Source organism: Oncorhynchus nerka, linkage group LG5, assembly GCF_034236695.1.
Source record: "Oncorhynchus nerka isolate Pitt River linkage group LG5, Oner_Uvic_2.0, whole genome shotgun sequence".
Lineage (NCBI taxonomy): Eukaryota > Metazoa > Chordata > Actinopteri > Salmoniformes > Salmonidae > Oncorhynchus > Oncorhynchus nerka.
Genome location: NC_088400.1, coordinates 55,862,155 through 55,934,243, shown reverse-complemented (window position 1 = coordinate 55,934,243; position 72,089 = coordinate 55,862,155). Strand labels below are relative to the sequence as shown.

Here is a 72,089-nt window from a genome sequence, read left to right as displayed (position 1 = left end):
CAAAACATAAAGTGCCCAAACACTAGGCAAGCCCTGGACCTGTTGTCAAAAGACAGGCTAGGGTCCCCCAGCCACATCATAATTCACACAGGCACAATGACCTGAGGGCCCAGCAGGAAAGGGTGGCCACAGCACTTAAGGGAGTGATTGACCACCCTGCTACCACGAAAATACTGTACTTTCACCCTGCCACCATACAGCAGGTGAATGCTGTATAGCATTCCGTGAGACTGTGCTTTAAAACCCAATGTCTACCTGGCCCACCACTCCACCCTGGATTTGAACAGCCTTTACGACCAGGTCCACCTCTACAAGGCAGCAATCCCTTTTGCCAGGACCCTGAAGGACGTCACCCTCAACCGTAGCGCCAGCACCTTACACAGGAGCAACAGAGCAACGTACACCCCGCCCCAGACCAGCAAGACACCCTCCCAGCTTTGCAAGACCCCCTCCCGAAGGACCTGCACCGAGACCACAGCATCATCAGCCACACTCAAACCAGCTAAGACCACCCCAAGCAAACCCTGTCCACACCCTATATAGCCCCCCCCTCCCATATCAGACCTCTGCCCCTTCTGCCCACCCCATGCACCCCTGCCCCTGCAACAAGAACCTCAACATGACAGCAGGACATATGCCCTGGCCGTGAGCAGAGCAACAGGCCCGACCCCCACTATTACACCCTCCCAAGCCCCATCCTGTGACCTAAGAAGTATGTATCAGATGCTCAACATGCTCTGATCACACCTACTGTGATGGTCCGGGCCTAAACCACACAAAAACAACACTAGACACTATGGAACACAAAGCTTTTACTATCTCATCCTGGAATATACAAAGGCTGAGGTCATTTGCCTTCGGCCTAAAGAGCAGGAACCTAGACTTCATAAAAAAATGGAAATACAGACATTGTCATCATACAAGAAACATATAAAGGAGATGGTAGAGCTGGGCGATATGGCCTAAAAGTAATATCTCTATTTTTTTCCAGAGGTTTGGACGATTCATGATATATATCTCGATTATTCTTGTTTTTCTCTAAACAAATGAAAACAGGCCATAATTATTAATTGAATTTTCTTTATTAAAATTTTTAAAAATATACAAGGCCTCAAGGCTTATTTGTGCAAAACAAATGAACAACACTGCTTGCCAGGCTGTCATCATTGTATCCAAATCAAATAAAAAATGTAGAATGAAAAAATGTATTCATAAGAAGAATTTGCACGATAATAAATCAAATTATAAAAGATATCTTCCTTTACTTTGTTCTTCACAAGTTTCTAGCGAGGAACACAAGCCTGTCTACTGACTCTGACTTGAGGCATGCCCTGTGACATGTCACAATGTTCCCACCTGTGCTAAAGAGCCTCTCCGAAGGGGCACTTGTACAGGAATGCACAAGTACTTTTTAGCAAGCTTACTCAGTCTTGGGAAGTTGGCCTCATAGAGCCTCCACCACTCAAGTGGGTCTTTGTCTGAGTCTGTGTCAGGGGACGTCATCAAGTAACTTGACAACTCCGTTTTGATGTTGTCCTCCTCTGACTGTGGGCTAGACAGCACTGTCGTCTTGAAGAAGATTGCAAGTGTTTTCTTGCCCTTCTTAGACACAGGTTCACTTTCTTCTTCTTGGAGAACAGTTGTGACCAGGGTGACATGTGCTTCCCTCAGCTAGCAGAGACTTCAGCTCCAAAACAGCTCTTTGTTTGATGCTCTCACTCTTGTCATCTGCTTTATATGTTGTCCTGAACCGAGGACCCACCAGCCAGGCCATATCAAGGAGTTAAACTGTGGCAGGATCTTCATACTTGTCATTGAGATACTGTTGTGTAGCACTCCTGATTTTCTTTGTGAGCGTGCCCTCACCTGCTGTTGAACAGGTTTAGCACAGGCTTGAGGCAGGAGACGCTAGCGTAGTTCTCCCCAGACAGCGTGTCAGTGAATTCCTGTAGTGGGCCTATGGCTTTGTTCACTGACTCCAACTCGTCGATATCCTGATAGTTGGGCACCAGGTGCCTGCTTTTCTTCTCTGAGAAGAGGAGAGTCCACTACATAAATGAAGACTGGAAATTGCTAAATGTCTGCCTCCAGATGTCTTACGTCCCCGATGATCATACGGGTGAAGTAATAGCCCAGGGTCTCAAAGACTCTCTGGCATCGTGGAAGATGAGTGAAGACCGAGAGGTGTGCATGACTACTGACAGCGGGAGCAACATAAATAAAGCATTGTACTTGAACAACTGGACCGGCCTGCAGTGCTTAGGCACAGGCTTCACCTCATCATCTATCTGTGGTCATCTGTACCTAGCAGTTTTTTAAAGCCTGGCTTTTCTACTGTAAAGATTGGGACCATATCTTTCGCTATGTAATAGGTCACTGCATCCATTATCTCCTTCCACCTCAAACGTTTCTTGTCATAAGGGATTACGTTCGAAAAGGATGCAGCTATGGTAGTTGGTCTTTTAGCAGACATTTTGAGAATCGGGCGCCTGGAATCGGCATTGCGTAGTCTCACGCATTCCTCCCATTCCACCGCATGTTTCAGTTGCAGGTGATGGAAGAGGTTGGTTGTGCTGCTGCTTTTCGTAGCAATTGTCTTTTCGTATGCTGAACATCAGACCTCTTAAACCCGAACCACTTCCATATTACTGGAAAAACATTGCTGCCCTTTTGGGGAATGATTTCATCCTCACGAGAGGCTGAGTTGGCTTCCTCACTTTCCATTTTGGTTGAACTCTTACCGCCGCTAGACTTCTCCGTCGTGGTCACAATTTGTGAAACGCTGTCTAGGGTTGTGATTGGTGGATAACCTCTGTGCACGTGTTGTCATGCAATTGGGACATGATTAGACATTGGGTTGACAGAGAAGAGACAGTGAGATGCTGCATTTGTACAATTTTACAACATTATAACAGAACCTCGATTCATGCAATACAGGCATTTTCCATATCGAGCTAAAACATAAACTCGAATATATTGAAAAAACTCCATATGTCGCCCAGTCCTTGGAGACAAACCTACTGGTTGCCCTCTACTGTAGATTACAGAGAGCTGGAAGTTCCATCCACCAAACTACCAGATGTGAAACAGGGAAGAGACTCAGGGGGTATGCTAATTTGGTATAGAGCAGACCTAACCCACTCTATTATAGCACACATTCATGTGTGCTACCTATATCCCCCCAATAGAATCCCCATACTTTAACGATGGCAGCTTCTCCATCCTAGAGGGGAGGATCAAGAATTTCCAGGCCCAGGGACATGTACTAGGCGACCTAAATGCCAGAACTGGACAAGAACCTGACACCCTCAGCACAAAGGGGGACGAACACCTACCTGGAGGTGAGAGCATTCGCTCCCCCATATTCCCACCTAGACACAACTACAACAACACAACCAACAAAAATGTGTTACAACTCCTGCAGCTCTATCGGACACTGGGTACGGACACTGGGTATGTACATAGTCAATGGTAGGCTTCAAGGGGACTCCTACGGTAGGTACACCTATAGCTCATCTCTTGGCAGTAGTACTGTAGACTACTTTATCACTGACCTCAACCCAGAGTCTCTTAGAGTGTTCAAAGTCAGACCACTGACACCCCTATCAGATCACAGCAAAATCACACTCTACTTGAACAGAGCTATGCTCAGTCATGAGGCATCAAAGCCAAAGAAACTGAATAATATTAAGAAATGCTATAGATGGAAGGAAAGTAGTGTGAAAATCTACCATAAAACAATTAGGCAACAACATATCCAATCCCTTCTAGATAATTTCCTAGCTCTGGCAGCTCCTGACTGGCATGCGGCTCTGGCAGCTCAGGACAGACGGGAGATTCTGGCAGCTCAGGACAGACGGGAGACTCTGGCAGCTCAGGACAGACGGGAGCACCTGTAGGGAGGAGACGGAGAGACAGCCTGGTGCGGGGGGCTGCCACCGGAGGGCTGGTGTGTGGAGGTGGCACCGGATAGACCGGACCGTGAAGGCGCACTGGAGGTCTCGAGCACCGAGCCTGCCCAACCCTACCTGGCTGAATGCTCCCGGTAGCCAGGCCAGTGCGGCGAGGTGGAATAGCCCGCACTGGGCTGTGCTGGCGAACCGGGGACACCATGTGTAGGGCTGGTGCCATGTACCCCGGCCCGAGGAGACGCACTGGAGACCAGATGCGTTGAGCCGGCTTCATGGCACCTGGCTCGATGCCCACTCTAGCCCAGCCGATACGAGGCGCTGCTATGTACCGCACCGGGCTATGCCTGCGCACCGGGACACTGTGCGCCTCACGGCATAACACGGTGCCTACCCGGTCCCTCTCTCTCCACGGTAAACACGGGGAGTTGGCGCAGGTCTCCTACCTGACTTCGCCACACTCCCCGTGTGCCTCCCCCAATACATTTTTTGGGCTGCCTCTCAGGCTTCCAACCGCACTGCTGTGCTGCCTCCTCATACCACCGCATCTCGGCTTTCGCTGCCTCCAGCTCTGCCTTGGGGCGGCGATACTCTCCAGCCTGTGCCCATGGTCCCTTACCGTCCAGAATCTCCTCCCATGTCTCCTCCCATGTTCCTGAGATCGCTGCTGCTGCCCGTTACCACGCTGCTTGGTCCTTTGGTGGTGGATGCTTCTGTAACGTTCGTCGTTGGGAGAAAGAGAGGAGGACCAAGGTGCAGCGTGGTAAGTGTTCATCTTGTTTAATAAGATAATTGAACACTAAAGTAAAACAATAAAACAACAAATGAACAGTCCTGTATGGTGCTGAAAAAACACTGAACAGAAAATAAGCACCCACAACTCAAAAGTGAAACCAGGCTACATAAGTATGGTTCTCAATCAGGGACAACGATTGATAGCTGCCTCTGATTGAGAACCATACCAGGCCAAACACAGAAATCCAAAATCATAGAAAAAAGAACATAGACAACCCACCCAACTCACGCCCTGACCATACTTAAAACAAAGACATAACAAAAGAACTAAGGTCAGAACGTGACATTCTCCAATATTTTTGGATCTATAATAAGGTACGTGATCAAATACAAATACAAATCTTATAATCAACTATTAAACACTACCAGAACCCTCTCAATTACATTGAATGAACTACAGGCAAAATACAACCCAAAAAGGCCTGTGGGGTTGATGGTATCCTAAATTAAATATACAGACCACAAAATCCAATTGGCTATACTTAAACTCTAACATCATCCTCAGCTCTGTCATATTCCCCAATATTTGGAACCAAGGACTGATCACCCCAATCCACAAAAGTGGAGACAAATTTGTCCCCAATAACTACTGTGGGATATGTGTCAACAGCAACCTTGGGAAACCTCTGCATTATCATTAACAGCAGACTCGTACATTTCCTCAGTGAGAACAATGTACTGAGCAAATGTCAAATTGGCTTTTTACCAAATGACTGTACAACAAACCACGTACTCACCCTGCACACCATAATTGACAAACAAACAAACCAAAACAAAGGCAAAGTCTTCTCATGCTTTGTTGTATTCAAATAAGGTTTTGACTCAATTTGGCATGAGGGCCTGCTATACAAATTGATGGAAAACGATGTTGGGAGAAAAACATAGGACAATATAAAATCCATGTACACAAACAACAAAAAAGTGTGTGGTTAAAATTGATTAAAAAACGCACACATTTCTTTCCACAGGGCCGGGGGATGAGACAGGGATGCAGCTTAAGCGCCACCCTCTTCAACATATATATCAACGAATTGGCGAGGGCACTAGAACAGTCTGCAGCACCCGGCCTCACCCTACTAGAATCTGAAGTCAAATGTCTACTGTTTGCTGATGATCTGATGCTTCTGTCCCCAACCAAGGAGGGCCTACAGAAGCACCTAAATCTTCTGCACAGATTCTGTCAGACCTGGGCCTTGACAGTAAATCTCAGTAAGACAAAGAAAAATGGTGTTCCAAAAAAGGTCCTGTTGCCAGGACCACGAATATAAATTCCATCTAGACAGTTGCCATAGAGCACACAAAAACTATACATACCTCGGCCTAAACATCAGCACCACAGGTAACTTCCACAAAGCTGTGAACGATCTGAGAGACAACCCAAGAAGGGCCTTGTATGCCATCAAAAGGAACATAACATTTGACATACCAATTAGGATCTGTCTAAAAATACTTGAATCAGTTATAGAGCCCATTGCCCTTTTTGGTTGTGAGGTCTGTGGTCCATTCACCAACCAAGAAATTCACAAAATGGGACAAACTCTGCATGCAGAATTCTGCAAAAATATCCTCTGTGTACAACGTAAAACACCAAATAATGCATGCAGGGCAGAATTAGATCGATAGATGCTAATTATCAAAATCTGAAAAGAGACGTTAAATTGTACAACCACCTAAAAGGAAGGGATTCCCAAACCTTCCATAACAAAGCCATAACGACAGTGAAATTAACCTGAAGAGCCCCCAAAGCAAGCCGGTCCTGGGGATCTGTTCCCAAACACAAACAGAACCCACAGAGCCCAAGGACAGCAACACAAGCAGACCCAACCAAATCATGAGAAAACAAAAAGATAATTACTTGACACATTGGAAATAATTGACCTGACCACTGTGACTGACCCAAAATTAAGGAAATATTTGACTATGTACAGATTCAGTGAGCATAGCCTTGCTATTGAGAAAGGCCACCGAAGGCAGACCTGGCTCTCAACAAAAGACAGCCTATGTGCACACTGCCCACAAAATGAGGTGGAAACTGAGCTGCACTTCCTAACCTCCTGCCAAATGTATGAAAGAATTCGAACACAAATCCAATTTTGATAAACTCCCATATCTATTGGGTGAAATACCACAGTGTGCAATCGCAGCAGCAAGATTTGTAACCTGTTGAAAAAAGAAAAGGGAAACCAGTTAACAAACACCATTGTAAATACCACGTATGTTTATTTATTTTCCATTTTGTACTTTAACTGTTTCCACATCATTACAACACTGTATATATATACATAATTTGACATTTGAAATGTCTGTGTACACAAACAAGTTATTTTGGAACTTTTGTGAGTGTAATGTTTACTGTAAATTTTTTATTGTTAATTTGAATTTTGTTTATTATCTATTTCACTTGCTTTGGCAATGTAAACATATGTTTCCTATGCCAATAAAGCCCTTAAATTGAATTGAAATTGAATTGAGAGAGAGACAGAGAGAGAGAGAGAGAGAGATGGGAGAGAAGCTAGACAGATCATTTGTATTCCAGAGGCAACTTTTACCCAGATTATGTTGATGTTACAGAATCAAGTGGATGGTGATTGAGGAAGGTCTTTCCATGATCTGATTAAACACACAAAAAACGTGGAGCACATTGTGAAAAGATTAACTGAGTTGAGTGAGGAAATTACGTGTCACTTTTAATAGGTTTATTTACCTGCATTTCCCTATGCTTATCAATCAACTATTTTTATTAGATACTGTCACGATCGTTTGTGAAATTAATGGACCAGGGCGCAGCGTACGCAGAGTTCCACATGTTTATTCAGATGAAATACACAAAAACAATAAACAGCAAACGAAACGTGCAGAAAATGGCGTGCTCACAGGCAACTAACCAAAAACAAGATCCCACAACAAACAGGTGAGAAAAGGCTGCCTAAATATTATCCCCAATCAGAGACAACAATAGACATCTGCCTCTGATTGGGAACCATACCAAGCAAACCTAGAAATAAAGAAACTAGAATGCCCACCCTAGTCACACATTTACATTTACATTTAAGTCATTTAGCAGACGCTCTTATCCAGAGCGACTTACAAATTGGTGCGTTCACCTTAAGACATCCAGTGGAACAGCCACTTTACAATAGTGCATCTAAATCTTTTAAGGGGGGATGAGAAGGATTACTTTATCCTATCCTAGGTATTCCTGAAAGAGGTGGGGTTTCAGGTGTCTCCGGAAGGTGGTCACACCCCGACCTAACCAAAATAGAGAGTAAGGGATCTCTAAGGTCAGGGCGTGACAGATACAAGTGATTTTAGATAATGAATAGGGAAGACTAGTGTTAGAGGTTCCTAAATCTGAAAGACAAAATCAGCTAAATATTTACAAAATGTGGTCGTTTTGCTGTTTGTAGAATCATAAATGTGACATCATTTTAAAGAGATTCCAAGTAATAGTCTGTGTTCAGAACAACTCTAATCACAGGAGACAATCATCCTCAGTGTCATGTGTTCCAGAGTCATGGGAACAGAATACAGGCCCTTTGGAACAGGCTGTGAATGCTAAATTCCACAATGATGAAAGCTGGAGTGTACTAAAACCCTCTTTCTCCCTGTGGTCTCTTAGATGTTCACAACTACTGTTAGATGTAGTGTGTGTGTGTGTGTGTGTGTGTGTGTGTGTGTGTGTGTGTGTGTGTGTGTGTGTGTGTGTGAGTGTGTGTGTGTGTGTGTGTGTGTGTGTGTGTGTGTGTGTGTGTGTGTGTGTGTGTGAGCGCCTGCGTGTGTATGTGATGATCATGCACATGGGGGTTGTATGTGATTCATGTAGGCCTATGTGTGTGTGAGATGTATGCCTCAGTCTGTCTTTGCTAATTCATGAAATCGAGCCAAAGGTCTCCAATTACATAGTATTCAATCAACTCAATCTCAGGACAAGCAGCATCCCTCAAACGTTTTCCCATGATGCAGTTGCCTGCCTCACCCACAGACAAACCCAACGTCAACTCAAAAGACTGCCTGGGCGGTGATGTCATTCGCTCCTATGGCTAGAGCAGGAGATGTTTTGGGAGTGGTGTGTTCCGTGTTGAGGTGTGACCAGTGCACATTTATAACAGTCGCTGAGCTTGCAGGATAACATATGGCCCATAGATTACTTTAGTACCACAGGGAAGTGTAGCACCTGTAAACGCAAAAACATCTTCAGTGTAAAATGTCATCCTTTTACCATACATAGGAAACAATGTCTGGGGAATAGCTGCTAGGGCTTTGTTGAGTGAGGGCTAGTTTCAACAGTTCAAACTGAGGAGCCCTCACAACAGTACAGTGGCCGGCAGCCAACGACATAAGGTCATTTAACCAAATTGAAATGTTTAACCAAAGACTCAGTAAAGGGTATTTCAAAAGAGGCCAGCAACATCCACATGCTGATAATGTTGTTGATTATGACGTACAGCCACTATGCTGTCATAAATGCGTTAAACTCTGCGGTCTGCGCATAAACTAAACTATGATTTTATATAATAACTCACACTGTATCTTACAGGGATCATGTGTTATGCCGAGTTCACGTGCTAGTCGTATCTAGGAAACCCGTACATTTCCGACAAGCTAACTGAATGCGGCACGTGTATAACTACAACCAGTTCTGTCATTTCAGAGTTGCCTAGTTTTGACCAACAAATAATTATTACTAATTTATCGTTTTCACAGAGTGAGGTAAGCATACTGTAACTGAATGCACATGGATTTAACCCTTGTCCACTCTCTGATTGTGACCTCATCTGTGAAAACCTCATTCTAGAGCAGGGGTATTCAACCTGGAGCCTGCTGGCCCTCTAGTGGTCAGCGAAAATATATCAATACAGCAACAAAATAACTCGATACATATTTTTTTTAATGAGTATTGCTAGCAACAACAGAATAAACACATTTTGAATTACATAACCTACAGTAGGAAATAGGACAATATCTTATTTCTAAAGATGTCAACTTTATTTCTCAGCTGCCAATTACATAGGGGAGAACTGGGACGAAAGTAACACTTTTGTTTTTGTTTCTAATTACTCAGAGATCGATAGAGCTAGAGACACCATACTGTATGACAAACAACGTATGTGTCCTCTACCATTAGCAACTGTCATTTCATTTCTATGGTAAATTAGTTTAAATTAAATAGGCCGAGAACAGAACTACCACAATGTTACTTTTGTACCTGCCGGTGGGGCGGGAATAGCACAGCCTTGGGACAGAAGTAACACAGCCTTGGGACAGAAGTAACAGTTGGCGAGAAGTGCACAATATTTGTCTCGTCTCCATGTTTCTGTGTTGTAATGCTCGTTAATTTCAACCAATCAGCCAAAATGTCATATTTGTGCCAATTTGAATAAGTAAGTTCGACATTTATGAAAATTAATCATGCGTCAACATCGCAATGTTGCGAAACCACAATAATTTACCTTACAATATGAATCGGACTAAAATGGATCACATAATAGCTCTATTAATCATAATTTTCTAATCTCACTTGAATGAGAATGTAGTAGAATATGTTTTTCACCATTTTAATTACTAGTCCTGCTATGCTCCAGTTGTCCTTGTCATGCGCGCTCCTCGTGTCTTGATAGAATAAATGTCTTTATGCTCTCCTTAAAAGGCAAACTCATCATGCTTATCATATTTCCATGGTTATTGACCCCCAGAATCATAAAGATATATATGTTTAACCACTGACCTCTTGATAAAAGCTTATGTGAGAAGCTGATCAATTGATTCATGTATAATTCTAACGATGTCATATATAATTTTCAAACATTCAGTCACTTGATAACATTATAAAAGCAATATGAACTAGAGGAGGCAATGACCTGTGTTTAAAATGCATTTTATTTGATTCCAGGTCATCAGTTTACATTGTGTTACTTTCGTCTCACCCGTCTCTCCTGTAACTTCTCCCAGGCGTACACCGAAGACTAGCTAGCATGATACTTGAAACCTATGCTGTTATTTAGTCACTAGATGGGTTAAGAAAATTGCATACACTACATGGCCAAAAGTATGTGGACACCTGCTCCTCGAACATCTCGTTCCAAAATCATGGGCATTAATATGGAGTTGGTCCCCCCTTTGATGCTATAACAGCCTCCACTCTTCTGGGAAGGCTTTCCACTAGACATTGGAACATTGCTGCAGGGACTTGCTTCCATTAGTGAGGTTGGGCACTGATGTTGGGCGATTAGGCCTTGCTCGCAGTCGGCATTCCAATTCATCCCAAAGGTGTTCGATGGGGTTGAGGTCAGGGTTCTCTGCAGGCCAGTCAAGTTCTTCCACACCGATCTCGACAAACCATTTCTGTATGGACCTCGCTTTGTGTATGGGGGCATTTTCATGCTGAAACAGGAAAGGGCCTTTCCCAAACTGTTGCCACAAAGTTGGAAGCACAGAATCGTTGAGAACGTCATTGTATGCTGTAGCGTTAAGATTTCCATTCACTAGAACTAAGGGGCCTAACCCGAACCATGGCAAACAGCCCCAGACCATTATTCCTCCTCCACCAAACTTTACAGTTGGCATTATGCATTGGTGCAGGTAGCGTTCTCCTGGCTTCTGCCAAACCCTGATTTTTCAGTCGAACTGCCAGATGGTAAAGCATGATTCATCTCTCCAGAGAACTCGTTTCCACTGCTCCAGTCCAATGGTGGCGAGCTTCACCACTCCAGCCGACGCCGCTTGGCATTGAGCATGGTGATCTTAGGCTTGTGTGAGGCTGCTCAGCCATGGAAACCCATTTCATGAAGCTCCTGACGAACAGTTATTGTGCTGACGTTGCTTCCAGAGGCAGTTTGGAACTCAGTAGTGTTGCAACCGAGGATAGGCAATTTTTACGTGCTACGCGCTTCAGCACTCGGCTGTCCTGTTCTGTGAGCTTGTGTGTCCTACCACTTTGCAGCTGAGCCGTTGTTGCTCCTAGACGTTTCTACTTCACAATAACAGCACTTATAGTTGACTAGGGAAGGTCTAGCAGGGCAGACATTTGACGAACTGACTTGTTGGAAAGGTGGCACATTGAAAGTCACTGAGCTTTTCAGTAAGGCCATTCTACTGCCAACGTTTGTCAATAGAGATTGCTTGGTTGTGTGCTCGATTTTATACACCTGTCAGCAATGGGTGTGGCTGAAATAGCCAAAACCACTCATTTGAAAGGGTGTCCACATACTTTTGTACATATAGTGTATAATTTTGGGAGGTCAAAATAATGAAAAACTATCAACCAAATCTATTCATTGTAAAATGTTGATTACTTGTCCTTTACATTATCATTCACCTAACAAGATGTGGCATTTGTTTTTGCTAGCGTATGAGGGGGGTCCCTTGGTCGCTAATTTGCCTGGGAGGGGGTCTCTGGGCAAGGAAAGGTTGAAAACCCCTCTTCTAGAGCCATCTCTATGAAGCCATCTTCATAGAGGGTTCTGATTAATCAGATTGTCAAAGTCACTGATTATGATGTCACAGTAGCATTGAGTGCATTATGTTTATGGCGTAACAGTCCTTTATCCTGCCTTCCACATGAGGAGATGGGAAACTGGGTCCCCTGTGCAAGGAGGCTGTCCCTGCTGTGCAGAATGCATACTGAGATACACCTACACTCTACCAGGAGATTGGTCAAGGGGATGAATCTAGGCTAATCTAATAGTAAACCTGAAGAGAAACACAGCAAACAGATACTTTTGTATTTATTTTATGACAAGCATTGCAGTACCATACAATAGTCTTCTCAAGCATTAAGTCAAGTGTTGTTGTGTTTATTGCTCCATAATCTCGGGGACCCCGAATCAAATCTGGCGTGTATGCTGGTCATCCCAACAGTCTGTCGTGAGAAACTGCAACATGTTAATTGCAACATGCAGTCATTATAGTTTCTTATGGTTTTTATTTTATGGTGATTAACTGTGCTATAGTTCAAATATAATTGTCGGTTTTACCTCAGACAATGTTGTGTCTGGTCCCTGTCTGAAAACGTACTTTTAAAAATCCATAGAATTCCCTTAACCTTTGGCATTACTACTCTTCTTAGATCTGCTTCCTGTGGTCTCTCTCCTCATCTGAATATGATTACTTCTGCAATCTATTCTCAATTAGCCTTATGGGAGGGATTGTGCACTAATAGAATCATACCCTATCGGTCAAACCACAGATCAAATTTGCACTGCTAGCAAAATTCAAATGGTCATGCAACCACTGCCACACAGTCACAGTCTGGATGTGTCCCAAATGGCACCCTATTCTCTATGTAGTGCACTATTAAGGGAATAGTGGGCCATTTAGGACGCCACCTCTGAGGTTAGGCTCAAAGTCAGCTTCAAAGTTAACCAAACACATATGGAGGTGCTTCTAGGGGTTCACGGCACTTATCATATTTCATTTCAATGCAATCAAGGCGTCCCCCACACACACACAAAACACACACATTTAAAAACAGTACGCCTTCTCTAGGCCTACGCGATTGTCCTCTAAACTTTATTAATGCTTTATTACTAAAAGCAGACAGCTTAGAGCACTTTCTTCTTGGGAGAATATCAGACAACCAAAAGAAAACCTTGTCCCCATCTCCTGAAAGGGCCAAGAGATGATAACCTCAGTTTCTTCCTGTGAGGCACTAGTTAATGCATCCCAAATGTCACCCTATTCCCAATATAGTGCGCTACTTTTGACCAGAGCCAGTAGAAGTAGTGCACTACAAAGTGAATAGGCTGCCATTCGGGACGAAGATGTGCCTAGCACTGAAATATATTTAAGGGAGAGTAAACAAATGGAAACAAACTGAAATATATATCTTTCTCTCCTCACGCCTCCACCCTCTAAGTTATTGCCTGAAGCTCCTGTTTTTAACGGTGCATGCAGTTTGCTAGAGTTTCAACCTGGCTAGGTGGATAAGCACAGTTAATGTACCTGACAGCAAAGCAATGGAATTCTGAGAAAACATCTGGGTGTCAAATGAAAGCAAATTGTCAAAGCAAATAGACTCAGGCAGTATTGAAACTCTTTAGGAGTGTTATTGTGATGTCAAAGCTATTGAATAACTGGTAGAGAATACAGCCAGCTGGCCACACTGATTAGTCAATTTTACTGCAGCCTTAAGTTATGTAAGGCTGCTGCTGTTCTCCAAATGGGAAGATGAAGGACTGGAACAGACTGGACAAGAGAGATAGTGAGCTGGAAGGCGGAATGGGAAGGTGGGCTTGTTCCTGTAAGTAGCCTATATACGTTTTGGAAGAAGTTATTATTCTGTTAAGTTAGAGGTTGTGTTTAGTCTTTCAGGATAGCGTTAACAGTTCTGTACTGACCTTATATCTCCTTAGCCTTGGTAGGACTACACATCCCTTCCCAGACCCTCTCAGTGCGGTCTACCATTCTCTCATAGGACAATAGTGGTGTACAAGCCTATGGATGAATGTTGCTCCAACAACATCTATGAATAGGATCCCTGAGGCCAATATGACTTCTTCTTTCCCTAGCTTCCCTAGTCTCTGGAGTCTATGCAAAGACTGGCATGACCCCTATAGGGCTGCTGGAGTTGAGTGTGACTTTAACTTTGACCAGGAAAAGTGCGTTATTTAAAAAGCCACAGTACCCTCTAGTGGCAACATAAACACAATTTAAAATCTTCCAGATATTTCCAGCATAACATCAAAATAAGGAATGCATTTCAACTTGAATTCAATGGCCACATTTTTTAAATGAAATTGGAATCAAGTTTATTTTTATTTATTTTTACAACAAAAGGACAAACTTGATTCCAATTTAATAAAAAACTAAAAAACTATTAGAGTGGCCTACACTACATACATAACACACATAAGCATGAACATGAGAATATAGTACTATTGCTACAGTATCTTGCCACACAAAACATGCTTCTAATCTAAGAATCTGTCCAGTTTCTTCGGGATTTTGTCGAAGGCGTCTTTGCCAAGGTAGTCCGCCTGGCCCTCCTCCCACAGCCAGCGCTGCTCCAGATCATCCTCCTCTGTCTCTGCAGCAGTCAACAAGGAAATAACCGAATGTTAAAAAACAAGATTATATAATAGATGAGGAACCAAGATGATAAATTATATTAGAAATAACCAAGATGATAACAAAAATAGATTAGGCAGCCATTCCATTCACCATCAGTCGGAAGAGTAATGAAAAATGAAAGATGGAGACATGAGGGACATTAAAATAAATCACTAAGGAATGGTTACTGGCTGTTCCACTGGATGTCATAAGGTGAAAGCACCAATTTGTAAGTCGCTCTGGATAAGAGCGTCTGCTAAATGACTTAAATGTAAATGTAATGTTACCAGGAGGCCTTGAAGCAATACCATGTGTGATATTTTGTTGTAAGGTCAAAGATGTTAATACTGTTGTGCACCAGCAGAGGGTGTTACTACAGTAGAATGTGTTTTTTGCCATCAATTTCTCTAATGTTGACCATTTAAACATAGAAGATAGATAGATCATTTCTTAAATCAGTTCCTAATAGTAGGTTTTAAATATACACTGAGTGTACAAAACATTCGGAACACCTTCCTAATATTGATTTGCGAGAACAACCTCAATTCATTGGGGCATGGACTCTACAAGTTGTTGGAAGAGTTCCACAGGGATGTTGTCTCCAATGCTTCCCACAGTTGTGTCAGGTTGGCTGGATGTCCTCTAGGGCGTGGTCCATTCTTGATACACATGTGAAACTGTTGAACGTGAAAAATCCAGCAGCGTTGCAGTTCTTGACACACTCAAACCAGTGCGCCAGACACTTAATACCATAGCCCGTTCAAAGGCACTTAAATCTTTTGTCTTGCCCACTCACCCTCTGAACGGCACACATACACAATCCATGTCTCAATTGTCTTTTACCTGTCTCCTCCCATTCATAACTGATTGAAGTGGATTTAACAAGTAACATCAATAAGGGATCATAGCTTTCACCTGGATTGACCTGGTCAATCTATGTCAAGAGCAGGTGTTCCTAATGTTTTGTACACTCAGCATATGTTAGTGTAGACAGGTGACGTACAGGTTCAGTGGCAGGATCCTCCATGAGGTTGAAGGCTGTGTCAGTGACCTCTGACTCCTCCTCACTGGGTCCACGTGGGTCTCCAGCTCCTCCCTTAGAGTGGGTAATTATTACCCACTAATTGGTTTACACCAGGTTACAAGTATTGACTAAAATGGCCTCCATCATATAGGTCCCTGATTCAGATTTCAACAGGGGTTGAGAAAGCATTTTAGTCACTTTCTCACACTGTTCCTTCCTATGACGCATTTACATTGACAGGGCATATGCACAGCCTCTAGAATCACAACCTTAGTTGTGCCAGTGCGATAACCTTAATTTCTCTCAATTCTTACCCGTTGAGCAAAATCCCTGAAGCTGATCGGAATTCGTAACCAGGTTAAAGAGATATCAGAATTAACAACTAATACTTACCACTTCCAAAATCCCTCAGACACCTAAGTAATAACTACTTAATAATCGTAATGAATAGATAATGCATAGGCAAAAGCTCAATATCACATTTTGTTAAATACTAACCATTTCTCCTGGCTTTGTGGGTAATCGGGCCTCTTCTCCCTTTCCTCTGTGAGCAGAGTGACTTCTCGGAGTAATGATTCTGTGAGGTTCTCTATCAACGACACTGTAGCTTCTCTAACCTTTGGCTTCTCCTCTCCCCTTTGGTTTTTCTTCTTCTCTCCCCTTTGGCTTTTCTTCTTCTCTTCCCTTTGGCTTCTCTTCTTCTCTCCCCTTTGGCTTTTCTTCTTCTCTTCCCTTTGGCTTTTCTTCTTCTCTTCCCTTTGGCTTTTCTTCTTCTCTTCCCTTTGGCTTCTCTTCTTCTCTCCCCTTTGGCTTTTCTTCTTCTCTTCCCTTTGGCTTTTCTTCTTCTCTTCCCTTTGGCTTTTCTTCTTCTCTCCCCTTTGGCTTTTCTTATTCTCTCCCCTTTGGCTTTTCTTCTTCTCTCCCCTTTGGCTTTTCTTCTTCTCTCCCCTTTGGCTTTACTTCGTCTCTCCCCTTTGGCTTCTCTTCTTCTCTCCCCTTTTTATTTCCCCTTTGCCTTCTCTTCTTCTCTCCCCTGGCTCTGTGAAAGAGAGTGTGTACTGTTGAGAACCACCTAAGGTACGTTGGCAGAGGTGTGTAGAGAGGAGAAGAGAGGGGGGACAAGAGTACTGGACTCTCGTCTCTCTCTCTGGTACTTTTGCGTAAGAACAACAGACATGGGAAAATACACATTCTTTATAGGATGTACCTTGAAGTCCAACTATGCAGTTGGACTACTACTTTAAATCAAACATTAAAATGTATTTGCTGTTAAAGATCAAGCTTTGCCATTGTAAGATTGGTTCCTTGGCTTTAAAACAAATTGATGATTGAGTGGGTGTTTATATGAGAGACAAGCGGTGTCTCGGGAGATTTCCGTACACTCACGAGTGTGTCTGCATCCAGGAACACACATTTGCTGTATTGGGTGAGGGTCCAACAGTGGAGCTTGGTGAAAGTGACCCCCCAGTTCTGGTTGTCCCAGCCAGGATAGATGTGCTTGGTCTCCACTGTCCAGCACGTCCACTACCAGGACCTGGTCAAACACATGGCCCAGGGCAGCCCTATGGGGAGAGAACACAAGATTTACTACAACTACAATCAGATTTTACATGACTTCTATACACAAAAAATACACTTGGTCCGCAGTGCACTCAGGATTGCAAAAGATTCCATCCAGTGAATCTAATACCCCCTTAACCGATGAGAGACAACATACTGCATTTGCCTGATTTCTCAAGGACCTCTGTCACAGACACAGAGTATAACTTTCATTCCAATTCGAACAGGTCATGCATCACTCTCCAATGACTCAACGATATCATATTATATTTCTGTCCGAGATGCAGGGACTTCTCTCACCGTGCCTGGCTAGAGACATTATTGGAGACATCACAACAGTCTGGCGTGTGGTCCTGTGTCGTCATAAACACTGTCCTACCACCAGAGCCCCCCATGCAGTAGCAGTCTGTGGTGGCCAGGAAGACAAAGGCCTGGTTCGCTGGTGGCATAGGAAGACAAAGGCCTGGTTCGCTGGTGGCACAGGAAGACAAAGGCCTGGTTCGCTGGTGGCATAGGAAGACAAAGGCCTGGTTCGCTGGTGGCACAGGAAGACAAAGGCCTGGTTCGCTGGTGGCATAGGAAGACAAAGGCCTGGTTCGCTGGTGGCATAGGAAGACAAAGGCCTGGTTCGCTGGTGGCACAGGAAGACAAAGGCCTGGTTCGCTGGTGGCACAGGAAGGAAGAGTGGGGGGTGTTGTTTATAGAAATAGATGACTAACACCCAGCAGGGGAGTTTCACAGTGCCATCAGCATTATGTTCTTTAAGAGTTAAAGTAGTTCATTTCTCAAGTTCTTTTACCGAGAGTCAAGCACTTCCTTTTTTCCTCTTGCATTAAATTAGAGAGTGATGTCAATCAACTTGACACTGACAGGTTATATTAAAATGGTTATGATATAATGATGAGAACTTACCTGGCATGGTGTGTGACAGCGACTCCACTAAATGAATGAACAACTTGAGGCAGAGGTAAAAGTGATAAATGGTAATAAAAGTGGCAAAGTGATCGATCAGGTCCCGCACCACTGGCAGAGAGGACTTGGCAGAAAATGCACTGATTTCCCCTCAAATGAAACTCCAATATGTTGATGATACTGTAATCCGACAGTCCAGCGAGTCCAGCAGTAGTAACTGTCCCACAAACAATAGATACAGAATGATCAGTATAAAGTAATCCATTTTTTTTTTTACACAGCCATTTCAATTGGCTTTACAGCCGTTTCGATATTTGTAAATGTACTATGAGAGTTTATCTAAAGCCAGGGAGTATAACCTCAAGCTGGTAGCTACACAAATACATCTGATGTTTTTAGAGCAAGAGCCAATCAGAGTGAGTCTATTTGAGTTCTCGGTCATGTGTCACTGGTCATTTGACTAAAATGAAAACCTGCAGGGTTTAAGCAGGACCTTCAACAACTGTACTCTAGAGTCTGCAGTAGTCTAACCCCTGGAACTAAGTGCATAGTACTATGTGCAGGTGCATTCAATTCACTGTAGAACCATTGGTCAATCTTCATGATATACAAATTAATGATACTATAGACAACAAAACTGACGTTGAAACCAGATGGAAAACAACATTACATTTAAAAAAATACCAATCAATTGTAAAAAGTTAACTTTATTGATAACAATAAGGTACATTATCGACAGCCCTCCATTGTCTTTCAGAGAAGGAATCAAGCTTCTTTCAAAACACACAAAACTAACTTACTACAATCAACTAAGTCAACAAATGATTTCCTGTATTGGTAAAGAATAAGCAGTAACACTTCTTCAGTTACAGTTACTTAAAAAGGTTTTAATTACATGTGCTGAAAGTTAGAGAACAAAAATGGCAGATATCACACAGCAAAAAAAGCAGCAGAGCTTTTATATGCATTCTTCATTAGCATTTACAGCACAAGTGACACGGTAGAACATTCTAGTTTACCAGTTTGGTATCAACCCCAGGTATCGATTTCTATTCTTATCTGTATTGCATCAGAAATCAAGCAATCGTTCATAACAATCTTAAACAAGTATAACTTACAACATACAATAACCACTTCTCAGTATAAATGTTATTTTGTAAATAAACATGCACAATGCATTTAAAAAATATATATATATATTTCTGTCTATTTACCATGTGCATTTATGTTCTCTTTCCTCACATAAACACTAACGAGTGACTTGCACCCCAAACAATTAACTTAGTAGAAGACAAGACGCGACGCAGCTAAAAGTTCAGCTTGAAACCAGTCCTCATCCCAAATAGTACCCTACACACTCTTTTCATATCCACCAAAAGAATCCCTTTCTCTAAGGCACTTTTTTTTTTCATCATACCTTAATCTATTCAAACATTTCTAAATCCTTTGCTAAAGGATTATATTTAAAAACAAGCGCTGTTATTTGATGAAATGAGAGACCCTACTGCCAATCAGAATGTAATATATGTGGAGACAGTTAAAGTCAAACAAATAGGAAAGCTATGTGGAATGTAAACACAGTCAAATGTACAAATGTAGTTGTGGATACTAGCTAGGCCTACTAAAGTATGAAATGAAAATGAAATGAAAAGTGATGAAAAGTCAGCAAGTCGAAAGACAATTGTTTGGTACTGTACAATATACAATGAAAATGATTGACAGATCTTCAATGCAAAAAAACATGTATTCAAGTTGTATATCTTTCTAAGTGTCTTTACACAGCTAGAATGGCACACACAAAAAAAGAAAACATATAACTAACATTCTCCCAAAGTTAAATTACAAATGAAAGACAAATGAAAAAAATATATAGAGATTTTATTGTGTTTTTTTTGCCCACTGACGTCTCCAGCAGACAGTTGATACCGGCTGATGGAAGAAGGTGTTTCTTTGCTAAAGGTGAGGCTCCTCTATGATGACCTGATCGAAGTTAGAATGACCTGAGCAAGTTGCTCATCGCTGGAATCAGAGGAAGCACAGAAATAATGGTTATGTTAACAAAACAAACAAAAAAACAATACATTGGAATTTAAAAGAAGTTAAAACCCTTCTCAGCAGACCTTTTTGCGAGGGCTCCTTTGCCCTAATCTGTAGGAAAGAAAAGGAGGGCAGAGAGAAGTAAAGAAACAGAGGAGTAGCCAGACCCACCCTAGATGGAGATAGTAGGTAGGGAGTATTTAGGAAGGTAGTAGATAGTGTAAGGTAGTATATTGGAGTAGTGGGTAGTATATTGTAGGAGAAGGGAGAGAGAGAGAGAGAGAGAGAGACACTAGTGAGATCGTGTAATAGCTAGTGCTTACATTGGGGATTAGACCGAGCTCCACGTGCGTTCTTTCCACTTTCTGGGTCTACACCTGAATGGTGAAATACATAAGCATTTACATCGAAGAACATGTTATGTGCCACAGACAACTTTATAGTGGGACCTCTAGACCCTTGTATCTCGCCCTGAGACATGGTTGTAGACTTGTATTAGATGCCATACAGGGATCGACAGCCTTTTATCCACTACTACACATACCGTACTGTACGTATCCCAATCCCATTCACTCACCTCCCTGAATCTTGAAACACAGTTTCTTCTTCTGGTAGGCAAAGTAGCTAGAGGCAGCACCAAGGAGGGCCACTCCTATTGCACTCACTACGCCAGCGATCTGACCAGATCCAGCTTCTACATCTACACAACAAAAAAGATCCATTGTCGTTGTTGTTTAGTTGATAAGGTTGTTTACTCTCTGATTGATTCTTGTTAACCCTCCTGCTTTTCTCCAGTCGAATTTGACCGATTTAAGTTTTATCTCTGAAAATTGTAGTTCATTTAATCTGATTGTAATAAGGTTCCATGACTTTGTCCACACAGGGCATCTGAATACACAAAATACATGATTTCTGATGTTTTATTTAACTTTTGTACAGCTGTGGTGTTCCTGGTCAAAAATTACCGGTCATTAGAAATTAATGGGTGAGACTACAATTAGTGTATAAAATTGAGTTCAGGCACATGCCCATTCATCAGATGGACACACTTCCTCTCCCAGACCCCCATATGCATGTGTGTTTGAGCGCACACACACACACACACACACACACACACACACACACACACACACACACACACACACACACACACACACACAACTCACTCCCATTCTTGGCTTCCATGGCAAACCCCACAGGAACCTTTCCCCAATAGAATCTTTCCCCAACAGGAACCACACCTGTTGGCTTTCTCACAAACAATTGCAACACTGTTTCAATAATATAAAGAACTTTTCTCGCAGCTCAGGTATATTAAGCTTTTTGGGGGCCTTTCTCACAATTCATTCCGTGGCAGCACAATGACCAAACGATAACTATATGTGAGGCTCTTGATCATATCTTTGATCATGACACTGGTGAGGAGGAGAGAGTCCTTGTTAAACTTTGACACAAAGTAGTCTGTGATAAATAGAACAATATGTTTCATCTGAGTATTCATCCATAATTAATCTGTAAATAATCCATACATTATGCTTTCTTTACTCAAAAAACGAGTTGTATGAGCTCAGGTCAATGAGGCCTACAGGCCATAAATAGCAAATAGAAGTTCAAAACTTGTAATGTTCACAAGAACTTAAAGTTGATAAAAAGATCTAACACGACATTAGGTGATAATATATGTATTATTATGGATTTATAATCAGCTGTATTGGGGCGGTCATTTTGGACCGGGAACACAGAATTCATTAACATGAAACAGGAGGGTTAAAGTCTTTTAAAGAAAGTGTGAGTGAGTGAGGCTATTATTCATGTTGCATAACGTGCCTTTTTTCCCTTAAAACATAAGGCTCTAGTCTAGTGGAACACCAATGGAAAACATTTTGGAACTATACCATAATTCCACAAGGTGGTGGTCGAGAGCCCTTTTATGACGGCATCTGGTTGTAATGTGCTGGCAAAGTATTTCTGGGTAGAAAATAGCGCAACAACAGAACACTATGGGGGCTGAAACACAAATATTCCAGAGTTTCTCTTCAAAAACATCTTAAAACTATCAAAAACTATCTCGACAAAAAAAAACATGAAACCTCAGAGAAAGCCACAGCCCAGTGATACAGTGAAGGACATAACACAAACCCAACTCCAAGGACACAGAAAGTAACAAAGAAAGAAATACACAATGGGATTAAAGTGAACAAACACTTGAACTTTTGATGAATAAACCTTACATACAAGTAAAAACTGGTTTATCCCATAGAGAACCACTGTGAGTAATAGTGTATCAAGCACTGAAACAGGGCGGCCCAGGGTAACACCCCAACAAACGGTGACTTACTGCTGGAGAATTCAACCTACCGCCTGTGGCTACAATCGTACAGTTCAGTCCAATAACCTTCACCCACAGTCCCACATGCAAGCTATATTCTTCAAGAGCCGGGTGCATGGATTCCATCAACAGAAACCACGCTATGTGTTTAAACCAGAACACCGTAAATCAGAACACCGTTCAGCAGGCTTTATTAACATCTGAAGGGATACAACAACAGACAAAGAGACGACAATAGCAATGTGTTGATAGCTAACCTCTCTGCTGTAACACACACACAAGAAAAAGAGGTAGCACTTCTAACATGGTAAACAATATTTTGTATTTGAATGCAAGTGGCCAAAGAAACATTACCCCAATGAAAAAGACATCCGTCAACCTTACAGGAACATTCACCATGAGACATAAATCATTTGTAAACTCACAAGATTGTATAACCTATTCTGGCTGAACAAATATATCCTTCAGTGTTTCAGAATAAGTCATTCATGTTGTCAATATTGGAATCTGAGAGAACCGCATGTCAGTTTGTTCTGGAACACATGAGCGCAAAAAAAGTGTTGGATCTTTCAACCGAGTGCTGTGAAGTTTGGCTACGCTAGGAATGTGTGCTGACTAGGCCTCTGTGTGGGGCTGTTAGGGCTAGGCTGCAAAAGCCTTAGTAAGTAACAGGCTTAGGGTATAGTAATGATGGGCTTGTTATGACAGGGTGCAACACAGGAAAAACATTTCAACAAAGACCTTCCGAGACAATGACCCATAATTGTCAAAAAATTGTAAACATAGCTTTTTTGATATCTTCATTATTATTTTGCATTAATTGACATGTCATCTGGAAAGACTAATCACACAAGAAGGAACACACATATGAAACAACTACATGCAATGCATAAGAATGCCTCACGGGGGGGTGGGCAGGTGGGGGGGGGGGGCAATAAAAATAACCTTGATAATATCAGTAACCACTATCTTTAGGCTTATAGCTGTAACATTTTACAAAACAGAATCCCATAAGCTCAACACACAGGGATGATTCAGAGACTGTGACTTCAGAAAGTAAAGAGAAGGGTGGGGTGTCAAAGAGGGGATGGAGAGCACACCCACTCCTTAAGGGATAAAACCTCTGAACGTTGTACTAACCCTAGCTTTAACCCAGTGAAAACTGAAGCCTACACTCAGAAAAAAAAAAAAGATCTCTCTAGAACCTAAAAAGAGTTATTCGGCTGTCCATTAGGAGAATCCTGTTTGGTTCCAGGTAGAACCAAAGAGAGTTCTACATGGAACCCAAAGGGGTTATCCTATAGGGACAGCCAAATAAACCTTTTGGAACCATTTTGTCTAAGTGTACAAACCATTGCTTTGTAAGATCAGCCCTGAGAGGTGTTTTAAAGCACCTCAAACCTTTAAGACCATGTAAACAACTAATCAGAACACTCCCTCATAGCTGAGCACCAATCAGAACATAGGTGGATAGATGATTTCCTGATTCCTGAAAGTCACTGGAGGGTCATTCATTGGCCCACATCCAAAAGCTCCATGGCCTTCTCTAACAGAGGCAACACTGCTTGCTTTATGTTGGATATCCAAACATGGACGCCCTCTGGCATGTTAGCATCTAGCATCTTCAGGAATTGGCCCCACAGTAGGTCTAGATCTGCAACGACACAGAATCGTACCTGGGTTTTAGGCTATGGCCAATAGCGTGCACCCAATCAAGCCAATCAGAGTTAATTCCCCTTTGCATCCCAAACCAATAGTTCCCAATGTTCCCATAAAGCTTACTGTACTTATTTACCCAGAAGTTAAACTATATTTCTTGCTACTTAGGAAAAAATTGCCATCGCCAAGCATCCACTTGCACTATTTGATCAGGGAATCCTCAAAGCATTTTTCAACACATTTAGTTTGATAGACCTCATCCGCTCAGCGCAGCCCTTTCACTTGTTTTATTATTCATTTTCAATATCTGTGCTGTGTTTGGATTGAAACAGGGACTATAGAGCAACATAATCCGACCGTGAGGAGCACACAATAAAACCAGGGAAACAATCAGCCAACTTCCTGTGAGACAGGAAATGGATATGACTATAAAAGCACGGAGCTTAGTCCCTCAAGAGGTGTGGGAAGAATTAATTGTCACTGAGATTCTTCATAGTGCAGGCCTTTGACACCATGGTAAAGATGAGTGGTAAGAGTTATATGAAAGGACTGGGTGTGGGTACAGTGGGCGAATACAGACTCCAAAGATTCCACCTAAATCTGGTGCGAAATAGCCCGAGAAATAGCCGTTCAACTTGACAAATGGCACCCCATATAATTCCTCCTCTGAGACGCTTGATAATTAACATTATTTATTGTAGAAATAAATGGATTGATTGTTTTACCTTGAGGTTGATCTGCAGGAGCATTACCTCCTCCTGAAGACGGAAAAAGAGAGCGAGAAAGTAAGCATAAATCCTATAAATGGCGTACCATTGGGATCTGAGGGGGCTGGATCAGCGGCACGTGCTATATATATATATATATATATATATATATATATATATAAAAAAAATAAAAAAAATAACAGAGCGAAGTGAGATGCACTTCTACTCCCTCGTAGAATCTGTAGTATATACTTCTAGACATACTGTACATAGAAGTAGCTAGATAGGCCTGTGTGTGCTATTTACATGTATGTGCAAATGTTCATGAAGACTTCAGAGATTTATTGTATAAAGACTTCCATAGAGTTGGTCAAATATTTCCAGATTCCTTTCAACATGTCGTCTTTAGCTTTCTGAAGCTCTCTTCCTAAGGGGCTCTAGTCATTAACTGTGAGGGCTGAAATCTTCCCCTTACGCCGACTTTAATGACAGTTCATTTCAGTTTGTTTCCAGCTCCTCTGGACTCTCCACAGTATCATGCAGGATAGCATCAGACTAACAGCCATATGGCACTAATTACATTGGTAACCATGAGGGGTTTTTCTCTTCCCTATTTCTGCTTTTTGTTCTCTCTTTTGTAAAGAACAAGTAATTACTTCCATTCTAAGTGACTAAGAGGAAAAAGAGAAAGGAAATGCGCATACAGTTTTAAGACAGAACGGTTCTGTTTTAGTCCACAGTGAATTTAGCACTGCAATTAATTTTAATATGGCAACAATGGACCATTTCTGTCAGGTCCCCAGCCTCCCCGACATACTCTATTGTGTGTATTTTGACGTACCTTAGTCTGAGTAGAAACTACTCTCCCTCAACAGTTTGCAGGCCTACTGTTGGAAGTCAAACCCATGAACTCATTTGTTTGAACAGCACCCTTTGTCTGGCCTGTGACACTGCTTCTAAACTGATTTCAGAACAGAAATTGAATAATAAAAGCCCTAAATGTCCTACCTCCTCCTCCTCCTCCTCCTCCACCTCCCTTGCCGGGATCAGGCTTGTAGCCACCGTTGTCGCTCACATCAAACAGGTCATTGTCTCCGAAGGACCCGCCACCTTCCAGATGAAAACGGTATAGCAACAGTGAGTCAGTAACACTTAGCATTGTTCTCCTGGGAGTCCATGATAACAATACACAGTAGCACACACATAGTATGTGATCATCAAACAGAGGAAATGAAGGAATATATCCAATGCTTAGTACCGGTGCCTCCATCTTTAGGTGGAACAACAGCTGGTTTATCCGGTACGGGATCTATGGATGGTAGACATTACAGAACAAGGAAGAGGAGTCGGAAGTTATATTACATTATAACACGTTATAATAACATTATAATATGTTTTCACACCGGGAAGCATGCCACTAGACCCTCATACCATTTCCTCCGACATTAGATGTGAAAACATCGGCACCTACAATCACTTAAGCTCTTAAGTGAACGTGACAGTGTGGTTTAGCAGGTTTTGAAGGCTCAAGAGGCCCAGCTTCTTATCAAGAGAGGTGAGAGTGTGAGAGTCACTGGACGCAAAGCAGGGGGAATCTCCTTTACATACGCAGCTATATCCCCATGTCTCAAGACATCTCAAGACGTCTCAAGACAAAAGGTGATTGCTGGGTATGTAAAGGCTGCTGAAGAAAAGCTTAATCGTAGATAGCAGTGGATATGATTCATCTCAAGCCCAGTTGATTGCTTGATTGAATGATTGATTAATTGTTTGTTTGTTTGATTGGGTTAAATAAACAGGGAGGGAGGGACAAAGAGAGAATCCCCAATATAGACCTACACCAAATAGAAAGACGTCTTCCCTAGACTGAGAACCTAACAATAACTCTGGCTTTACCTGGACCCAAGGCATCAGACAGGTCAAAACCCATCCCATCTATGAAGAGAAAATAGAACAGAAAACATTCTATGATTGTATCATTTACAATGGATGACATCTCCCATCTTGAGGTCAATACTAGGTTTGCTTTAGGAATCAGAACCAGGGCCTAAAATTAACTGTTTGGTCTGCAGCCACTGTGGTACACGCCACTCTGATTTTTTACCAGCAAAAAACTTCTTTTTTAAAAAAATAATAAAACGTTTGACCTTGCGTTGTAATGTTTCTAAAACAAGAAATGTATTAGTAAAAAGTAATGTGGTATATTGGGATATAGGATTCATATTTCATTGTGAAATTTGCAGCTATGAGACAAAACAGCAGAAATACTTTGAAAACAGCTACTGCATCATTTTTCTGCAATAAATTGCCACTTGTACATTTGACTATTTTATTCACAAATGTAATGCTCGCTCTGTAGAGACATGCAAATTGAACACCGTGGCAGGTGAAATAGACATTCCTAACTGCCAATACCTAAAACTACCCACATTTAGTGGATGTTAATTATATGCACTGATCAGAAAGTCTTCCTGTGTTCAATAATCTGATAACTAGAATCCTGATCAAATAGGATGGATACTGTAATTACAAGTGATGGGTGTCATTTCAGCTAGTTGAGTTCATTTACTTACCATCAGCTGGTTTTTTGGGATCTACAGGTGCGGGAGGTGGAGGGGCAGGTTTGGGATCTGGAAAGGGCATCAAGTATATCAACTTTAAGAGCATTGTATTCCACATTGGGAAAATGATTGGACAAATGATTGGAGAACATATTTAGTTAAGAACACATTAAATAAACACATTGACGTATCCATGAAATCTAAATCATCTGAGAACAGAAAGAGAATCTTAGCTGAAATACATGTGAGCTATCCATTCATTTGACAATTGTCAGCCATAGATGCCTTACTAGTTCCACCTTCTTTAGGAGGGATCCCAGCTGGTTTATCAGGCTCTAAGAAGAGGAAAGGTGAATCAAGGAAGATGGATTTCAAAAGCGTCAACTTTAAACCATAATTCCCAGGATTTTCACCCTCGAGTTCAACCATTTTAAATCCAGGAAAGGAAAACTTATTCGAAATATAGCATAATAAAGAAGGCGATCCAGGCTGCGATTTGCTGAAAGGGATGGGTGTTTCATTTAGCCAGTTATTACTGGTTGAATATAACTGAATACTACAACAGCATAACTATACAATTTGATGCAGTTATTAATCTATCACCCAAATTGCAAACTGGATGAACCCTTAAAGCACATCAGTGAAAAATAAATCCGAGCCAAGGAATGATCCAATCTTATTATCCCAGCACCAACGAGCTGATGAGAGTAAGTCTGTTGAATGGGAAGGGTAACCAAATGTAAGTCTGATATATAGAAAAGTTCGAGAGGAAAACCAACACCAACTTAGACAAAGAGAGAGCCATCTAAACCTATTATTGTGTCCCTTTTACCTTCTGGACCAAGAAAATCAAATAGATCAACTCCACCTCCTGGAGATGAAGAAATATAAATGGCGTTTATTTATGCTTATAGCATGATTATAACACTGTCAACACAGAAGAATCTGGTCATGTAGAGGGGGGGTATTTGAAGAAGTGTGACAACACAAAAGGAAATCCTTGCATAGGGTTGATCCTTGCATAAGAGTCCCCTTCGGGGGCTGGGCCACCCTGTAGTCACATGCTGTGCTCATATTCTGTTCCTTCAAAGTGGTTATTGATGTGGTTCATGTTGAGTCATAGGAGTTGTGACTAATGAGATATCTATCTTCCCTTGCTAGTGACTTCTTGTTGACTTCCAGAGTTTGTTTAATCCCACAGTCAGTGTTATATTATGTGATAGGTTTCCCTACCTGGACTGGGATCCTTTGCAGGTTTCTTTGGCTGTTTTGGAACAGCAGTTGCCTTAGGGTTATCTAAACAAAGAGAGAGAGGTTTTTTTTTGCCTTTCATAAAATCATTAATCACATTATATCTATAAATCTATATAAATCTATAAGGCTGGAAATGTTAACAAAACAAACATCTGTACTATAATAACAGGATCTATAATTGTCATTTCTAATCACATATAAAAGATTTTCAGAAGGCCTACGTTATATTTGGACCTGAAATCCTGTTCAGTAATAACTAACCCATTTGCATTATGCAAAATGCATTCAACTGGATCAGAGCCAGACAGCGCTGTGAGCAGTGCTACAGATAGGCAGAGGAGGAAGACATACCACCTGAACACGGTGAGGAACAGCCATTACACCTGTTTCATCAATATGAACTACATCTACAGTTGGCTTACATATCAACAGACATGAAAAACAAAATGTGAAAGATCAAGAAACTTACCAAAATCTAAGGCATCAGCAAGATCAAAGTCTGTGGGACAAAGATTAAATACTATTGGTCAGCCACAATTTCCAAGACAACGCCAACACACCCACAACACTGGCTGTCTACGCATCTTAGCTAGCACCACTTTCTACTCAACTAACTCAACTAGCTTTTTCAACTGTGTCCTAAAAAAGTTCAATGGAACCAACAGTTGCTATGTGCGTGACTTTGATATTGTGACAGTGTTTGTGCTACTTAACAGCAGGTAGGACATCCTGTATTGGTTGCCTGGTGAGGTTTTGTTATGAGGGAACTGGCCTTGCTTGGCATGCAGTCTGTTGCGACTACAGTCAGTTACAGTTTGAAGGTTTGAAAATTGTATCACCCACAACCTGCAGTCAGAATGACTGCTATGGTGAATGACTTAATAAACAAGACAACCTGAACCAGTGGTTCCCAACCAGGGGTACTAGGACCCCCGAGGCTACTTGGCCTAGCCACAAGGGGTAATTGAGAATACTCATGAGACCATAGGCCTACTAATAAAATACTCATGAGGGGGTAAATCAGGGGTACTCTGACAGAGCAAATTCTGTTGGTGGTACAGTAACTGCAAAAGGCTAGGGACCACTGAGTTTCAGTCCAACCCCTCACAGATTGGATTAGGTTTTTGTTTTATTAACTTATTTATCTTTGTATAGTATAACATCAATTAATCAGTCAATGTGTATGAGGAAACATAGATTTTAAAACAAACTATTCTAAAAATGAACCTGCAACAAAAGCATGCTGGGAAATATGATAATGAGGGCCCCTCCCATGTCTTTTTTCCCTGAGAGAGTTACCAGAAATGAACTCAGCACAGCCAAGTAACAACAACACCATGCGATTAAAAAGATTTCTTGAATCAAATGTCCTGTCCAGTAAGGTGACAGACATGCCTAACACTGATCTGAATAAGGCATGGGAAGACACATCAATTTCTAATGACTAAATGCACTCTAAACAGGATGATGGAAAAGTAAACAGTAGTGTTTAAAAACGGAATACTTAAAGAGATATATGCGTTCTCCTGGTTGGAAACTAACTGGAAAAAGCTGACTATCATGTTTAATCTTGCAATCTAAATGCATTTGATTAAGATGATAAGCTTTATTGGCTAATCTAAATGCCTAATGTTTAAGATTTAAACACTGACATTTGGGTTATAAACGTGTCACATGTTTCATGGTTTTACAGTGTACTTTCAGAAGAAAGACCAACAAGCTATTAACTGTATCAACTAACTAAATATAACCCACTTGTACTAATTATTTCACTGTGTACTGGACACTTGAGGCAATGATGGGGTAGTATGAAACAGTCTTTCTTCAGTTCAGTCTGGCTTTTAAATCTAGGCATCACATGTGTCATCATGAAGACAGCGTGCCCATCTAGGTAGGGGTTTGGGGCTGCATGCCTGTTGTCAACTCTAGCTAATCCTGGAGCAGCCTCACACAGGAAGCCAAGAGACACAGCCATTCACAGGGTGAGAAATATATTTTGAATGTTACGTTCATTGGGTGCTGAGTATAACTCACAGAGGAGCTATAAGGCTGAAAAGTCTTTCAAAGTCCAATATCTTACAGGCCTACAGGCCGAAACCTATATATTTTTTTACAAACATTGCATTGTGGGAAAGAGGATCTGAAACATTGGGTTGAGGCAACAGTATCTGATAGTATCTGATTAAAAAACTATCAACTAGCAAATGTATTGCCAACTAAGTTTGTTGGAGCTACTGTTTATCTGGATATTTTTCAACTGACACACAAGCTCAGAGAGCCTACAAAAAAAACAAGGTTGGCTGAGCGGGCCTTGGCTTGAAAGTGTCTTGAAAGAAGAAAAACTTCAGCGAGAGAGTTGTTAGTATGCAGTACAGGGAACTGTTCTGCAAACCTCCCTTACCTTTCAGTAATTAAATCCTGCTAGAAAACAAAACACTCTCTCCTGTGCCTTAGACTTGTTTTTCAAAGTTGTGCCCAGTCATGCCAGTTAGCATTGCACGCACATGTGCTTCCCTATGAGCCAAAGACACTACCCTGATTATAAAGGGGAGACTAGACACACCCTTGAGTCATATACTACCACACTAAGATGAGTCAGAACTCTTCTGAGAGGAAGGATTATAACACTGTACAAGAAGTACACAAGTGTTGTAGTAGCCTACACGTTTGTAAGTGTTATACTGCCTTGCTGTTAAAAACTTCTTCAGGATCAGAAGGTCCCCTGTGGGACGGTTGAGCTAACGTAGGCTAATGCGATTAGCATGAGGTTGTAAGTAACAAGACAATTTCCCAGAAATTGGCAGAAAGCTTACCATATTGGCAGAAAGCTTATTCTTGTTGATCTAACTGCACTGTCCAATTTACAGTAGCTATTACAGTGAAGAATGCCATGCTATTGTTTGAGAGTGCACAGTTTTTAACTGAAAAAAGTTCTTAATAAACAAATTAGGCACATTTTGGCAGTCTTGATATAAGATTTTTAACAGAAATGCAATGGTTCATTGGATCAGTCTAAAACTTTGCGCGCACACTGCTGCCACCTAGTTGCCAAAATCCTAATTGCACCTGGTCTGGAATAATACATTATGGCCTTTCTCTTGCATTTCAAAGATGATGGTACAAAAAAACTGTTTTTTTTTCTTTGCATTATATTTTTAACCAAATCTAATGTGTTATATTCTCCTACAATCCTTTCGCATTTCCACAAACTTCAAAGTGTTTCCTTTCAAATGGAACCAAGACAATGCATATCCTTGCTTCAGGGCCTGAGCTACAGGCAGTTAGATTTGGGTATGTCATTTTAGTCCAAATTTGAAAAAAGGGGCCGATCCTTATTAAGGTAAATGCATGTTATTCTTAGCTGTTCAACTAAAAACTGCATGGGTGAGTGGGGTGCGAAACAAATGCATGCAACAGGCACGTGCCCTAACACATACGGGGGCACAGACATGGAATTTCCCAGTCTATTTTCTTGCCTAAATCTATAAACGTATTTCTACTACTTCTAGGCCAATCTTGTATGTACCTTGTCCAAAGGATAGGCCTAAGGAAGACTTTAAATAGGCCTACGTTACCATCAACATAACAACAAAACAACAAGTAAACAACAACAATAATAGCAATGGTCATCATTATCATCATATTATTATCATTATCATAATAGCTATTCATAATAGGCCTAACAATGGCTTAGTTATGTATCCTGGGTGGGGAAAAAAACCTTACCCTGTGTTTTCGTCCCTATAGCAAGAGTTACAAACAACGCAATCCATAAGCAAGATTTCATGTCTGCTGAATAGGAAAGAAAACAAAAGTTTTCCTGAATTATCCGATGTTGGATCGATATGGCTATTTTAACTAATTCCTTGCTCGGAGTTCTTTGTCAAAATAAATCGGCAACTTTAGGGTGTGTCAACGTGCCTACTAGCACTCGAGTGTTCTCCAGTTACAGATTGACAGTCAACTTTCCAACAGAACGAAAGAGCAGTCGGGGTGGGTGTGCTGCGGTAACTTCGTAAAATAAAGGCGTTACCCTGGCGGCGCATCAGGTCACAAGCTGAGAGAAGTGAGGGGCATACGCCTAAATTGACATTACTCTTGTTGCCTATCACCATCAATTGATTGAAAATTAATGTAATTATCCTGACTCAAACGCTATATGAACTGTCTCTATTCAAGGGAAATTATTATTTTCTCAGCATATGCGTATAGGCAACACAAAAGCTATTTTGCATCAATTTCATGTTTATGATGTAAAAACAAATATAGAACACTGCAGACACCTACGTTAAATTATTTCCCAAATACTCCTCAGCAGATCCAAATGTGTGGTACTCCCATAACACATTGGCTATTTGAACGGGGCGATTGTGCCATCTAGCGAGATGTCATGGTTTTCACTTTAATTTGTAACGTGCCTTTCCATACTGTGCGGTGTGCGTAAAAGCAAAGAAAATGTGGCAACTGGCCATGGTGAAAATGGTAATGAGAAATAATGTAATTGGCAGCTATACTACAAACTCTCATCTTGTAAAATAGTGTGTAGTAGGCTATGGCCTAATCGATGTAATGCATAGTCTATAATAGGAAAATGGCCAACATCGAATAACAGAGCACGATATTGAAATAATGTTTGCCTTATTATTTAAAAAATTATAATAATGACATTTGAAATCGTCTCTGTTTATCAACATCTGAGGATGGTCAGTGTTGTCTATATATAATGATTTATAATCATATTTGGGTTGCTTCAGTGAATGTTGAGGTCTCTAAAGACAAATGTATAGGCCAGTGGATGCCAGCGAGTCTGACTCTTCAAGTTGGCACGCATCAATGCAGATTCCAAGGAGGACTAGTTCGGGTGCTGTAGAGTGCAGATAACGTGTCCATCATTTCATTCATAAGAGCCGGAGCAACAGAGCCCGCTTATTCATCCTCGTTTTCTTCGCTGCTGACATGCAGTCTTTCTTGTCTCCATTTAACAAGGCGATCTTAGTGGCTTTGTTTATTTTTGCCATCTTACTCATTCTTTATGTAATACTATGGTATATATGCCGAGACGTGGATTGCGACCACGGTATCTGACGCTTGTCGTGAGAAAAGCAGACGATACCCTGACTTTGGCTTATACGGAGACGCGCCAGGGTGACCCTTTGGTAAGTCCACAGGCGCGTCTTGACCGCTCTGACCATGAGCTCAAGGTGCATCATTTAACCAACGGTAACATGGAATTCGTTTGTATATATTGGTGATGTTGAGTACAATATGTGCAGTTCCTTTTATGTGTATCGTGTAGGCTGAATACCCTATTCAATTTGATCTCCAACGTGTTGCGCCACATTCGTGTTAGCATGAGGTAGGCTATTGCAAAGCAGGGGAAATGTTTCCCTTAATTACTATTGGTATTCATAGTAATATTTTATAATTCAGTAAAACGTATATTAGTGGAAAAGCTGCTATCGTGTGACAAAGAAGGCGGGAAGGCGGTTCTGGCTACACGTTTTTGAAGCATCTGTGTCACCCTTTTCCCCCTCGCTCGCAAATGTCCCGTTATTGGTCATCCAACAAAAACACCGTTGACAATTCATAGAGACATGAGGAGGCACCAATAACATTTAAAATTATATTTAATCATTCTGGTTCTGATTCTGATTTTGCTTCATCCACAATTGGAAAGTGTGATGGGGATAGATGGGATTGATTTTATTCTATGAATATTTCAATTCTGCGGAATGTCCTGTAAATGCTTACCTTTACCTTACCTTTAAAATAGCTCTGCTTTTTTTTTGACCTTATACCGTGTCATGTGTATCCAACATTAGATGTATTAACATTGCAATAACAAAATCCCAACCATCTCTATAAATATTTGCATTGAAATCAAAGAGAAAGCTTTTTGATGCAGACACTCAGCATATAACCTATTCATATTGTTGGATAACAATTTAGGCCTACTGCCCCCAGTAGTCTATTCTACAATACATCAAAAATATTATTTAATAATCCCACTCAGTCTGAACTTCCCACTCATGCTGAAATAAAAAGGTTCTTAAATGGTTCTTCCTCAGCTTTTAAGGTTCCTTGGATAACTCTTGCCTTGATAAAGAACAGTTTACTTAAGCATGGGGTTCTTGATGTGGATCTACTGTTCTTCAGAATTCTAAAAGCTTCATGAAATAAATGGAAGTCTGCATACATTTAAATGAGAGTTAATTAAACACTCAGTTGTGTAAAAGAACCACAGTGTTGGTGTTAATAACCAGAGTTTAACCAAAACCATACAATACAGGACCAAAAGTATGTGGACACCTTCTCGTCAAACATCTCATTCCAAAATCATGGGCATTATTAATATGGAGTTGCCCCCCCCCCCCCCTGCTCCAACAGCCTCCACTCTTTTCCACTAGATGTTGGAACATTGCTGCAGGGACTTGCTTCCATTCAGCCACAAGAGCATTAGGGAGGTCGGGCACTGATGTTGGGTGATTAGGCCTGGCTCGCAGTTGGCATTCTAATTCAACCCAAAGGTGTTCGACAGGGTTGAGGTCAGGGCTCGGTGCAGGCCAGTCAAGTTCTTCCACACTGATCTCGATTAAACCATTTCTGTATGGACTTCGCTTTGTGCACGGGGGCATTGTCATGCTGAAACAGGAAAGGGCCTTCCCCAAATTGTTGCTTTTTTTGCATATATTACTTTCAGTTTTGTACAGCAGCTTCAAAACAGCTGTAAATACAATATTTTGGTTATGGAAACTATATTTCACAGCTGTTTAGATGGTATAATGATTCTCTACACTATACTTGCTTGTTTTGTCACATAAACTTAAATTAGGCGAACTATTCTAATTTTAGCAACCAGGAAATGGCGGTGACATTTCTGCATAGTGGATCTTTAAGGTATTTAATTTTAATGACAAGATATTCACTTAGGATCTCACTTTATGAAGGCCACAGGACTTAATATGAAAGAATGCAACAACTACGTCTCTGTCATTAGCAAAAAAAAATCACTTGAAAGGCACCATGGGAAATATGCAGATCAGGCTTAAAACCATACAGCAGGGCTATTCAATTACTGTCCTGGAGGGCCGAGCCATTTCTGTTTTTTTTTATTCAAAGAACCTTCTCATTTATGGTTCTTCAAAGAACCTAAAATGGTTTTCTTATGGCTTCGCTCTCAAGAACCTTATTTGGTTCCAACTTGCACCTTTTATTTTTAATAGTGCAGTCTGAACTGACTGGGTACATCCGAAATGGCACCCTATTCCCTATGTAGTGCACTACTTTTGACTAGAGCTTTATGTAGGGAATAGGGTGCAATTTGGGACGCAGAGGAAAGGAGACCTCTAAATAGGAAACCTCTAAATAGAGAGAAATGTGTTTGCATAACAGTTTAAAGTTGGAGCTTACCCACCTGCTCTGTTCTAGCCTAGCCTACTGCTCTATAATTCCAGTAAAGGTAAACCTGAAGTTTGTCAATCCCTCAGGGGGCCTTCATGGAATGAGCTCCCTGCTGTTTGACAGAACACAAAGACGGTGCACTTTCCTGACAGTGTAAACAACATCATCGAAACACACAACGATGGGTTGACTTGATTTGACTGTAGACTGTCTGCCAGTGATGCTGTCTTGTAACTTTTCAAGGACCGTGTTTAATAACCTAAATCTGATGCATTCTATCACTATGACACCGGCGAGTCAGTCACTCTAAAATGCTATTTGGAGAACAGTAAAAACAAGCAAAAATGACCCCAGCCCTTATCACCGTGGCTGCTGTAGCTTCATTCAGTCGATCTACAAATACATAGTCTATTAGCTATACAATTAGCCTCTACACATTAACTCACATTAACTCAGCACCGGGATTAAAAACGATCATTTAATACAGAAGGATCTCTTAGCAAAAAAAAAGTATTTAATAAACAAAGGGTTAACAAATACCTTTGCTTTACAGAAAAAAAGTTTGTGCAGTTGTACAGCTAATTTCCTGCAATTCTACACATTTTGCCATTACTTATGCCATGTTAATATGTTATCTGAGTGAAAGTAACTAACAAAATCAGTTGGGGCCCCCTGGACGTCAGAGGCCCTCGGCACGTGCTCCAGAGTGGCGCAGCAGTCAAAGACACTGCATCTCAGTTCTAGAGGCATCACTACAGACCCTGGTTCAATTCCAGGCTGTAATCACAACTGGCTGTGATTGGGAGTCCCATAGGGCGTTGCACAATTGGCCCAGCTACGTTCGGGTCTGTCATTGTAAGTAAGAATTTGTTCTTAACTGACTTGCCTACTTAAATAAAGGTTAAATAAAACCTGTGTGCCCTGTCAGAATTCCGCCATAATTACTACAAGTTTAGATAGCTGACTAGACTATTTAACTACTCAAAAACCATTACTGGTATTGGCTAATTGAGTGAAGGTCATGGCTAATTGAGTGACTGTCACTGAGTAACAAGTAACAACAACTCATGATGCACAACCAATTTTCGAAATTGCACCTTGTGTGTTCTATTATTCTAACTCTCAACACTAAGACCTTGAGCGAGTTCCTAAAATGAAATAAAAATGACAGATGTCCAGACCTCTTATGTAGCTATGGCCATGGTTCTCGTGTTTTAATGAGCTGGCTAGCTAGCTAATGGTAGACAGCTACCAAGCACGTAACAAACCAACACATTGTCTTGAAAGTAGATTTTAGTTGCATGGCTTGCTACTAAGATATTCTCAATACATTTTTAAACATGTATATTTTGGTGCAAAAAAAATGTACAGGAAACGTTGCTATTTGGACCCGGCTGTTGCGATGTCATGCAGACTGCCGTTTTTGTGTTTCTAGATTGAATGTGTGCCAAAGACAGTAAGATGAAAAGCAACATTTATACTGAGGACTTTTAAATACATTACGACAATCCAGTGCATTGGTAAAATCACTTCCATATTACAACCTATGTGTTGTGATAATTGCATTGTTTGCTCTATAACCTTTTAGTTCATATGCCTTGTGATATATAGGCCTAAGGCCAAAACTACATGACCTACAGTATGGTCAAGCAAGGTAATATTTCCAACATTTTCAGACCACAAAACAACTGTTTCTTTAGAACCACAGAGAGTCGCAAAGAAAACAGGAGCTGCCTCCACTATTCCAGCACCATTTCAACATCATATAATCACCTATGCTTAGTCTAATACAGTGACAACTAAAATATACCAAAAGTGATTTAGTCCAAACAACGTAAGCTAAATATGATGTGGCTATCCATGGTATTGATTTCTGTGTGTGTGTGTGTGTGTGTGTGTGTGTGTGTGTGTGTGTGTGTGTGTGTGTGTGTGTGTGTGTGTGTGTGTGTGTGTGTGTGTGTGTGTGTGTGTGTGTGGTGTGCCAAGTAGAAAAAAACATGTTGACTCACCCCACTTGTAGAGAAATGCCAATACCATCCTCCTCTTTCATGTTGTCTGAACAGTCTATGAATCTTGTTATATATTTCACGCTTTTAGTTTTTGTTGTCCTACGCTACCTGGCTAAGATACATGCTCACTAGCCTAACTTCCTTTCATGGGCAACGATACAGCCAGTCCAGCTAGGTAACATTAGCATACTACATCTAGCTATATGTTGAACTTCCATTCTCTCAGGCCAGGGGCACAATATATGAATTTATGGTTGGATCAGAATCACCGTTATAATCATTGACCAGTACGGAGAAATATTCCTTGGCTAATTTAAGAAAGGGACCATTTTAGCTAGCTAGCTAGCCACCAGAGGACAACAACATAACGAGATGCAACAATTCATGTTTTCTCTGTCAGTAATGATGTTTGGCTTGTGATGTGATTAGCCTGAAGCCAAATCCAAACTGGCTTCCCTTGACACTTTTTTTTTTGGTGCACCAGGACCATTCACAGCTGTACTCACTCAGTTTAGCTCAATGCTAATTGGCTATGATTTTTTTTAAATCAAGTCAAATCACATTTTATTTGTCACATGCGTCGAATACAACAGGTACAATAGACCTTACAGTGAAATGCACTTACAAGCCCTTAACCAACAATGCAGTTTTAAGAAAATACCTAAAAAAGTAAGAAATTAAAGTAACAAATAATTCAAGAGCAGCAGTAAAATAACAATAGCGAGGCTATATACAGGGGGTACAGGTACAGAGTCAATGTGCGGGGGCACCAGTTAGTCGAGGTAATTGAGGTAATATGTACATGTAGGTAGAGTAATTAACGTGACTATGCATAATGCTCACTGACTTCCCTTGCATTCAATGCTATGGGCGGCAACAACGTCATGCTCTTTCTGACCTTACAGCATCCGACAGATACTCTGCACATACTGAGACAGAGGGATGCTGTTTAATTCGCCCGAATGCTTTCTCCGGTGAGATTACATTCGGCCTCTTGTGAATTGAAGGAAATTTATGAAACACAGAGAGACAAACATTAAATTATTTTGTATGTTTTGTTAGCCTCGCTTCACTATGCGTCCATGCATACACGCCACTGCCGCAATCATCACTAGGTCAGTAGGCGGAAAGAAAACTTGGTGGAATGCTACAGTTTGCAGGTTTTTGTCTCTACTGAAAGGGATAAACTAGAGGTACCCAAACATTTTGGGCCCATGACCCCATTTTGATATCTAAATGTTTTCACAATCCACCATGTAAAAAAAGTGATGTAATCAACGGCCAATGTAATCAACAGTCTATTACAAATCAGTCTGACTATACTTTTAACATGACTTCAATCTGAAGGAAGCATGGGGTTGAAGTGACTGAAATGCATCAGAATGGTATTGGGAAGTTCAGAAGACAATTCTTTTGTATGACCTTCTTTGTAGAAAAAAACATCATCATTGATAAAGTACTTTTTTCCCCAGTCTGATTTGGTGACTGGTCTTGTCCACTCTGTTCTAATTAGTCCTGCTCGGATTGTGGGCATTGTAGAGGGAAACAGAAGACACATAAGATAGAGCCACATTTGTACTGTAGGAAGAAAGCAGAAACCGCTCTGTTTATTACAACTGCATCTAGTGGCTACCAGAGGTTACTGACGTAACCCTGGTTCTATGAACCATGCGCAATGATTAAAAAACGTATTTTAGAGTTTCTCTCGCAACCCCATTTTCAAATCAGGCAAATCGCGCGCGACCCTTAGTTTGGGAAACGCTGGGATAAACTGATAGACTCCTGTGTGATCTCGGCACCAATGTAGGCAAAAAGACAGGGTCTATCAGTCCGGGTGGTTTGCTTGACTCAAGACTTTGTTGGACCGAGCAAAAGCCTAAATCTTGGCGTTGCCACAACGCCTTGGGCCTTAGGCAATATTATGTACATTAAACCTTCTTTAGATGATAGTGTGGTAAATTGAGCCATTTTTTGCATTCAGCATCACACCGCCAAGGGAAACATAGTATTCTTTCTAACAAAGATATCTACATATATTTCAGGATGTTACAGTGCCTTGCGAAAGTATTCGGCCCCCTTGAACTTTGCGACCTTTTGCCACATTTCAGGCTTCAAACATAAAGATATAAAACTGTATTTTTTTGTGAAGAATCAACAACAAGTGGGACACTATCATGAAGTGGAACGACATTTATTGGATATTTCAAACTTTTTTAACAAATCAAAAACTGAAAAATTGGGCGTGCAAAATTATTCAGCCCCTTTACTTTCAGTGCAGCAAACTCTCTCCAGAAGTTCAGTGAGGATCTCTGAATGATCCAATGTTGACCTAAATGACTAATGATGATAAATACAATCCACCTGTGTGTAATCAAGTCTCCGTATAAATGCACCTGCACTGTGATAGTCTCAGAGGTCCGTTAAAAGCGCAGAGAGCGTCATGAAGAACAAGGAACACACCAGGCAGGTCCGAGATACTGTTGTGAAGAAGTTTAAAGACGGATTTGGATACAAAAAGATTTCCCAAGCTTTAAACATCCCAAGGAGCACTGTGCAAGCGATAATATTGAAATGGAAGGAGTATCAGACCACTGCAAATCTACCAAGACCTGGCCGTCCCTCTAAACTTTCAGCTCATACAAGGAGAAGACTGATCAGAGATGCAGCCAAGAGGCCCATGATCACTCTGGATGAACTTCAGAGATCTACAGCTGAGGTGGGAGACTCTGTCCATAGGACAACAATCAGTCGTATATTGCACAAATCTGGCCTTTATGGAAGAGTGGCAAGAAGAAAGCCCTTTCTTAAAGATATCCATAAAAAGTGTTATTTAAAGTTTGCCACAAGCCACCTGGGAGACACACCAAACATGTGGAAGAAGGTGCTCTGGTCAGATGAAACCAAAATTGAACTTTTTGGCAACAATGCAAAACATTATGTTTGGCGTAAAAGCAACACAGCTCATCACCCTGAACACACCATCCCCACTGTCAAACATGGTGGTGGCAGCATCATGGTTTGGGCCTGCTTTTCTTCAACAGGGAAGATGGTTAAAATTGATGGGAAGATGGATGGAGCCAAATACAGGACCATTCTGGAAGAAAACCTGATGGAGTCTGCAAAAGACCTGAGACTGGGACGGAGATTTGTCTTCCAACAAGACAATGATCCAAAACATAAAGCAAAATCTACAATGGAATGGTTCAAAAATAAACATATCCAGGTGTTAGAATGGCCAAGTCAAAGTCCAGACCTGAATCCAATCGAGAATCTGTGGAAAGAACTGAAAACTGCTGTTCACAAATGCTCTCCATCCAACCTCACTGAGCTCGAGCTGTTTTGCAAGGAGGAATGAGAAAAAAATTCAGTCTCTCGATGTGCAAAACTGATAGAGACATACCCCAAGCGACTTACAGCTGTAATCGCAGCAAAAGGTGGCGCTACAAACTATTAACTGAAGGGGGCTGAATAATTTTGCACGCCCAATTTTTCAGTTTTTGATTTGTTAAAAAAGTTTGAAATATCCAATAAATGTCGTTCCACTTCATGATTGTGTCCCACTTGTTGTTGATTCTTCACAAAAAAATACAGTTTTATATCTTTATGTTTGAAGCCTGAAATGTGGCAAAAGGTCGCAAAGTTCAAGGGGGCCGAATACTTTCTCAAGGCACTGTATGTATCACTGGATACACCTAACACCTAACAAACACTTTGTACTTTTTAAAAAACACTTTCAACATAGGCCAAGCCCTGTTGTTACCTCATATCCCAGTGATAATGCCTTGCATTACGTTTAAGAAGAAAGCACTTCAATTTGCTCAACTTGCCATTGGCTCAACCATTGGCTCATTTTGACTATATTAGCCCACACAGCTACAAGGATGCACTTTCATGTTAGGTTTAGGACCTCATATAGAAGCTTATAGAGACCCCACCTGATGTATAGAACAATCTTAATAGTATCTAATTTGGTTTAGATACAGTACAAGCATCATGAAACCTCTAACACAATACATTCATTTGACTTGGATAAAAAAAAATGTTTAATGTGGTTTCTTTCTTCCTTCGCAGACTCCGTGAAATTATGACCTCTTCCTTAATATTTGGTCAAATGATTAATTTTGTGTATGGTTTCCTAGAAGCAAGGGTGGGTCAATTTACCCATTTGGCTCAATTTACCCCACTCTCCCCTATAACAGAAGTGAAACTCAAGTATTTTCGACTAGTCAAAGCCTTACAATCAAAGCCAATGCTTCATTTTTAAAATTATTTATAAAAATGTATCGGGCTAATATTGTATAACTGGATTTGTGAAGTAAGAAGTCTAAATAAATAAAAATACTGACGATATTATATTTGATGCTAATTATACTAACAACTGTACAGACCTGTGAGATGAGATTAATAAGGTTAGGCCTTTTTTTCTCTCTCCTCACATCTCTACGCCTCCTGCCAGTTGCGTGCCCTACTCGTGATACAGATTTGAGGGGGCAGAACTAATGTCAAGGGTCGGAGCGCGCTTCGGCGCACTCACAAAGCAGGAGGAACTTAAGCGAAGCACAAGTGTGCAGAGAGTAGCACGGAATCCAAGGACTGAAACACACGAAGAGACCTGGCACAGATATGTGGCTACTGTCTTTCATTTTACCAATTTTGAGGCTGTATTTAGTGGGAGTTAAAGTTCTTCTGTATCAACTGTTCAACAAGTCATTTACGTTACCAGGTTAGACTTTTCTGTTCATCCCCGTATTCATTACAGATATTGAATGCAGCTGTGATTATCACTTATCCTAGCCTATAACGTTAGCTGCTGGCTAGCGCTGCCTAGCTACTTAGCTAGCCAGTGAAGGCTTTCAACAACAATAGCCAATTTGACTGAGAATTGACTAGCAAACGAATTAATATCAAAATGCAACCACTGTTTAACAAATTGTTAAGGAATTGAAATAACTGGCTGTCATAAAATTAAGCTGCAAGTGTTATACGATAGTTGACTGCTACTGTAACTTGCCTTTATGTTAGGATGTATGATCTGCTTTCCATAACCAGTATTTTCCAGCACAAAATATTAATTGTATATCAGCATTCCATTTCACAAATGCACACAACCCCAGACCTAGGCTACTTTAACCATACATTTGAGTATAGTGTTTGTATGCTCACTGATTCTCCCACAATAGTAGCCTAGGTCTGTAATGGGAATGGGTTTTTGATACTTTCCTATGCACATTTTTAAAATTCATAGTGTGCCATAATACCATGCCTTGTAAAGTGAATCACACGTCATGATAATCTCACTACATATCTTCATTGCCTTGAACTATAGTGCTTTTGGAAGGATAGGGGTAATCAATTACCTTTAGCCCAGATTCCCCCTTATTCACATCACATCAGAATGTCGAAATCCTCTCATGTGAACTTGTAGCCTAGCCTGTACTGACACAATAGCAGTGTTGTATTCTGTCTTGTTATAGAAAAGACCAATTAGCCTAAACCTCTCAAACATACCTAAGCATGCAAAGAATCCAGTTGCGTAATTTAGGTCCTAAGCTGTGCTGAAGTTCGTTTTAACCTTGGCAAAAGATGCTTGTGTAATTGGATCCTAGGCTTTATGGTGAGGGACCGGGTCAGGCAATTTTCAGTATCCCAATCAAGATAAGACCGGCTAGGAATTAGAGAGATGCTTGGATCAACAAAATTGTCAATACTCAAAGCAGATTGCATTGTGTCCCCTAGATTTCTGTTTAAGGTGATGCAATGTCCTCCACAGCAGTGGAGAGGCAAGCTCATTCTGTACTGGCTCTTAGAATATTTTATTTAGAGAATAGGTTGAATTACAAATAAGAAAAAACGTAGTTATCGCCAATTAATTACTGAGGTAAAAGCCCCTATATGACATTTTCTTTTCCTGTTGTTGACCTTTTGTTATCTCATGCTACCTTTATCTCACTGCCTTTGTTAGGTACTCAGTAATGAGTGAAGGCACCTAAAAGGATCATTGTCAAAGGAACAAAATGGAGGCCAAAGGTGCTTCCTCATCTAATCTCCACCTTGTTGCACATCCAAGGGCAAAAAGTAAAGTATGGAGGTATTTTGGCTTTGACACCGATGCAGACGGGTGTATACTACACTGGAGGAGGATCTACTGTCGCATATGTATGACTCAAATAGCATATTCCGGGAACACCTCCAATCTCTCGTACCACCTGGAGAAGAACCACCCAGTTGAGTTCTGTGAGTTTGTGAAGAGCAACACGGAGCAGATGCGTGAGGCGGTCGCAACGGCCTACTCCAAGATAAAGACTGAACCTATGCAGCAGCAATGTCAGGAAGCCATCCTGAAGCAGAGCCCAGCGTTTGAAAATATCAACCGACGGCATAATGATCTGACGTCTGCGATCATCAGCTTTGTCTGTGAAGGGATGTACCCTGTGTCTGTGGTGGAAGAACCCACCTTTCAGGCCCTTTTAAGGACTGCAGATCCAAGATACTTGCCCCCAAGCAGAATCGACGTAGCAATGAAAGCCCTACCACAGAGGTACAATCAGATCCGAGATGCAGTGCTGGGTGAGGTGGCAGGGGTGGTGAACTGCGGTGTCTCAACTGACCTTTGGCAAAGCCAAACCCAGAACAGGACCTACATCTCCCTGTCCATGCACTCTCTGAACCAAAACGGACTAGGTTCTGGTTTCTCCATGAGTACCAAATGCCTGAAAACCTTTGAAGTTCCAGAGGACAATACAGCTGAGAATATTACCAGAGCATTGTACGAAGCATTTGTCGAATGGGGGATAACTCACAAAGTCAACGGTGCCACCACTAACGGTTCATTGGACATTGTGAAAGCTTGCTCTCTTCTGGATCTATCCGTGCAGATGCCTTGCCTTGGCCACACTATAAATCGAGGGATGGATGAGGCCTTTCAGCTGCCCAGAATTGACTGCTTTTTGGGACGTTGCCGCAAACTTGTTGATTATTTCCAACAGTCCGTGATGGCTATGTATTTGCTGCGAGAGAAGCAGAGGCAGCAAGGCCTAGCCCAGTGTGTCCTCATCAGAGACAGGGTCCGATCCTGGGTGACCACACTGACTATGCTCCAGCGCCTGAAAGAGCAGCAGGCCATTATCAGTGTGGTACTCATGGAGGACAGTGACAACCATCAGCTGAGTTTCAAGGACAGTGAATGGAACATGGTTGAGGGCTTGATTGGAGTTCTGCAACCTTTCAAACTGGTAGCTGACATGATAACAGACTGTAGGTATCCGACCATTAGTATGGTGAGGCCTGTCCTTCACATGCTGCTGAACACAACCCTCAAGGCCAAAGAAGGGGACGCAAAAGAGGTTGGCATGGCCAAAGAGGTAATCTCCAAGGTGTTGTCCAGCACCTACCCGCAGCCGTCTGAGATTGCAATGTTTCTCAACGTCGCCACTTTCCTGGATCCCCGTTACAAGAGGCTTCCTTTCCTGTCCCCCCACGACCGCTCCCAAGTGGAGAGTAAAGTCATTGAGGAGGCCAAAGCCATTCTTGAGAAACAGAGGAATGAGAATGTGGTCACAGATGAATTGGCTCCTCTTTCTGATGAGCCACCCAACAAAAAACAGACTCTTGACAAACCCTCTCCTTCATGTAGCAATGCAGGCAACCCTTTGGCTGTGATATTTTGCCAGTCAGGCAATGACGAGAACCAAGAAGAGCTACACGCTCAGGTCGTGGAAGAGCTAAGCAACTTCAAATCCCAGAAGATCCTGGGTCTCAACGAAGACCCTCTCCATTGGTGGTCGGACCGTATGGGCTTATTCCCTACTCTCCCCAAGGTGCTCCAGAAGTACTGGTGTGTCCCCGCCACTAGTGTCCCCTCCCACAGACTGTTCAGTTCCTCAGGGACTTTCTTCTGTGGTAAGAGGAACCGCCTCACCCCGGCACATGTAGACCAACAGGTGTTTCTCTATGAAAACTCACGGCGCTGCAATGAGGCTGAACCTATTGAGGATGACTCCGGGGAATGGGGCTTGGGACTGGAGCAGGACTCTGGGTCAGGCCATGGAATAACTGGGCAGGCCACTGCCCACTACCAAACAGTTACAATACCCTAATCCTAAAGGAAATACTTAACAAAATAATATATACTGAGGGCATTTAGTTGTTTACTAGTAAAAAAGGATTTCTGATCATGCTGCGATTTTATTTGATTAACTATTTGATGTAGGGCTAAATGGCTTTTATTGTCCCAATGTTCAAGTCATGTCTGAGTCATTGTTTGCTTTGCTCTTTGAAGTCCTTGGACTGTTTAAGATGTCTTTACAGTACGTTTGAGATTAGCTTTGATGTGCCAAGCTTTGTTATCTGTACTGAAGTCTCAGAAGAACATAAAGTATATCCTATATAACTTGAATCTCTGCTTGTTCGTGTTCATTTTGTGTTCAATGTGTCCAATACAACTTCCTCAGATGAGTCCTGATGATACTACGAAGGTATCAACTTGCATTTATAGGCTTCTCCTCAGTGTTACAGTTTTTTGAAAACTAAATGAGCAACGAACTGCTCATTTAACCACTCACCAGCCGCCACGACAAATGTGATACAAATCTGATTGGGAGAAATGTAATAGAGTTGACATCTCAACCGTCCTGATTACCCTCGGTGCATAGATAAGCACTGCGGCTCTAATTTTAGTCATGCTAAACTGTCTGGCCGCGTGCAAGCTGTGCTTTGTGTGCTTGTTGCACAAAGTCATTTTATCTTCAGGGGCAGGAACTGTTGTTGTCAAGCAAAATGGATCTATGTGTCATCGATAATGAAGAGCTCTTCCTCCCTTCATGTTTCAGGACTAGAGGTCGTTACGGACTTATTTACCAGTGACTCACTCAACTTCAGTCCGACTCCACACCGTACACTTCGATAACTGCAGATTATAGCCCAATGTAATCTCTGACCCAACACAAATTGCCCCGAAATGGAAGTACTGTGTGGTTTTTATAATGGGCAAAATAAAATGGAGTCAGCGGAATTATGTTTTGATTGCCCGTAATTGTGTTGTTCTCAGTGATATGTTAGACTGGATGAAATAAATACGCCTGTTTGTATCAACCCATAGATGTTCCATTGTGTTGCAAGGCGATGGCAACATATGGACCTTAGTTTTCTTTCTCTTCCTCACACAGTTTTGCCCAAACAAAATGGAAGGGTTGCCATAGTGACGGGGGGTGCCCGAGGAATGGGTTATGAGACTGCAAAACACCTGGCAAGCCTTGGCATGCATGTGGTTATAGGTATTGTACACACACCCTTTGGTCATGACTCCGTAATCTCCCAAATCATTCTAAATTGCCTGTGTGCTAACATCCTTAGGTTAATGTTTTGTTGTAGCCTAAGTAATGTTGAACTGATTTTCACTACTGTACATAGGGAATCTTTGATACGTTGCGAACACATTCCTGCCTAAGGCAGTTATTTCCTAACCTAATCAAATTTGACTCAATCAAATTTAATAGGGTTTTGCAAAGAAATCATTATTGACGTAATAGTGGCACTGCTTCAATGAAACCCAAATCAGAAGTGTAGGTTTAGTCTTTCACTCTGCTCTCCCTGGTCTCTATGATGAGGGAAGGATACTTGCTGCTCCAGAGTACCCCATTCATTCATCCCTCCATCCATCCTCTTTTTTCCCCCTAATCATTCCCCTCTCCTCCAGCTGGGAACTCTGAAGAGGAAGGCCTGCAAGCTGTGAAGAAGATCCACGAAGAGGGCAGCGAGGGGAAAGGTAATTTTCTCATGACTGTTTCCCTTATAGCCTCTCTCTCCCGCTCTATCTCTCTCCCTCTGTCTCTCTATCGTTTCCACACAGCCATTGCAGAATAAATAGGCTACCTCTCAAATAGGTCTGCTCGTATACACAGGGAGTAAGCTATTCAGACATAGGCCTATGTACATGAGTGCCCTGACTTTTAACTGTGTTTTCCGGGGTAAAAATTTGGGTTCGTGCTGGTAAGAGTAAACCACTTCTCCTGCTTTGTAACAGAGGAAGGATGTCTGTTCACCTGCACCTTGTCAGAGGCAGCTTGGACGCCAGAGTCCATTCCAAAAGCAATTATCTAAAGGTAGCAGGTTTTCTCTTCAATTCCCATTTTTTCCCCAGTCCCTCCTTCCCTTAAATGTACTTTTTATATTTATTTTGATAAAAGCAAAGCTGTGTCACGAATGGGAGCAGGGGAAAGGCGAGGGAGATGTTTGTCTGTGCTTGTGTTTGATGAGTTCGAGGAGGAAAGCAAACTGCTGCCAACCAGTCTCAGTTTCATTGTCATGCAGATGTGATTTAAAGAGGCTGTTTGGAAAGAAGGGAAGGCAGCATCTTTTGATCCCAAGCAGGCAGCTTCTCTCTTCCCTTCCTCTCTGGTGCTGAAATGACTGATCATAGCACAGCTCCAGTCAGCCAGGGTAACATCACTGTTATGTACGCCCTGCTCCACAGAGTAATGATGACAGACGTGGGAATGAGAAATGGGCCTGTTTGTATTAAGAACAGGAAATGTCCCCCTGGTGCATTGAATCCGCCCCAGCCCTGGCATGCACTGTCAGGCAAGCGGTGTTTAGCAAACCTCTAACAAGTTGTGTGGGAGGCAAAACGGTTAGAGTTCCGACATAAACAGGATATCTGATTGTCTTATATAGTGTGTACTGGTAGGCCTGAGAGCCAATAACAATGTCGGCCACAGAGATGCATTTCTGAGCTCATTTTTTTTGTATATGTGTATTTCATGCCCTCTCCATATCTGAGCACGTTTGGTATTAGCTCTATATGTCAGAGTTTGTCCTCGTCACCCAACATACAATCCATATCACTGTGTTTGCTGTCTAAGATTGGATGGTTGAGAAAATGTTTGTGTGGCATGTCACCAGGAATTCTCCTCTGACTTTTGTAGGGCCAGAATGTCTAACCTTGCTTCATCAGCAGCATACGGAGACAGTAGAACAGATTTGTGTGTTGTCAGAATGTGTTTGCTAAATCGCCAACCAGGCAAGACGATGCTTAGAGACAGTAGCTTCAGGTCCTATTAAGCCTAATTTATTCTGCCCCCTCAACAGTTTAACCCTGTTCCTTATTCAAGACTGTCTGCTTTAAAGACGTCTCTGCATAAGAGGGGAAACGCACCAGGGCCCGGTTTCCCGTAGTGATGGACCGTATTTAACCTTTATTTAAATAGGCGAGTCAGTTAAGAACAAATTCTTATTTACAATGACGGCCTACCCCCGGCCAAACCCGGACGACGCTGGACCAATTGTGCGCCGCCCTATGGGACTCCCAATCATGGCCGGTTGTGATACAGCCTGGATTCGAACCAGGGCGTCTCCAGCTCTGAGATGCAGTGCCTTTAACCGCTGCTCCACTCGATGTAACATGTGTTTCCCAAAACCCCACGCAGAGAGAACGGTCGATACTGATAGGATCAAAAGAAAGGCAGCGCTGCTCTCGGATCAGTTTTCTCCCTTTCAAATCTTACCTTAATTGTAGAATTATTCCACAATACTGACATTTGATCACAGCCTATGAAATACAACCTATAGCAGGGTTCCCCAACTGGCATTCTCACAGAGGGTGCTTTCATTTGTGAGCAAACAAATAAATAATTGACTAAAAACACCAGGAAATCAGCTCCAGGTGATTTTAATTTTAAAAATCTTTTCCCAAGTATTCCCACACATAATAGAGAGACATGGGATGTAAGCAAGGTTTGAAATGATTATGTTTAGTCAAATATATATGTTTGTCAATTTGCAGCCTTCAAATTATTTGTAATTATGTTCTGGCCTACGACCATCCACTCAAGAAAAAATCTATTTGATCCCTGACCTATAGCTACAAATATTTAGCCGGCTTATTCTAATGCTTACCCTATGTAATCTATGCAGAGATACTCCACCTCAAGAATTGCATTTGGCGACACACATACTCAGGCTGACTGGCTCTCGTTCAGGAAAATGAGAAATAAGTGCACTCACGCTATCCAGAAGGCCAAAGTTAGTTACTTTAAGGAGCAGTTCTCTCTGTGGGTCTAACCCCAAGAAGTTCTGGAAGACGGTTAAAGACCTGGAGAATAAACCCTCCTCCTCACAGCTGCCCGTGTCCTTTAAAGTTGATGATGTGGTTGTTACTGACAAGAAGCACATGGCTGAGCTCTTTAATCACCAATATATTAAGTCAGGATTCCTATTTGACTCAGCCATGCATCCTTGCCCTTCCAACATTTCCTGATCTACCACCACTTCTAATGCGACTAGCCCCAATGCTCAACCCTCTTTTTCCCCCGATACAAAGTCACTGAGTCCGAGGTGCTAAAGGAGCTCCTTAAACTTAACCCCAAAAAAACATCTGGGTCAGATGGTTTAGACCCTTTCTTATTTAAGGTTGCTGCCCCTATCCTCGCCAAGCCTGTCTCTGACCTTTTTAATCACTCTCTCTCCTCTCTGGGGAGGTTCCCATTGCTTGGAAGGCAGCCACGGTTTGTCCTTTATTTAAAGGGGGAGATCAAGCTGATCCCAACTGTTATAGGCCTATTTCTATTTTGCCCTGTTTATCAAACGTGTTGGAAAAACTTGTCAATAATCAACTCACTGGCTTTCTTGATGTCTATAGTATTCTCTCTGGTATGCAAAGTTTCCGCTCAGGTTATGGATGTGTCACTGCAACCTTAAAGGTCCTCAATGATGTCACCATTGCCCTTGATTCTAAGCAATATTTATTGACTTGGCCAAAGCTTTTGATAGGGTAGACCATTCCATTCTTGTGGGACAGCTAAGGAGTATTGATGTCTCTGAGGGGTCTTTGGCATGGTTTGCTAACTACCTTTCTCAAAGAGTGCAGTGTATAAAGTCAGAACATCTGCTGTCTCAGCCACTGCCTGTCACCAAGGGTGTACCCCAAGGCTCAATCCTAGGCCCCACGCTCTTCTCAATTTACATCAACAACATACAGTGGGGCAAAAAAGTATTTAGTCAGCCACCAATTGTGCAAGTTCTCCCACTTAAAAAGATGAGAGAGGCCTGTATTTGTCATCATAGGTACACTTCAACTATGACAGACAAACTGAGAAAAATAATCCAGAAAATCACATTGTAGGATTTTTAATGAATTTATTTGCAAATTATGGTGGAAGATAATTATTTGGTCACCTACAAACAAGCAAGATTTCTGGCTCTCCAGACCTGTAACTTCTTCTTTAAGAGGCTCCTCTGTCCTCCACTCGTTACCTGTATTAATGGCACCTGTTTGAACTTATCAGTATAAAAGACACCTGTCCACAACCTCAAAAAGTCACACTCCAAACTCCACTATGGCCAAGACCAAAGAGCTGTCAAAGGACACCAGAAACAAAATTGTAGACCTGCACCAGGCTGGGAAGACTGAATCTGCAATAAGTAAGCAGCTTGGTTTGAAGAAATCAACTTTGGGAGCAATTATTAGGAAATGGAAGACATACAAGACCACTGATAATCTCCCTCGATCTGGGGCTCCACGCAAGATCTCACCCTGTGGGGTCAAAATTATCACAAGAACGGTGAGCAAAAATCCCAGAACCACACGGGGGGACCTAGTGAATGACCTGCAGAGAGCTGGGACCAAAGTAACAAAGCCTACCATCAGTAACACACTACGCCGCCAGGGACTCAAATCCTGCAGTGCCAGACGTGTCCCCCTGCTTAAGCCAGTACATGTTCAGGCCGTCTGAAGTTTGCTAGAGAGCATTTGGATGATCCAGAAGAAGATTGGGAGAATGTCATATGGTCAGATGAAACCAAAATATAACTTTTTGGTAAAAACTTAACTCGTCGTGTTTGGAGGACAAAGAATGCTGAGTTGCATCCAAAGAACACCATACCTACTGTGAAGCATGGGGGTGGAAACATCATGCTTTGGGGCTGTTTTTCTGCAAAGGGACCAGGACGACTGATCCGTGTAAAGGAAAGAATGAATGGGGCCATGTATCATGAGATTTTGACTGAAAACCTCCTTCCATCAGCAAGGGCATTGAAGATGAAACGTGGCTGGGTCTTTCAGCATGACAATGATCCCAAACACACTGCCCGGGCAATGAAGGAGTGGCTTCGTAAGAAGCATTTCAAGGTCCTGGAGTGGCCTAGCCAGTCTCCAGATCTCAACCCCATAGAAAATCTTTGGAGGGAGTTGAAAGTCCGTGTTGCCCAGCAACAGACCCAAAACATCACTGCTCTAGAGGAGATCTGCATGGAGGAATGGGCCAAAATACCAGCAACAGTGTGTGAAAACCTTGTGAAGACTTACAGAAAATGTTTGACCTCTGTCATTGCCAACAAAGGGTATATAACAAAGTATTGAGATAAACTTTTGTTATTTACCAAATACTTATTTTCCACCATAATTTGCAAATAAATTCATTAAAAAATCCTACAATGTGATTTTCTGGATTTTTCTTCTTCTCATTTGTCTGTCATAGTTGAAGTGTACATATGATGAAAATTACAGGCCTCGTTCATCTTTTTAAGTGGGAGAACTTGCACAATTGGTGGCTGACTAAATACTTTTTTGCCCCACTGTAGCTCAGGCAGTAGGAAGCTCTCTCATCCATTTATATGCAGATGATAGTCTTATACTCAGCAGGTCCCTCCCCGGATTTTGTGTTAAACGCTCTACAACAAAGCTTTCTTAGTGTTCAACAAGCTTTCTCTGCCCTTAACCTTGTGCTGAACACCTCCAAAACAAAGGTCATGTGGTTTGGTAAGCAGAATGCCACTCTCCCCACAGGTGTGATTACTACCTCTGAGGGTTTAGAGCTTGAGGTAGTCACCTCCATACAAATACTTGGGAGTATGGCTAGATGGTACACTGGCCTTCTCTCAGCTGCAGGCAAAGATTCAATCTAGACTTGGTTTTCTCCATTGTAATTCGCTCCTCTTTCACCCCAGCTGCCAAACTAACCCTGATTCAGATGACCTACCTACATATGCTAGATTACGGAGATGTAATTTATAGATCGGCAGGTAAGGGTGCTCCCGAGCGGTTCTTTACCATTCGGCTATTAGATTTACCACCAATGCTCCTTATAGGATACATCACTGCACTCTATACTCCTCTGTAAACCGGTTTATCTCTGTACCCGTCGCAAGACCCACCGGTTGATGCTTATTTATAAAATCCTCTTAGGCCCCACTCCCCCCTGTCTAAGATATCTACTGCAGCCCTCATCCTCCACATACAACACCCATTCTGCCAGTCACATTCTGTTAAAGATCCCCAAAGCACACACATCCCTGGGCCGCTCAAATGTTCAGTTCGCTGCAGCTAGCGACTGGAACGAGCTGCAACAAACACTCAAACTGGATAGTTTTACCTCAATCTCTTCATTCAAAGACTGAATCATGGACACTTACTGACAGTTGTGGCTGCTTTGCGTGATGTATTGTTGTCTCTACCTTCTTGCCCTTTGTGCTGTTGTCTGTTCCCAATAAATAACAAGCATTTTCAATGGCAACTGTGGTGACGATGGATTTGTGAAACAGTCCCGAGATTTAAAGATGATCCGACAAAGTTCTAACAATGAATTTAACCTCAATGGTTTTGGGAAGCCGGGCCCAGAACTATGGACGGCCGCGTGCCTCTGACCAGAATATCAGCAGTCGATTTCCCGATGATTCTACAAAAGACCGGACATCCACCGCTGCTTTTAGCTGTTTGTCGTCGCCGTGTCTGAGCCTTTGTCCATATGACACATTTTGGTGTGATACTGCGGGACCACAACCACTGTACTACTGTACAATCAACCTGTTATTTACGGTCATCTAGAAACGTGCTGCATCTGCTGGTGTTTTATGATCATTGCCGAGTCACAGCAATAAAAGTTGGTGACTTTTTTTGGGAACGTGTCAGAAAGCCCAGAGCTTTAGTTTGCGACACCAGTGGCTGCATCCATCTCCTTTTAACAACTTCCTGACTTCCATACCTCCTTTCTGCAACGGAGAGTGAGAGACGAATCTCATGCCAATAGACATCCTGCTGATTTACCATCCAATCTTCCTTCTCCTCCTCCTCTTTCGGAGCAGCATCAATCTATCCCATAAGCTCCTATAAATAATTGTGGACGATCAATCTCTTATCAGAGTTGCAGCTGGACGGTCAAACTAGCAGCCAGCCTGTTTCCAGTCCTCTGTCCTGTTATTGGACAGCAGCTGGTCAGTTTGTCTATGTACAGCAGCGGTCAGAACTGGTCAGGGAGAGAATGTAATTCAGGAAGATGGCAGTATTTCAACACGTCTTTGGATGATACGTCTTTGTTGATATTCCAGATGGCACGACGCCTTCTAGTCTGTGTCCTCCAGCTGGCTCTTTGGCACTGTGACTAGTCTAGAGGATACCCTACTTTCCTTCATGACAGGTCTGGCACCGTGACAAAGCTCTGGCACTAGAGATGGATTGGAAGAATATTTACTACAGTATGGATATTTTTTCCAATTAATTATTGTAATCTATGCAAATATTGGTCAAAATTGGACAGTGATTAGAATAGAGAGAGCTTATTGGGGATTCACACATTCTCAGTGAAGTTATTTAATTTTTTATGGATATGTTCATTTTCGGAGGATAAATTCACCGTAAAATCCTAAGAGCTTGATATTTTCGAGAGTTGAAGTGTTTGAGAGGAAGAAAGGACGGAGGAGAAAGAGAATAAATATGCATTTGTACGGATATTTGTACGGTATTAGATTAATTGAAGCCTATAACCACCATATAGTTAGCTTACTCATACAAGGGACAAAGAACAGCCTCTCTCCACTTTCTACTCTTTGTAAATCACAGTCTCTTGGGATGACCTTATACAAGCCATTAGCCCGGGGCATGTTTTGTTATCTCCCACTTAAGATACAAGATCGTTAGCTAGCAAGGCCTTTGTTGACTCACACAACACACTGATTATTACAGAGAGATGTCCTCTGTCCTCTCCTTTCTACAGCTACAGGGCTGTCAATTGACCTCTTTGACCCCTCGCTTTACACATATTTGTACATTACAGTTATGGGTTGTTAGTATACACACACACACACACACATCGCCTATGGGTCTTTCCTAGTACCTTTATGAAGCTATTTTCAGAGTGGTTTTAACAATAAAAGGTTGATTTTTGAAGCAAACTTCCATTTTCCTACCAAGAGTTGCTGAATATCTTTTCATCTGTAGTTCTCCTTCCCAACAGAACATCCACATTTATAGCAGATTTCTCTAGTCTTATTTTCTGGAGCCATTTATATGGCCGCTCAACAATGCTTGAAACACTGTTCACTCTTTACACTCAGTGGGGAAGAGTCTCGTGATTAGTGTAATGCAGAGTAATTTACCTAATTATGGGACAATACCTAATTATGGGACAAAATTTGTTTAATTATGTGCTTGAGCACTCAGTTCGGGGACGCCACAAGCTGTGCCAAGTGGTTCAGAGATATGACATTCTGATTCGTGTGTGTGTGTGTGTGTGTGTGTGTGTGTGTGTGTGTGTGTGTGTGTGTGTGTGGGGAGCTAATGTCATTACTCAATACTATTGTGTAAAACCCTGGATTCCTAGCCGTAGAGCTAGCTTCAGTCATGACATTCTTGTTCCTGTCTCATTATAGCGTTGACTTTTAAAATGCTTTGACTTCGTGTAATTAGGATTTAATGTGGCCCTTTTTATGATGGAGCCGTGATCAATAAGTGCATTTATTTCCCTTGCACTGTTATGCAGATGAGTAAAGTTCAGTGAAGCTCTCTGTCCACTCTGTCACTTCCTGTGGTGATAAATAAACACGCTATCATTTGGCCCATAAGAATGATTCCTGCATACACAATTAACTCTCCACCTTTTCTTGTAACAACGTTTCGTCGGTTATAGTTTCCATACCAGAGAATATTAGATATACATTTACATTTAAGTCATTTAGCAGACGCTCTTATCCAGAGCGACTTACAAATTGGTGCTTTCACCTTATGACATCCAGTGGAACAGCCACTTTACAATAGTGCATCTAGGTCTTTTAAGGGGGAGGGGGGTGAGAAGGATTACTTTATCCTATCCTAGGTATTCCTTAAAGAGGTGGGGTTTCAGGTGTCTCCGGAAGGTGGTGATTGACTCCGCTGTCCTGGCGTCGTGAGGGAGTTTGTTCCACCATTGGGGGGCCAGAGCAGCGAACAGTTTTGACTGGGCTGAGCGGGAACTGTACTTCCTCAGTGGTAGGGAGGCGAGCAGGCCAGAGGTGGATGAACGCAGTGCCCTTGTTTGGGTGTAGGGCCTGATCAGAGCCTGGAGGTACTGAGGTGCCGTTCCCCTCACAGCTCCGTAGGCAAGCACCATGGTCTTGTAGCGGATGCGAGCTTCAACTGGAAGCCAGTGGAGAGAGCGGAGGAGCGGGGTGACGTGAGAGAACTTGGGAAGGTTGAACACCAGACGGGCTGCGGCGTTCTGGATGAGTTGTAGGGGTTTAATGGCACAGGCAGGGAGCCCAGCCAACAGCCAGTTGCAGTAATCCAGACGGGAGATGACAAGTGCCTGGATTAGGACCTGCGCCGCTTCCTGTGTGAGGCAGGGTCGTACTCTGCGGATGTTATAGAGCATGAACCTACAGGAACGGGCCACCGCCTTGATGTTATTTGAGAACGACAGGGTGTTGTCCAGGATCACGCCAAGGTTCTTAGCGCTCTGGGAGGAGGACACAATGGAGTTGTCAACCGTGATGGCGAGATCATGGAACGGGCAGTCCTTCCCCGGGAGGAAGAGCAGCTCCGTCTTGCCGAGGTTCAGCTTGAGGTGATGATCCGTCATCCACACTGATATGTCTGCCAGACATGCAGAGATGCGATTCGCCACCTGGTCGTCAGAAGGGGGAAAGGAGAAGATTAATTGTGTGTCGTCTGCATAGCAATGATAGGAGAGACCATGTGAGGTTATGACAGAGCCAAGTGACTTGGTGTATAGCGAGAATAGGAGAGGGCCTAGAACAGAGCCCTGTATCTACTCGTGCTTTGTGCTCTTTTATTCAACTGCCGATGAGATCATGTTTAATTCATGCCAGGTTACTGAGTGTATTGCCATAATGTAATCTACCTTGTGTTTTAGTTTTTGTCTCACCGTTTATAGTGTACTACTGAATGAGACCATAGCTTATCATACAGCTGCTTTATCCTTCAGGGGGAAAGGAAGTAAAAGATTAGGATTTGCATAATTAGGATTCCTGAGATATTAAAAGCAAGGAGAGGACTCTCTTTTCCCCCGCTGCAACGTTTTCCCCTGCAGACGGTCACTGAGTCCGAGGTGCTAAAGGAGCTCCTTAAACTTAACCCCTAAAAAACATCTGGGTCAGATGGTTTAGACCCTTTCTTCTTTAAGGTTGCTGCCCCTATTATCGCCAAGCCTGTCTCTGACCTTTTTAATCACTCTCTCTCCTCTCTGGGGAGGTTCCCATTGCTTGGAAGCCAGCCACAGTTCGTCCTTTATTTAAAGGGGGAGATCAAGCTGATCCCAACTGTTATAGGCCTATTTCTATTTTGCCCTGTTTATCAAAAGTGTTGGAAAAACTTGTCAATAATCAACTCACTGGCTTTCTTGATGCCTATAGTGTTCTCTCTGGTGTGCAATCTGGTTACCGCTCAGGTTATGGATGTGTCACTGCAACCTTAAAGGTCCTCAATGATGTCACCATTGCCCTTGATTCTAAGCAATGTTGTGCTGCTACTCATTGAAAGTTTTTGCAATAATCTGTCTTGCAGTTTATGGACTGGTATGATCACTTTACTGTCTGTCAATGGTTGATGTAAAACTAAATGAAAGGATGATGTCCTGACCTGTGTTAGTACTACTGTAGCTAACCAGACATCTATGTATTATATCATAGTTAAATTGTAATGTTTGTTTGTGATTTGTTGATGCTATACGTTAGATGCCGGTATATTTAGGCATAGAAGAATGTTAATGTTGTTTGTGTGTTTTTGGGTTCTGTTCACAGTGGAATTTCTGATCCTGGACCTGTGTTCCCTAAAGTCGGTACGGCAGTTTGTCCAAAGGTTTAAAGCCAGGGCTCTACCACTTCACGTCCTTGTGAACAATGGTACTTATACACCAAACAACCTCTTTATTCAATACACCACAATATTCACCTTTAAAGAGAATCATAGCATAGTTATTTCATCTGAAAAAATCAAGCAAACACTGGTTATCGTCAACCCTTGAAAATACAGTGTCTCATGGTCCTAGGGGGCCTCCGAAATGGCACCCTATTCCCTATGGCGCACCGCTTTTGATCATAGCACTATGAGGTAGTGCTCTGCTATAGGAATATGGTGCCATTTCAGGCGAAGCCCTATTGTGTAGTCCTCCAGGGCAGTTTGCTTGAACAAAATAGCTTTTATTGAGAGAAGGTCTATGGAGACTCCGGTACCAACTGGCTTGGGGTAACAGTCAGCCGCTCTCTGCCCACAAACAGGCTGAATTAATAATTCACCAGTCTGCAAGATGCTCTCAGCAGCTAACATCACATATCACACCCGGCTGATAGATAATGGATAGTAGATGCCGAAGGTAGGACATAGGGCAGACGTTAGTGTCGTCCCATTGAGAGATTAATGATGGGGAAAGGTCATCGCTACACAGACCCAGGATGGGTCCCAAACGGCACCCTATTCTCTATATAGTGTGCTACTTTTGACCGGGACCCGTAGGGTTCTGGTCAAATGTTCTGTACTAAATACAGAATACGGTGCCATTTGGGACACAGGACCCTATAGCATTCTGATTTCCCTGAATTCCCCCCCCCCCCCCCCCCACCAGTAGAGTTGTCATCACGCCGTGAGTTTTCTCTGTCTATGCCCTAGGCTTTAGTAAGCTAAGCAAGGCCTAATGTCGCCTTGTCTCTCTTTCACTTTAGCCGTCTAATGGCATGTCCAATAGTGTTATTGACAAACACATCGTCGTAACCTCCATTACCATGTAGCCAATGGTGTTGAAGTTTGAGTAATGAGCTGTTTCAATCTGCATTAGGGGAAGCTTGAGAGACCATAGACTGATCTGCAGACAGGTCTTGTTGACCATCGTCTGTAAATGTTACGGCACACCGAGAGGTCAGTCTTCTATAGAGGGAGTGTTTTTAATGTTCACGTAATAAGGGAATTTAGGCCTACACAAACTAAAAATGTATGCACTCACTGTACTGTAAGTCTTACTTGAATTGAGAATTGAACCCACGACCTTAGCGGTTCCATGAATTTATCCATTCACAAACAGAAGTATGTTACTGTATATCGGCATAGGCAGCTGTTATATCTTATTGACATACTGATTGAACATTCCTAGGGAGTTTATCCTAGCCACTCTGCTTCTGCCTCTGCGTTGCTCGCTCTTTGGGGTTTTTAGGCTGGGTATCTGTAAAGCACTTAGTTTGAAATGTCATATTGCTTGTCCTTCATAGCTGGCATCATGCTGGTTCCAGAGGGAAAGACCGAGGACGGTTTCGAGCTGCACTTTGGTCTGAACTACCTGGGACACTTCCTGTTGACAAACCTCCTCCTGGACAAACTGAAGAGGTCTGGGAGACACGACGCCTGCTCGCGCGTCGTCACCATGTCCTCCGCCACACACCACGTTGGAAGGCTCAATATGGAAGACCTACAGGGCAGGTAGGGGACCAGGACCTGAGCCTGTATTCACAGAGCATCTCAGAATTATTTTTGATAAGCACTCCTACCCTGAGACGCTTTATGAATACAGACCCAGATTATAGAGTGCTGAAATTGAATCAATCTCTCGAAATCAAAATCCCGACATGGTATTGTAATCTCGTTGGTATTAGTCATGGTTGATGGACAGTCAAGTAGCACATTTAAAACCATTACCAATGTGGTAGTAGTGTTTATCTGGTGGCTACGGGTGAATGTCATTCTCAATTCAAGATACACGCTATATCCAATGAATCTCATTGGCCGACAAAGCCTCTTGATTCCCATAACTTCCTTTTTTGATACTCGTATAAAAGATAATAAATAAATAAAATATTAATGTTTTCGAAAACATTCTTACCAGGAAAAAAGTATTAGTTTGGATGACAGTGTGATAAACCATTATTATACAATCTGTACTGAGAGGCTCCTTGCCTCAAGGGCAAGAACAGCGGTGTCTCTCTTTCTCGCCTGCGAATTTAGATGTGATAGATGGCTTCGTCACATCTGGGAGAAATGAGTGGATGATGCTGCTGGCTACAACGGCTAGCTGCAACGGTGCCATCTAGAAACAATCTCACGCTGTAAGAAAAAGAAACCGGGGGGAAACACATTATAGATTGGGTATTTCACAGTCTGATGCTCTTATGACCTTCACAGTGCGTTTGTAAAGACAAGTTGATTTGCTTTTGAACAGTGTTTATGGTGTTAACAATAAGTCTATCTATTCAGCACAATACAGACACTGTATAATAGACATTGGGTTTAGTCATGCAGATAGCTTAGTAGGGGGCATTGTTTTGGGAACAACAGGGTCGTAGACAACATACTGAATACGTATGTTACAGTGGGGCAAAAAAGTATTTAGTCAGCCACCAATTGTGCAAGATGAGAGAGGCCTGTAATTTTCATCATAGGTACACTTCAACTATGACAGACAAAATTTGAAAAAAGAATCCAGAAAATCACATTGTAGGATTTTTTATGAATTTATTTGCAAATTATGGTGGAAAATAAGTATTTGGTCACCTACAAACAAGCAAGATATTCTGTCTCTCACAGACCTGTAACTTCTTCTTTAAGATACTCCTCTGTCCTCCACTCGTTACCTGTATTAATGGCACCTGTTTGAACTTGTTATCGGTATAAAAGACACCTGTCCACAACCTCAAACAGTCACACTCCAAACTCCACTATGGCCAAGACCAAAGAGCTGTCAAAGGACACCAGAAACAAAATTCCAGAACCACACGGGGGGACCTAGTGAATGACCTGCAGAGAGCTGGGACCAAAGTAACAAAGCCTACCGTCAGTAACACACCAGGGACACAAATCCTGCAGTGCCAGACGTGTCCCCCTGCTTAAGCCAGTACATGTCCAGGCCCGTCTGAAGTTTGCTAGAGAGCATTTGGATGATCCAAAGAAGGACAAAGAATGCTGAGTTGCATCCAAAGAACACCATACCTACTGTGAAGCATGGGGGTGGTAACATCATGCTTTGGGACTGTTTTTCTGCAAAGGGACCAGGACGACCCATGTAAAGGAAAGAATGAATGGGGCCATGTATCGTGAGATTTTGAGTGAAAACCTCCTTCCATCAGCAAGGGCATTGAAGATGAAACGTGGGTGGGTCTTTCAGCATGACAATGATCCCAAACACACCGCCTGGGCAACGAAGGAATGGCTTCGTAAGAAGCATTTCAAGGACCTGGAGTGGCCTAGCCAGTCTCCAGATCTCAACCCCATAGAACATCTTTGGAGGGAGTTGAAAGTCTGTGTTGCCCAGCAACAGCCCCAACACATCACTGCTCTAGAGGAGATCTGCATGGAGGAATGGGCCAAAATACCAGCAACAGTGTGTGAAAACCTTGTGAAGACTTACAGAAAATGTTTGACCTCTGTCATTGCCAACAAAGGGTGTATAACAAAGTTTTGAGATAAACTTTTGTTTTTGACCAAATACTTATTTTCCACCATAATTTGCAAATAAATTCATTAAAAATGTGTGATTTTCTGGATTTTTTTTCTCATTTTGTCTGTCATAGTTGAAGTGTACCAATGATGAAAATTACAGGCCTCTCTCATATTTTTAAGTGGGAGAACTTGCACAATTGGTGGCTGAGTAAATACTTTTTTGCCCCACTGTATGTATGTTAATTAGCTCAGGTTTTTTGGACAAACTAAACTGCCAAATTATCATATTATAAAGGATGACTTAACCCGAGATAAACGGTCTCTCTCTCGCCCTCCCCCTCTTTCTCCAATTCTCTCTCTCTCTCTCTCTCCATTCCACTCTCTCCCTCCCTCCAGGTCCTGCTACAGTGCGCATGGTGCCTACTCTCAGAGTAAACTGGCCCTGGTCCTCTTCACATACCATCTGCAGGAGAGGCTAACAGCAGCAGGGCTCCCAGTAACATCCAACGCAGTAGACCCAGGCATGGTGGACACTGACCTGTACAACAACCTCTGTATACCAGCCCAGGCAGCCAAGAAACCTGTTGCCAAAATGCTGTTTAGGGTAAAGTAGAATCTTAATCTAGATGACCATTCAAATATTTAAAGGAACCTGAGACAAAATGCATTAAATATACTATAGATATGGGCCACATGATGTGTCACTGTTAAAGTGTAGGTTTTGCCTTATTCCTTCACAAAACTAACAACAGTGTCATAGTATTCCACCTAACAGACGTATACTTCACTATAGGGTAACATAAACTATGCTGACAGTTCTGTAAGACTGTTCAGGGTACGGTGAACGACCTTTACAAGTACTTAGGAATTTGGCGTACTTGAGGGGAAAATAAATGCACCAAAGATAGGTATGGTAATAGAAGAAGCTTCTACGCTTGACCAAAGCTTAACAGTGGTGATTGATGAGAATACTAATAAGGTGCAACACATGTGGAATGGTCCAGCCTTTTACTGCTCAGGCTTCATAATGACTTTTTCTGTTGATCATATTGCTGTGGAATCCATGTGTTTTTAAAAAAAGGATTATAATTGCAATCTTTGGGTTCTGAGATAATAAAAGCATCTCAATTATAGTCACATCAAAGGGTGTGTTAAATGGGTTGGTCAATTTATTCATAACCACACGTGAGTGAGAGGCACAGGAGGTTGGTGGCACCGTAATTGCGGAGGACGGGCTCGTGGTAATGACTGGAGCAGAATAGGTGGAATAGTATCAAATGCATCAAACATGGTTACCAGGTGTTTGATGCCATTGCATTCCGCTCTGTTCCAGCCATTACTATGAGCCGTCCTCCTCTCACCAGCCTCCACTGGTGAGCGGGTGTGTGTATTTCTGAAAACTACATCACAATTTGTGAGAAACCTGTGCAAATGGCACATAATAATTCCCATTCTAATTAGCAGGTTAGCGTTTCTCGTCATGAATCTTGTTCTGGAGTGGTCACTAGCTGGAACAAAATCATCAAATCATTTAAAACCGAACCCTAACCTTAACCACACTGCTAAACCTAATGCTTAACCCTAACCTTAAATTGAGAACAAAATAAAGCATTTTGACTTTGCAACTGGACCATCTAGCAGAGATCGCTCAGTTCTGCCTTCAAGACAAGACTCGTTCCAATAAACTTCAACCTGCTTATAATTTTAGGGCAATCAACAATTTAGCTGCAAGCAAAATGCAAGTGGCAGTAATGATTTTTTAAAATTGATTTGTATTATTTAAATCACCCTTGAATCTGCATCTAAAATGTCACATTACATGGTCACAGATTAATTCTGTATTAGGACATTCTAATAGGGACAGTGTAGCCAATTAGCTTGTTTGCCTGAATAGTTTAAGATGACTGTGTCCTCTTTAACACAGAGAAATGTGCTGGGAGATTAAGCCTTACCTAGTTGGGCTTTAAGTGTTCCAAATAAATATACAGTATTTCAAGGGTGACAATATAAAGATAGCCTGACAAACATCTGCATTTCATTTCCTCAATACTCATATTCCACAAAGATAATGAGAGTTGATATTGTCAGATATTGATATTTATCTCAGTCATAATTTCCTTTTGGAGGTTTTTATCTTGGAACTGGGGTCTAGTGCCGAATCATATTTCATTATCGGTCTGATCGTTCGGGTTTTGTGTGTTTGGAAAGATGTCTCATATCCACTGAGGTTTGGATTGTAATTGCAGCATTTTGTATTGCAGCATTTTGTATTGCAGCATTTGTATTGCAGCATTTGTATTGCAGCATTTGTATTGCAGCATTTTGTATTGCAGCATTTTGTATTGCAGCATTTGTATTGCAGCATTTGTATTGCAGCATTTGTATTGCAGCATTTTGTATTGCAGCATTTGTATTGCAGCATTTGTATTGCAGCATTTTGTATTGCAGCATTTTGTATTGCAGCATTTTGTATTGCAGCATTTTGTATTGCAGCATTTGTATTGCAGCATTTTGTATTGCAGCATTTGTATTGCAGCATTTGTATTGCAGCATTTGTATTGCAGCATTTTGTATTGCAGCATTTTGTATTGCAGCATTTTGTATTGCAGCATTTTGTATTGCAGCATTTTGTATTGCAGCATTTTGTATTGCAGCATTTGTATTGCAGCATTTTGTATTGCAGCATTTTGTATTGCAGCATTTTGTATTGCAGCATTTGTATTGCAGCATTTGTATTGCCAACAGACTGCATTATGGAGGGCAGCTATGCGATGCCCACTGGCCACAGATGGTTGCGCAATCCTATGTCCATATTGCAAGTGATGATCACCCTAAGAAATTTGAACATTCACAAAATATTGTTTTGTTCAATGTTAGTCACTATTCCTTTCTCTACGAGTGTTTATTTTATAAGTGAGACATCTATGTGTGCTGTCTAAGACGTGTATACACATTTCTGGACTGGTGGTCTTGTCTTGTGGCCCATCTGTCGACGGATTTCATTAGGGGCTATTTCAACATCTGCTGTTTCAAAAATCAAGCCGGCCTGTCTGCCAGTGTCTTCATTCACATTTTCCATTCAAGGAACATCCTCAGTGTCTAATCACATTGACTCTGTTTTTGGCCATACAACAATTGGGATTACTAAAACCTCACCTCTCGACCAAATATATTGTGGGGAGCAAATTCTTCTGAACTCTTCGAAGTTCCCATCAGCAAAGACATTCACACTCTATGTGTTGTTGATTGTGTTTGTGTGTTTAAACGAGGGGCGTAATCTCAGATTCCCACGGGCAGCGAGTGCAGTGTTTAAATGCTCTGTGTTGCCATTTGTTTCACCTCCAGTGCAGTGGGCCCATTTAGGAGCCGCCATATGCGCCTTATATAAGCTCCAGGCTTTCCAGAGCAGTAGGCATGGCCTGCAATAGATCAGTCTGGCTCTGCTTCCTCCTCTCTAACCTCCTTCACTTAACCTGCCTGCTGCTGCCCGGCATGCTGCACATCACTCACCACAGGCTGCTGCTGCCAGACAGACGTGTTAGTTCACCTGAGAGCTCACAGACGCCTTAGATTGCTGTAACAACTGTTTGTCGTGTATCTAAATAGCCTAATTCTAATCTCGTCCGCCCAGCCGCCTCTCCAGCAATTGAGCCTGGGTACGAGGTGTAACTAACTGAACCTGCTTAGCAAGTCAGATGTGAAATGTATTTGCATCCTGTTTATGAAAGCGTTAATGTTGCCGTTTCGAATGATTGACAGAACTGGGCTTTCAGTTTACAATTTTGAAAATAGAACAGAGGACCACTATGTTTCTGAAGAACATGCCTGTCCCTGCCATTCTTTTTTTAACGTGTTATTTCTGTGTCATCTCCAGACCCCAGCCGAGGGAGCGTCTACAACTATCCTGGCTGCCACTGCCTCGCAGCTGGAGGGGGTCGGAGGCTGCTACTTCTATAACGGGGAGAGAACTGAATCCGCTGACATTACTTATGATCACAACGTGAGGGCTGAGCTGTGGAAACAGAGCTGTGCGCTGGTTGGTCTTCAGGAGGCCTAGAGGAGGAACCAGGAACCATGATCTTAGAAATATGCCAAGATCAACGGCATGACACCTCCCTCCAGCGTCAACAACAACCAAGCTGCGTCCCAATTCTCAACCCTTCCCTACGGCCCTAAGTGTGCACTTGTTCCTTTCCCTTCATGGGTCTAAAAGCACTGCTATAGGAAATATGGTAGACCACTCCCTCTGGCCTGACACCAATCCAATGCTTTTAAATTCATGGGGAGAGGAGAGCACAAGTGCGTACTTTAGTAGTATCGGGATACAGCCCAAGTCAGCCCCAGCCAGCACTATATACAGCGACAGCCTGTGGACTTAGGCTTCCTGATTACTTAGCAACATCTAGCTACAGCATCAACTTTGGTTGTTGCCTCTACTGTAACTGTCCTCTCTTGACCTCTGTCCTCATAGTACTGCATAACACATCAGCATTGGAATCGACTCTTCGTCATATCTTCTAACACATCTTCTCCTCCGCAAAGACAGTTCTGAGGACGTCCATTCTACCATTGCGACAAGCACTATTAAACACATGCTGAACGGCACCTTGAGTGATGGAATTTGTTTGTTATATTGCAATGCCAGTTCCGCTGCCAAATTGATGAAGCTTTGGTGCTGTAGCTCCCTCTTCTGGAATCGCAGATAACAAAACATTGAAGGACGCAAGGAACAACATCGGAGCTAGTAGTGCCTCGGAGCTAGTAATATCGCTTCGAAACAGCGCCATCTTTTTTTCTGCCTAAAATAGGACCCTCTGTCCATTCTTCTTTCTTCTACTTGGACTCCCATCAGGGGCGGACTGGCCATGTGGCATTTTGGGTAAATGCCAGATGGGCCGGTCCATGTTTAGTCTAGTGGGCCTGTGTAACAAATTTTTTCTTATCTGGTTAATAATGGGGGGCCTCAAGGAAAAAAAATTGTCCGTTGCGTTAGAATAATGCCAGAGGCAATTCCTGGTCCTAGTCCAACCCTGACTCCCATCAAGGCCTGGACCATGTATCTGTAGATGTGCCGCCTCATAGCTGTGATCAAAAATATCATGTCAAATATGCTTTGGTGAAGGGCTAACAATGACAAACATGAGACTCGAACTTGGTTAGCCTTATTCCCGCTTAATTTGCACTTGCCTCGTTTAATGCGTGTGTCCAATCCTTGTTGTTGTAATCATCAAGGACAAGAACTGACAGCAAGCTTCCTAATAGTACAGTAGATGCCTTTGCCTTGTTTGACTTACTGTGCCCAAAGGGGATGTTCTGCCCTGCTATCGCCACTTCACTGTGACTGATGTGAAAATGTTGTCGTGATTTTTGATGTCTCTGTGCCATACTGTGATAACAAAACGATGCTCATCTTTAAATGTCCTGAAACAGTAGTTAACATGTTAATGGTTGGTGGATCAGGTTTTCAGACATGATTGTCTTTGGCATTTTCATCTGACTAGAAGATTCAGAATCTTTAAATGACTAAGTGGTTCTCATGATAAGAGGTTTCTAGTGTAGAGAGTTCTAACTTGGGGCACTACCTGAAATGTGTGCTCGGGTTCGATGGCCGCTTGAATTACAAACACTTGCTATGAGATCTTTTTAATTAAGATGATCTAACACCTCTTCTAGGTGTCGCCAATCCATTCTAAGTGTGCGTATCAACATTCTCACACAGGATATCGGCAGTGTTTTGTGTTCAAGCACTGTGTGCGTGTATGCAGTGTAAGGTTCAGTTCTGTACATGGCCCAAGACAACAGTGCCAATACTCGAATGCTCCTTAGAATACTAATGAGGAAGGTTTGAAGAGAAGAGGACTCTTCTCCAAGCTTCCATCTGCTTTTGTTATAATACAACACGTGTTATGAGTCTAATGCTGGATAAAGGCAGACGTAAGAGACATCAAATGTTATTTGTCACATGTGCCAAATACAGTGAAACGCTTACTTGTCAAAGCCCTTAATCAACAATGCAGTTAAAAAAATAACTTTTTTTTTTTTTTTAAAGAAGAAAAGTAAGAGATAAGAATAACACGTAATAAACACCGTAAACATGAAATATAATACATCAAGATGTAAACATTCAGTAGGAACGTTTTAATCTGAAGTCATTTGGGTTGTTCATTGTATTACCACAATCACTGTGAACGATGCCTTGTTTTCCAAGTTCTCTTCAGTTGTACTGTACTAATTAATTAAGTAGTTGTTCATTTGAGTTTCTAGTCATTGTGTGATTCTTAGATGTGACTGTGTTGTCCTCCCTCATAGCATAGAGAAGGATGTCCACATTGGACACAAATCTAAATAAAAATCTATTGTAAATGAATTGCTATCCCTAGCTTTGTTTTGCCTATTATCTTAAATCTACTGTGTACAGTAATGCGTAATGGTTGACAAAATTGTATTATAATTTTCAACATATTGACAATAGTGTGTGTGTGGGGGGGGTATCTGGTTCACATCAAACACAGGCACTGTCAGAATGATGGGAGATGATTCATTCAAGGATATTCATTCTGTGTATAGACGTTTAGGTAAGTAAGAAGGATCCAGTTACTCTCATGTCCATGGACACACACACACACAGAGTCGTGGACAGGCCATGACATTTATTATGTTACTGTGTGGAAGTAATACCCCTACAGCTTGCAAGCAGGGCCTCAATCTTTTCGAAGCATCTGACAAACCAATCTGTTTTTCTTCAGGCTAGCGCGTCATACCTAATGTGTGTCAAAGTGGACGGCTTAGCACACTGTGCTCTTCAGGCACCATGAGTCGAGTTGGCCACACACACACATTGGGGAATGTTTTATTCACGAGTTACACAAGGATTTTTTTTTACCATGTCTCTGTTTCCATATTATTCCTGAGATTGGGTAAGGCTCTTCTATAAATCCATGCTGAGAGAGGAGAGTCTTAAAGCAGTGTGAATCTAAACTATACTGGGGCCGGCCTCAGCAGCACAGCCCATGTCTCAATGGCCAGAGGATGAAGAGTCAATTATCATGTTTTTCCTTTTTCTTCCTCTTTTTTATAATTTTTTTTTTTTTTTAGAAGAAAGAATTGCATCCGGTCTGAGCAAAAAGAAAGTAATTGTGATCCCATGCGTGTGTTACGGAGACACCGCTTCGACCCGTAGCTCTGCATCGGTTTGCGTCTTTTCCTATTGCTTTTATTTTGTGCCAATGCAATTTATTATAGTCTCAAACAGATAGCTAAAGAATTAAGAGCCGCAAGATCACTAACCCTGTGTTCAGGTGTGTTTATGTTTATGTGTGATATATAGTGAGTGCTGAATAGCATTTCCTTGACTGCAGTGATTTGGGGGAAGTCAGCCATCTCTAGTTATATATGTACAGGACATCCTCTTGTTCCCTGCGGTTGTTCCAGCAGACCTGTTAGTCAGCGTAGATAAAACCGGGTCCTGGGGCACCTCAGCTAGGTAATAGCTCCATGTGGTCCCGTGTGGCTCAGAGTGTGGCGTTAGCAACGCAAAAGGTTGTGGGTTCAAGTGCCGCAGGGATTATACACATATGTGGTATGTATCTGAATAACGATAAAATCCATATGAAACTAATTCAGAGACCAATCGTTTGGCCATAAAGAGTGTCCCCTAGTTAACTATTTAGCAGTCACAGAGTTAACTTGCCTCTGTGAACTGTACTGTAGAAGAGCTTTAAAATGTAAAAAGGGGGTAAGTGACAGGGCTTAGGCACTGGGGGCTAGTTAGCATTAGCAATGTAGCCAGGGCCACAGGGAAGCACATCTGGCTCTGTCAGCTTCGTTCATACTGTGTGGTTGAAATAGCTGCCAACTCCAGAGGTATATGCGGGGGAATGACAGATGTCTTATTAAGAATGCTGTTATTTTCTTATTTCACTTTTGGTGTAGGGCTAGAGTTGAGGTTGAGGGTTAGGGTTGAACCTGGATGTGAACATGAAGCTAGGGTTACGGTTGAACCAGGATGTGGACATGAAGCTAGGGTTACGGTTGAACCTGGATGTGGACATGGAGCTAGGGTTAGGGTTGAACCTGGATGTGGTCATGGCGCTAGGGTTAGGGTTGAACCTGGATGTGGACATGGAGCTAGGGTTAGGGTTGAACCTGGATGTGGTCATGGCGCTAGGGTTAGGGTTGAACCTGGATGTGGACATGGAGCTAGGGTTAGGGTTGAACCTGGATGTGGTCATGGCGCTAGGGTTAGGGTTGAACCTGGATGTGGACATGGAGCTAGGGTTAGGGTTGAACCTGGATGTGGACATGGAGCTAGGGTTAGGGTTGAACCTGGATGTGGACATGGAGCTAGGGTTAGGGTTAAACCTGGATGTGGACATGAAGCTAGGGTTATAGGATTGAACTGAGATGTGGACATGGAGTTAGGGTTGAACCTAGATGTGGACATGAAGCTAGGGTTAGGGTTGAACTGAGATGTGGACATGGAGCTAGGGTTAGGGTTGAACCTGGATGTGGACATGAAGCTAGGGTTAGGGTTGAACCTGGATGTGGACATGGAGCTAGGGTTAGGGTTGAACCTGGATGTGGACATGGAGCTAGGGTTAGGGTTGAACCTGGATGTGGACATGGAGCTAGGGTTAGGGTTAAACCTGGATGTGGACATGAAGCTAGGGTTATAGGATTGAACTGAGATGTGGACATGGAGTTAGGGTTGAACCTAGATGTGGACATGAAGCTAGGGTTAGGGTTGAACTGAGATGTGGACATGGAGCTAGGGTTAGGGTTGAACCTGGATGTGGACATGAAGCTAGGGTTAGGGTTGAACCGAGATGTGGACATGAAGCTAGGGTTAGGATGGAACCTGGATAGGAAGATAGACTTAGGGTTAAGTTAGGAGAGGGATTCCATTTCCCTGTGCTTCTTCCATGAGGTTTCTTGCACAAGGAAAGTCCAGGGAAAAAAGGTGATGCATTGTCCATGTGGCAGGATTAGGGTAAGGGATATATAGTTTAGGGTTGGGTTAAGGTTTAAGTTGTACAGTACATACCTGCAAAGAGTGTGGTGACTATCATTAATTGCTCAACCTGTTAACCTTTCACTGCAGTGGGCTGCAGTGAGTGTTTCTTGGTAGTCTTAAACAAATCTATTTTGAAACAGAAGTGTACACCTCACACACAAGTTTATGGGCTTAAAAACAAGAAGACACCTTTATCATCTCAGATATAGAGTTAAAAGGTATTTCATTTTGAATCCCAATATTACACTTTATATAAATCACAGAAGACTGAACTATAACAAAACCATTTGACATAGAAACACTGGATTTTGAGCGTTAAAAAAAATGAATGAATAACATTTCACCCATGAGGCCACTAGGTAATTTGACTGCAGGAAAGGGGTACTGATGTATTGTGTGGCTGTTGGTTTAATGATTATTAAAATGGCTGTTGTGTCCAACTAATGTTTTTAATTACAAAACAGAAAGAGCAAGGCTGTATTTGAGCCCTAGTGAGAGCATAGGACTGATTAAACCCTGTGCTATTCATTCAGGCTTTTTATTGATTCATTCCTCATATTTGTGCAAGAGTGAGATTAAAATCAAGTAGAAAATGAAGCAGAGTTGGGAGAAAGATCCCTGTGGGTTTTGAAGCTACCTTAATGTTCTTATTATTCAAACGAGCTTGTGCTAAAGGCTTCAATGATTATATTAGTATTTTCTATCATGGAAAAACCCCAAATCAAATAACCATCTGCTAGCTGCATCGCTCGTAGTACCCTAACTTGATGACTGAACCTTTTAATTGATCTATATTACGATTAATCCCATTTTAAAAAGGGCAACTAAGTACATTCTTGTGTTGGAGACAGCCTAGAGTCATAGGAACAGAATACAGGCCCTTTTAAACAGGCTGTGAATGCTAAATTGATGAAAGCTGAAGTGTACCAAAACCCTCTTCCTCCCTGTGGTCTATTAGATGTTGACAAATGCTGTTAGGTGTGTGTGTGTGTGTTCATATCAATTCAGATATAGTAATGTAAGCCTTTTCTATGCCCTTCTCAGTATTTGGTATTCAGCCACGTAGCACACTCTGCAGGTGTGGCTTCCTCGTGTTCTGAATCATTTTAATTCAACTGCTGAAAACCGTCCCACTTGCTGGCAACAGATTTTCTCATGAAGTTTTCATTGAATAGTTGTTCCAGTTCATTTATCTTAAGCCTTCCCTTTAAATACGGTGTACCTTTTAGCTGGAATTTTGTCGACAGACTCAC

At 42.1% G+C, this 72,089-nt stretch overlaps 2 protein-coding genes across 9 annotated transcripts; one reads left to right on the top strand and one right to left on the bottom strand.

Annotated features, from left to right (window-relative positions):
- Window positions 1–18,937: 18,937 nt before the first annotated feature.
- On the bottom strand, window positions 18,938–32,793 carry LOC115129680 (CD99 antigen-like protein 2). Of its 7 annotated transcripts, none has more exons than XM_029660295.2 (13): window positions 32,520–32,792; window positions 29,263–29,292; window positions 28,773–28,835; window positions 28,372–28,410; window positions 27,830–27,874; window positions 27,552–27,608; window positions 26,875–26,913; window positions 26,237–26,287; window positions 25,987–26,088; window positions 24,997–25,029; window positions 20,861–20,983; window positions 20,607–20,660; window positions 18,938–20,265 (listed from the first exon to the last, which is right to left on the bottom strand). In XM_029660295.2, exons 1-13 carry the CDS (start codon window positions 32,578–32,580, stop codon window positions 20,237–20,239), a joined length of 726 nt encoding a protein of 241 aa, XP_029516155.2. In that variant the 5' UTR covers window positions 32,581–32,792; the 3' UTR covers window positions 18,938–20,236. The 7 variants fall into 7 exon arrangements, with proteins under 7 accessions (XP_029516155.2, XP_064874836.1, XP_029516157.2 ...); XM_065018764.1 differs by having other exon boundaries at window positions 24,997–25,023; XM_029660297.2 differs by lacking the exon at window positions 27,830–27,874 and having other exon boundaries at window positions 32,520–32,793.
- Window positions 32,794–42,688: 9,895 nt separating this feature from the next.
- Window positions 42,689–68,190, top strand: LOC115129679 (E3 SUMO-protein ligase ZBED1-like). Of its 2 annotated transcripts, XM_029660292.2 has the most exons (7): window positions 42,689–42,926; window positions 47,368–47,475; window positions 47,898–47,966; window positions 58,205–58,306; window positions 59,663–59,870; window positions 62,220–62,427; window positions 65,698–68,190. In XM_029660292.2, exons 1-7 carry the CDS (start codon window positions 42,827–42,829, stop codon window positions 65,878–65,880), a joined length of 978 nt encoding a protein of 325 aa, XP_029516152.1. In that variant the 5' UTR covers window positions 42,689–42,826; the 3' UTR covers window positions 65,881–68,190. The 2 variants fall into 2 exon arrangements, with proteins under 2 accessions (XP_029516152.1, XP_029516151.1); XM_029660291.2 differs by lacking the exons at window positions 47,368–47,475; window positions 47,898–47,966; window positions 58,205–58,306; ... (1 more) ...; window positions 62,220–62,427; window positions 65,698–68,190 and adding an exon at window positions 44,166–46,598 and having other exon boundaries at window positions 42,840–42,926.
- The last annotated feature ends 3,899 nt before the right edge of the window (window positions 68,191–72,089 follow it).

Excerpts from the sequence above, each read along its gene's own strand:
- LOC115129680 (XM_029660295.2), bottom strand. The coding sequence starts at position 32,580 with ATGAAATCTTGCTTATGGATTGCGTTGTTTGTAACTCTTGCTATAGGG. Across the intron at positions 29,293-32,519 it reads TATAGGGACGAAAACACAGG|ACTTTGATCTTGCTGATGCC; the intron begins GTAAGGTTTTTT and ends TTTGTCCCACAG. Across the intron at positions 28,836-29,262 it reads TGCTGATGCCTTAGATTTTG|ATAACCCTAAGGCAACTGCT; the intron begins GTAAGTTTCTTG and ends CTCTTTGTTTAG.
- LOC115129679 (XM_029660291.2), top strand. The coding sequence starts at position 44,218 with ATGGAGGCCAAAGGTGCTTCCTCATCTAATCTCCACCTTGTTGCACAT.